Genomic DNA, 72,089 nt, shown 5'->3' on the forward strand with positions numbered 1-72,089 from the left:
TGTGTATGTAGCCTACAGTTCATATACTGAAAATATATTGAGAACCCTTTCAGCTCCATCCACAAGCAGGAAAAAGACAAAATGACACAACTAAGGAGAGTTACTGAGTAATCCACAATAATATAAAAATAAAATTGATCATTATTGTTACAAAAAATATCAGGAAAAAAGGGAGATGAATATAAAAATGAATAAATACATAAAGTTCATACAAATCAAGTCATAATGATTAATGCTCATACATACAGAAATGCCATAACATTAAATAACATTAGAGGATGATATCATCATCATAACATCTCATGACATGATGCACCATACGCTTTATTTTTTAAAGTGAGCACAGCTCCGACTGTTGTGTGTGGTGTGGGACAGATGTTTGCAGCTGCAAAGGATGTGCTGGTGCATGTTGGGACACTATCGACAGCCTCTGGGTGGAGTGATGAGCGTGGGAGCTTTGCACCGAAAGAGCATTATGGCCTGTAGCCTGTTCATTTTACAATTCATTACACTTCCAAGGACAAACGGCTGCTAAAGAACTGGGCCTCCCTCTCTCACAGCCTGCCTCTCATTCACTGATCCATCATCAGCAAATATTACAACGACAAAAAACATCTACATACTAATTCCACATTAAATATCTAATAATTCTACACACAGCCATCTTAAGCATCCAACAAAGACTCCAGGTTACATGTCTGTTACTTGGAATGAACAGAATTCTATCTGCATCATCCCCAAACAAATTTCAGAGCAGTTTCCATGCAGGAAAAGTCTCGGAAAGGATGAGTGGAGGAGAAAAGACGCTGGAGGAAAAGGTGGAGGAAAAAGGAAGAGATGGGGAGGAGGAGCAGGATGAGTAGCTGGGCAGATGCTGCTTTGTTTAAAGACTGTTGTGCAATTAAGGACAGAAGAACAGAAGCCTGACCCATTTTACTCCTTTTGATCAGCTGTCAGAGGGACAGGCAGGGGGTCTGCTGAGGGACGACCTATCTGTCTCTCTGTCCCTCTATCTGTCTTTTCTTAAAACTTTCAGCTGTCTCGCTGAGGGAAGCTGAATGGAGAGCCCACTGCCATTTTTTTTTTTCCAGTGGACATTCCACTGTGTAGAGGGAGCGGAGAGAGAGGAGGAGGAAGAGGAAGAAGAAGAAGTGGAGGATGAGGATGAGATGGGCAGCAGAGAGGAGGATGAAGAGGAGATGGAGAGTGGTGAAGATCTGTGTAGTTGAAAATGAAGGGGGGGGGGGTCCACGAGGCGGGGAGGGTGACTGTAAAGGAGCAGCTGCAGGGGGAGGAGGAGGAGGAAGTGATAGAGTTTTGAGTCAATATGCTGGTGTAAACAATACATTGACATCACTGCCAGGCATTGACTGAAGCTCCGCCCCCATGCTGGAGATTTTTTTATTTTAATTTTTTTTATAATTACTTATTAATGAACATTTAAGCACACATTACAATACAGTTAGACTAAGGGCAAGCAAACAAACTGAGACAGAACAAACCAGAGAACGAGGTGGGGGGTGGAATTGTGAAAAGGGGTGTTGAGAATTTGTTGGGAATAAAAACAGAGAATAAAGAGGAAAAGAAAAAGAGGGAACAAAAAAAGGGGGGGGGGGGGGGGGGTCAGCTCTGGACAAATTGTGTGAATGGAGACCCAGGTGTTATATTATCTTTCAAGGTGAATGTAAGTTTTTCCAGATTCAAGTGTTCAGTTAGCAGGTTGGAGGCCATTTGGAAACATTTTCTACACGAGCGTCTGATGGTCAATTTTCACCGTTTTCTCATTTTTATTTAAGACAAAATAAAACGATTTCTTTTACTGGTATCTACAACTACATCTCCCATGTGTCTTTGTCACAAGCTGGCTTCTCTAAAGCCTCCAAAGTTTCCCCCAAAACCTTTGCCCACAACGTCGCTGTAACTGTTGTCAGTGTTATAACAGGTCAACTGTCCAACGGCTGCAAATACTGAGAGGCTGAGAGACACAACTGACAGGCTGTAAACCAATCAATACACACACACACACACACACACACACACACACACACACACACTACACAATCGTGAAAAAAAAAAACAGGGAGTGTTTATATTCAAATTACATAGCCTACAATAAATAAGAGACAGGAATCAATAGTGGAAATGTTTTTCATGAGGTCAAATATTCATTTATTGGAGAAAACACAACATCCTTAATGACAGTACCTCAGTGTTTTACTAAAACTGCTGATTTATAACAAATGAAACAGAAATAGTAACTGGTGTCGTTATTGAGAACTATTTTGAGTGGGGGAGGAATCCACATTAGGATTTGATTAGAGAGAGAGAGAGAGAGAGTGTGTGTGTGTGTGTGTGTGTGATTGACTCAAAACAACCAGATCAAGGCAGTTTGTGTTTATGGAGGAACATGTCACTGATGTGTCACTGAATAACAAAGGAACAGGACTCGTCACATAAAACACGTGTTACTGGGAAACATTCATGTTGCAAGAAAACTTACCAAGTCATTTGAATGATTTACTCACATCCACTCCATTAGTATATTGTAGCATTTATAATGAGTCATCATTGTTTCTGTCTCAGCCATGATGTGACAGTGATGGCATGTATTCACAAAGAGAGAGGATATTATTTGGGTGTAGGAACAGTGGACAGTGAACACGGAGGTAAAGTTCATCTGTTTTGTTGCAGACATAGGCTACAGTGGGACATGGACTGGCTGACAATCATTAGCCTGTTCTCTATCTGTGCTGTGTTCAGGGTCATGCTGTTGTGTCACCACTGCTACAGTACTGTATGATCAGGTTAAATGTGTTGTATCTGTGACAATGTTCATGGTTTGTACAGTGTATTCAATTTAAAAATTGCATTCCGTTCTAGTTGTAGTATTTTCAATGTCCAGTTGTTGCATTATCCTATATTTCTATATTTCAAAGTTTAAATTATGGAAATAGCAAACACCACCAGTAGTATCACTGTAAATGTTAAAAATAAAATATAAGTAAAAATATAATAAATAATAAAAACTATACACATGAGTGTACAGATTAAAAATTGATTAAAAAAAACAGATTTTAAAACTGATTGTAATTGTTAACATTTTGTGCATAATTTGTACATAATAGTTGATTTGTCTTGTCATTTTAATAGTTCAAATCTGTGCGTGTTGAAAGTAATATTTTGACTTCTACAAGGATCACTGCTCAAAAGATCAAGCTTTCCTGGAAGTGCTGTAGCTAAATATCTCTCTCTCCATTTGTAAATTGATCTTTAAAAAAAAAAAAAATCTACGAATATCATTAAAACTGACCTGTTCAAATTTGTGGTGATGATTTACACTGTTGCAATGCACAAAATGCACATCATATGTTATCAACTTCAATACTAAATACTTGTAATTGGACAATGATGTAATGTGATAACATGGGATTATAATTCTGATCCTCAGCCATTTATTTCAGTGTTCTGAAGCAGCACTCAGAGACAAGGGCTCTTTAAACACACAAAAGCAACAATGTGCACAAAACAGTCAACTCCATCAGATGCATGAAAATGTGGAGACAGTAGTTAGAGTGAATGAATCCATGTTGCAACCTGAGAAACAGCTGTGACAAGAAAAGAAAAGAAGGAGAGGCAGAGGTTGGAGAGAGGAGAGGAGAGGAGAGGAGAGGAGAGGAGAGGAGAGGAGAGGAGAGAGGAGAGGAGAGGAGAGGAGATGAAGAGGAGAGAGGAGAGGAGGAGAGGAGAGGGGAGGAGATGAAGAGGAGAGGAGAGAGGAGAGGAGGAGAGGAGGAGAGGAGAGGAGAGGAGAGAGAGGAGAGGAGGAGAGGAGAGGAGAGGAGAGGAGAGGAGAGGAGAGGAGGAGAGGAGAGGAGGAGAGGAGAGGAGAGGAGAGGAGAGGAGTAGAGGAGAGGAGAGGAGAGGAGAGGAGAGGAGGAGAGGAGGAGAGGAGAGGAGAGCGGCTTCCTCTGCTGCTTCCTGCTGAGCTGGATTTACTGTGGCTGAAAGAGAGCGGCAGCTTGTAGAATGTGAACAAAGCTGCAGGTTGATCAGGACGTTTCCTCCTCCTGCTTCCTCCTCTCAGGTCTCTCCCTCTCTCTCTGTCCTGGGCCATCTGCTGTGTACAGAGCAGCAGTATTGATCTGCAGCTTTGTGTTGGAGACCACATGCTAATCCATGGCGTTAGTGACAAACACTGCTCCGCTTTGCCTCGCATCTGTCCCACTGACTCTCTCTCTCCCTCTCTCCCTCTTCTCCCTATATAACCAGTGTCATCCTCTCTCTCTCTCTCTCTCTCTCTCTCTCTCTCTAAATGACCCAGCAGTTTTTGGATGAGGGTCCATCTGTCCGGCTGTAAACTCTTCCTCCTCCTCCTCCTCCTCCTCCTCCTGCAGTGGTTAGCTGCTGGTGAGTCCTGTTCAGTGTGTTTTGGTGTTGGATGGCGGCCATGTTTGGTGTTTAATATAAACGACATGTTGATGAGCTGAAAGAGAGATTTCTAACATATTTAAATTACAGTAGATTGTGATGTCATGTAACCATTTTGTAGTAGAATTACAAATAAAGAAATAAGGAATTTCATTATGCACAAAAATTGTACATATATTTTGTATAGTGATTTAGAATTCACATTTCATAATAGAAACAATATTTTTTTTAAATAGTTAGATGCAGTTTGTGTTAAGTTAAGACATTTATGATTATATAGAATGTGGGATAAACTATTGTAATATAGCAGCATAAATTGTGATTTAGAAGTATAATAAATGTTTGGATAAATGTTGTTCCACTGATCTACCATTTTGAGATGTTATAGAGTTGTATGTAAAGGAACCCATTAACACACATTTACGGACATTTATTCTTATAAACAAATGTGAAATGTGGTGTATTTAAAATATTTAAAGATACACATAAAATATTTTGTAGATATATTTAATTTGTTTTGAAATAATACAAAATAGAAATATACAGGAAGATAATACAATTATGGATATTGTACAGATGCACTGTTAATTTATCATTGCTAAATTTTCAAATTGTTGTTTATTATTGAGACAATTTTAAGAACACAGAGAAAAAATGGTAATTTCATATCTTTATATACATAAAAGGAAAAAAGCTAAGCGAATATGGACAATGATTACTTAAAACAAATACACGCACGCACACACACACACACACACACACACATTTCTTTGTTTTATAATACAGTATATTTAAAAAAGGCACAGATTCATAAAGTTCCATAATAACTGGAGTTTGTTGGAGACTGGATAACAGCGCTTTTATGAAAATGTATATAACATTAATTAAGATAATAGAAAGTTATAGTTAACAATGGTTAAATGAATGGAAAGAGAGTAGAGCTTTATGATCATAGATCTGTGCACAAAGAGAGAAATAAACACACACATAAACACACCTTTTTAATAGAAATGTGTAGAAATATAAAAAATATTCTGTGATAATATGCTCTATGGAGAACACACACACACACACACACTGAAACTATATGTAGACAACACAGTGTATACTGTATGAGATAGATGAAGATGAAATCTGATTTTCTGGGCTTTCATTTCTATGTGGGGGAAATGTGAAGCACACTTCAGTCATCTTCCCTCTTTCTTCAATTTTTTCTTCCTCTCCCCCCTCCTCCTTTTTCTCTTCCTCCTTTATTCTTTTCAGTCTTTTCAAACTTTTCGGACCTGCTGCCTCTTTTGTTGCAGTTCTGTTGGCCGTGAAATCAGCTTTTAATGGAAGCACAATGGCCGCGTGCAGAGCCGACCCGCTGTATTCAAATGTGACCACACGCCATTCTCACTGTCTGTCCAGCTCTAAATAAACACTCATTTAACAGCCTTTCATCTCACGCCTTTATGAATTTCTAGATTAGCCACTGTACATTCTTGAAGTGTTGCTAAACTCCAGCCCTCTGCTGCTACAAACACACACACAGATCTCACTTTATACAATTCATTCTGTTCTTAGACCCAAACACCTCACATGTGACAGGTAAAATTACATTTATAATGTGATATTAGATATTCATGGACAATTTTACTTATAAAAGTTCTAAAATATTACAATCTCATTACCACCACCAATGACTGAAACCTGATAAATATATCTAGATACACATTTCACGATTTTGTATACTGGAAAAAAAAAATCTTAATTAATTTTTTCATAATTTCAAACATCAAGTGCAGTTTAATGTGAGGTGATATAATGATGGTTCTCTCTGTTCCTCTCAGATGGTGTGCATCATCACATGCAAAAGAAATCATTTTCATTTTCCATATTTTACTTTTAAGTTAATTCTACAATCTGTAAACTTGTCAGTGTGTAAGTGCAAACTCTAAACTGCTGCTGTGCCGACCTGACTCCCAGTAGAACAGACAGATGGAAACACTCATTCAAAATGACTGTCTGCTGAACATCCTCTATTCAAATGTTTTTATACAATTACTGTATTTCAACATGAAATAAACAATACATAAGTTAATTGCACATTTTGAAGTGGCACCATAATAAAGTACTGTTCAAATCAAACAATAATAAAAAAATGAAATATTTAACTCCAGTGAACACACAGGTTGAACAAGTTGTTTATTTTATTTTCGTGTATAAAATGAAATGATACAATTCACATCATTGACGGCTCATCGTCGCTTCAATTAAACTCACTTCAATCACACAGCTGAGAGTTTAAGTGCTCACACACACACACACACACACACACACACACACACACACACACACGGTTGAAGTGAACATCAGAGGGAGCGTGGCCACAGGGAGAGGCAACATGCTAATTCAGATCAATATTAGTGATACATTTCCATGTGAGCTCCAGTGTGTGTGTGTGTGTGTGTGTGTGTGTGTGTGTGTGTGTGTGTGTTGACATACAAAGAATTATGTAAATGAGAAAACAGTAACATCACTTATTCCACTTATTTTACCATTTATGTTGAAGAATCTGATTTGTCCCATTGAATAAGACCCTGGCTCTCAAATGACAGTTCTGATAAAATGAAATAACACAAAATATCAATTAAACTAAAATTCTGGAAACTGTTACAGATGTTAAAAAAAAAAAAAAAAAAAAAACATGAATAAATAAATAAATGTTACCCATTATTATTGAACCTAGAAGTAAATGAGTTACATGCAGATGAGTTGGATCTATGGTCTGTGCTGTCTTCCTATTTACTTTGTATTGTCTTTGATATAAACCTTTTTAAAATGTGTATCACAGTGAACACAAACAGGATAGCAGCCTGTTTAATGAGTACAGCAAATATCACTGCAGGGTTTGACAGTAGAAAATTCAGGGTTTTTTTTTTTATTATTACAGTAAGACTAAATATAATGAAAACACTAATGTTTTAAAATATGGGAAGTTATGAAATGTAGCACACTAAAATGCAACAAAGAGCCAAACAAATTGAAAATTGCAGGAAGAGGCACACAGTTTGCTAACAACAACATAACAACAGAATGAACCCAGCCCAGCTTAATTAACACTGCTCGTTAAAAAGTGAATTTCTCTGCATTTAGACCCAGACCTCCTCTGTTCAGTCAGAAAGAACCTGATTTAGTTTCTATACAACACAAAGAGAAGATGTGTGGCGCAGCAGCTTAGTTTAGGTTAGTTCATTCATTAACTCCAGGACTAAAGGAGGAGGGGTCTTCCTCCTCCTCCTCCTCATCCTCCTCCTCCTCCCTGCATGATTATTTAATGTGCTCCGGTTTGTTGCTCCTTTAATCATAACATTTGATTTATTGATTTCCTCTCAGCCTAATGACGGTACAAACCTTCAGTGTCCCGGCTGCAGACCGAGGCCAAGAAATTCAGACTTTTCACACTTTATGATCAAAGAGAGAAGAGGAGGAGGAAGAGGAGGAGGAGGAGGAGGAGGAATAGTTCTGATCAGGTTAAAGTGGAGACAGCAACAGTCAAATGGAGATTGTTTTCTATGCCCAAACAAATTAAAATGACTTTAACGTAACATAAGCTGTCAGTTAGCTTTTTCTTTTCCAAATTTTCCCCGAGGATGAATTCTCTATTTTGCGTTTCAGAAGCACAATCTGTAACAAATGTTCATTATTTTACACACAGTCAAGGAGTTTTATATTTTGTTGATCATTCATAATACTTATTCCACATTATTGTAAATACATGCTGTATTTACATACAAACACATACATACGTTCATTACACACATGAGGTTATTGATCATTTCATTTATTTGAGTATAAATTCTCAGACTGTATATTTCTTTGAATGCAGGTTGTTGCGTTCAATGACAGTTTGTAAATCTGTTACCTGTGTTTTTGCTATTATTTTTTTAAAAATTCATTACAAATTTGTCTGTTTATGTCTCTACTTAAAAAATTAAATTCTTATCTAAATTATTTAATCATCTGTGTTTTTTATGTTTTGCACGTGTTTGTGCCACACTGCCTGCCCCTCTCATGCTTTGCTGCTGCTCTGACCTCCTTTCCTCCTGCAGGGATCAATATACTGTTTCTCCTTATCTCTGAACTCTAACAGTCACACTGAACACAACATGCACTGTTTCATTTTACGCAGGATTTTTGTTTTTGTTCTTTTGTAGCTACTCTTTAATTTATCTCTTCAATTTCTATTAATATCAAATATCAAATATCAAACATCAAATATTATCTTCTTCTGCTTGTTCATTCAAATTGGTATTTTACTTGGAGAATTAGAGGTCAGACCTGCAAAACTAAATGATTGAGGAATAAAAAATATTATTGAATATTTTAAAATGCATGAAATTTTACTAATTGCTTTCTTTAAATAAAAAAATAACCCCACTCTTTTGGGGTGAAGGCGTGTGTTGGATCCAGTTGTTGACCCCCGCAGGTTCTCTTTTGTTAGCAGCTGCTGACATAAAGCCTGAGGATTGAAAGGGTCAGAGGTCAGAGGTCAGCCAACCCCTGGCGCTCGCCATCTGACCTCGCTCATTTCCATACACGCTGACCTACATTATATGGCGCTTTTTTCTCTTTCTATTCTTCAAATATACAGAAATAAAAAATGTAATACGTTTGTTTTTAACATTACAAAATTGTCCCTTTCCATAACATAAAAACTGCAAATTAATATTTTATAAATATATCATTTTATTTATTTATTTATTTATTTGAGATGCTTATTTCAGAATGTGTTCTGTCGTTGTTCGTTATTTATGTTGTACCAGTTATTCTGGTTTACATCATCAATACCATTAGGATTATTATTGATTATTCCAGATTTGTTGACAGAGACATAATGGCATCATTCATCAGCAGGTTGACTGGTGGTGAGGGAGCGGACACACTGAGATTCTCTTCATTTTAAAGCCCTTACAAGCATATAAAATATCATCACTGAGTGAGATGTCATTCTGCTTTTTAATCCTTGAGATTTGTGTGTTTATTTTGTGTTTACACAATATAAAAGATGAATTATGTTTGTTAATATGAAAAATATTCTTAGAAAAATACTTGTTTAGATGGTGTCAGCATTTGCCACTGTCTCATCCTTCTGTTGTGACCAGTGGCTCAGATGCTCCGTAACCTCTGACCTGTGAGGGCGGACAACTCCCCACGCCCCCGCTTCCACAAAACAGCAGCCTGACACCATCTCTCTGTGCAGTTCAGAGAATGCTTGCATGTGTGTGTGTGTGTGTGTGTCTGTGTGTGTGTGTGCATGTGTGTGGGTGTGTGTGTGTGTGTGGTCTTGTTCTTGTATCTATGAGGGGCAGACTGAACAACAATTCAGGGAATCTGACTTCATCCCAGATCTCCTGAACAGGCTCAGGCCACATTAGAACCAGTGATGCAGATACGAACAGCTCTACTTTTTTCAGTAACAAGTAATCAAAAAAGTTACTGTTTCCCCCATTACTGTATAACGCTGTTACCGTTACTGACAATAGAATGCACCATTACTTGTGAGTCCCATCACAAAACAATACACCCGTTTTTTTTTCTCTCCATCAACTATTTGAGAAAAAAAGCCATTTATCTGGAACTAACCAACTCACCCATATTCCTCTGCACAGGCAGGCTCCATGATGCGGTGGAGGGTTAGGGTGCGGAGGAATACTGGGTGAGTTGGTTAGTTCTATAGATATGAGGGAGGTTGGGGTTATGGTTGGGGTTTAGGGGGGTGAATCCAAGTAATTTCACAAATTTGAGCATTTTATGAAAAAGTAACGTGTAATAGTCACTTTTCCTGGTAATTAGTTACTTTCATAATGTAGTGATTCAGGAACTAGTAACTCTAACTAATTACTTTTTTAAAGTAACATGCCCCCATCATATACAGGTGTTGATCCCTCAGGCCACAGTTTATGACCAGTCTGTTCACCACTGCTGGAGACAATAAGTGACATCTATTGAAAGGACTTTTGTTTTTTTATAATGACATATAATGATATTTTTTCTGTCTCCTGTCTTTCTCCACTGCTGTATCAGAATAAAGGTAACATTTTATTTTATCTTTTTCTAACCCATGGTGCTTAGAGGAACTGGACCAAGACAGACCAGACCAGGACCAGATCTAGCTGTTACACTGACAGAGCCTCACACTCTCTCCCTCTCTGCTCTGGTTGTAACATCTAAAGCCAGAAGGTCGCACAATCACGTCTGACCCTTGATCAACGTGGACAGATCATTGTTTACTGTTGATGATGTGGCACTGACACACACACACATGCACACACACTTAAAGGTACAGTGTGTAATAATTTGCAAGGTTTATTAGTGAAATCTGAATATACCACGTATAAGTGTAGCCTATAATGTGTTTGGTTTTCGTGGCCTTAATTCTTCTTTTACACATACATATAGCAAGGGTCTTGATTTAGAGAGTGTGGCCATCTTGCACCGCCATGTTTGTACGGCAGCCTGAACAGAAAATCCAGCCAGAGAGCAAGTTTTGCGAGTTTCGCGTTCATGAATAAACCAACGGAGAAGAAGGCGGAAAGAAAGAAGGAGGAAACAGCAGACATATGATAAAATGGTTTAGATCTTCACCTCATGGCTCCATGCTCCTGAAATACTCCCAGTCGTCCGAGTCGTGGTAAACAAGTTTTTTTTTGTCCTCGGAGGCCACCATCACTTTGCTGAAGGGAGGCAAACGATTACAGAGATATAAAGAACAAGGTATTAAATATAATAGTACTTAAAGGGATAGTAGCATTTTTTAAAAGTGCGATTGTATGATCTACAAATAGCCCCTAAGTACTTTAATTGCAGTAGAAGACTCTCTGCACTCCTCCCGTTAGCAACGCCAGCCCATAGCCCTGCCCAGAGATTTACAACATACATTGTTGTGAATGGACCCAAAGAAACGGCCTATTTTCACGGCCTAAAAGAGGTTTTACCTGGAAAAAAAAATACACAGTTCCATTGTTCGCTATAATATAATTTTTTCCAGCCCTTCAAAGTGCAGGAAAAACACAGTTTTTATTTAGAGCTAACCAACTCACGTATCCCTCTCCGCCCAGGGTTAGCGCCCGCCGATCAGCAGTTGGTTCGGTCCAAATAAAAACTGTGTTTTTCCTGCACTTTGAAGGGCTGGAAAAAATTATATTATAGCGAACAATGGAACTGTGTATTTTTTTTCAGGTAAAACCTCTTTTAGGCCGTGAAAATAGGCCGTTTCTTTGGGTCTGTTCACAACACTGTATGTTGTAAATCTCTGGGCAGGGCTATGGGCTGGCGTTGCTAACGGGAGGAGTGCAGAGAGTCTTCTACTGCAATTAAAGTACTTAGGGGCTATTTGTAGATCATACAACCCCACTTTAAAAAAAATGCTACTATCCCTTTAAGATAGTGTAAAAAGATACCAAAACTCCCCTCTGTAAAAACTTCTGACTCTAGTATGTTGACAAAATAAAACAAGAATTTTGAAAGTAGCTTTATCCATTGTTCAGATTTTTGTTCTGGAAATGTCTGCAAATTAGTGCATATTTCATTAGATATTGCCTCATTTATATATTTAAACGTAAAATTTGACAAAACATGTAATACAAAAAATAGTAGTCTTAATGTGAGTGATAAACTTGGGAAGTTTCATGTTGATATATGTTAGTTCAATTTTTTACCCAATTCACCTGTAGTGTCTCACATTAAAATAAATAAATAAATAAATAAATAGCAGGAGTGATCAGTTCAGAAAAGTTCATTGTACATCCACTTCAAACAAGACAGGACTCACTTGGTAAGATTGAACATTTCATTCATTTTAATGACTCAATGATGAAATAAATACAGAGTAGATATATTTCATTTCAAGTATCAGATGACTAAAAGATATTTGTTAATGTACAGGATATTGTGTATTATATCTAAATGTAGTTTTAGTATATTTTACTTTCTCTAAAGACATATTGATATGAATGGAACTAGCCTTCTTGATTTGAGATGCAAAAATTACATTCTTGAAAAACATTACCTGATGCTTACTGAGATTGATTTATTAAAAAAAAATAAAGGGTGAAGAAGAAAATGAAAAAAGAAGCATCTAATGATCTTTATCATGTTTGTAATGTGCTCAGAAAATAACATTTTTATTATTATTAAAGAGTGATTTTGTCTTTTATGCCAACAATCTTTTTGTCAGAGTCCTGAAAACGTCACATTTCAAGTCATCGACATCTCATTATGGAATGAAAATAAAACAACAGATTAACAAATTAGAGGCAAAAACAACAGAAAGGATTCTGCTGCAGATACAAAAATAGAGCCAGTCTCTGTCCTCTCTGTTGTCTCAGTGACAAACTGCAGCAAATATCAGGACAGAGACAAAAATCCCTGCCTTGCAGGAAAAAAGCATGTTGATCATTCATAGTATTTGATATGCCTGAAACCCGCATGTGCTTATATGTCCCACATGTAAAATGCAGTTTGCATGTGGAATAAGTACCTTTGCTTCATTTCATTTTTTTGTTTGGTTTTGTTTTCTTATATTTTAAAATAAAGGTCAGGTGGTCTGGGAGGAATGACGGACAGAGGGCCTCCTTCTGATCCTTCAACCTCTTCATAGAAAATATTATGATGAAATATTATGATTGATCAATATCATGATTATTAATTCCTATTATTCTTATTCTTAGTGGTGAGAGTATTGTAGCCCTGTTGAAGATGTGTCTCCCTAATTAACCAAGCCACCTTTATAGATTAATAGTTTCAAATAGCTGATTACAGCATGTGGAAAAATCTGGCGGATTCAGAATATGATGGAAATGATCACACAACGTGGATATGTATCAGATCCCAGGTGACAATCACAGGAAACCCAATCTCATCAAGAGCTTTGAACCAGAATCTGTAGTTACAAATGGCAAATACTGGATGGATCTGCTAAACATTAACATAGTACAAAATACACACAGAAGCAACCCACAAATGTTCTTTGTACAACTGTACCCATTCACAAAAACCTGAGTATACAAATGCACACCACTATGGAAAGCCAAGAGTGCCAAAACTCTTGTCCACAAATTCATACAAAGTGTGGACTTTTAGATCAGGGCGGATTTTACCGTTAAAATGACAGAAATCCTGACCCAAACCATTCACAATTCAATCCAATCCTAATCAAGATTTGTTGGTTAACAATTGAAAATTGCAGTGCTGTAACAAAAAGACACCCTGCTGTAGGAGATTGCATTAATAAATGTGGTTCTCACATAATATGTACAATGGAATTCACTGTTATGAGAAATGCTGATTTCCTCTTATTCCGCCTTACCTCACGTCACACATGTTGGGATCAAAGACATGAGCTGACACAGTGGGAGTTAAAGCTGGGATGGATATTTTCTTTCTTGAAGATTAAAGTAGTGCCATTTCACATGTCACAAACATCTGGCCTGCTGTGTTTTCAAAAGTACAGTAGTTAGTCATCATCCGAGGTTAAAGGTACCATCCCGGGCGGCTCATTTTGTGGCAAAAATATAAAAATCTGAGTATATCGGTTAAGTAGGCTATTAGACAGTAATTGATGCTATTAGTGGTTTGACATATCAATGACGAAATTTGGTCATCTGTGTAAGGAGTAGGGACTAAAATTTGGCCGACCAATCAAATTAGTCTCAGTTCAACTTTGGTTGGATGGCCCGTCTGTCAGTCAACGTGCACGCTGTTCTGCTAGTATGCAAGCACTTTGATTGTAGCTACACTTTTTCACAGTACATCACAGCCAGCCAGCCAGCAGCTAGAAAGCTAGGAATTCGTCATGGCACAGCTAAAGGACCAGCCGGATATCCAACCTCCAACTGCACCTCCTAATCAACCACCACCCAAAAACCTAACACTTTTATTGAAAGTATGAAAGACCGTCAGAAGTTACTTGGCTCGTTTTCTCCCTCGGGATTGCTGAGGTCGCCCGGCAGATCAGCTCAGTGGAGTGGCTGCTGCTGCTGCTGCTGCTGTGACAGCTGCCATGGTCCCTGTACTGGGGGCTCACAACAGACTCTGCACTTCTCCCAAACAACGGAGCAAATTTCCTAACAAAGGTTATAAACTGACCACAGACTCTGGATTAAACTGTGACGTGTTAACAGTGCTAAAGCCAGAATTAAAACAGCTTTAAGCAGCTTTATTGGCTGTCGGTTGCCACAATGCTAATTTCTGTTAGCCCGTCTATGAGGTTTTGCATTATGTTAGCATTAAGCTAGCGGGCTTTATGCTTAGTTGTAATACTGGCTGTGTGTGTTTTGAACGTTGTTTAAAACTATGTACATCTTTGATGCTTAAATATATATATTACCGCTTAATACTCCTCTTTTATTTTATGTATGCTGCTATTTTTTATGCAGCCTTACTGTCGGTTGCCGCGGGCTAATTTCTGTTAGCCCGTCTATGAGGTTTTGCATTATACGTTAGCATTAAGCTAGCGGGCTTTATGCTTAGTTGTGATACTGGCTGTGTGTGTTTTGAACGTTGTTTAAAACTATGTGGGTTTGATTGAACATCTTTGAAGCTTAAATATGTATATTACCGCTTAATACTCCTCTTTTATTTTATGTATGCTGCTATTTTTTATGCAGCTTTACTGTCGGTTGCCGCGGGCTAATTTCTGTTAGCCCGTCTATGAGGTTTTGCATTATACGTTAGCATTAAGCTAGCGGGCTTTGTGCTTAGTTGTGCTGGCTGTGTGTGTTTTGAACGTTGTTTAACTATGTGGGTTTGATCGAACATCTTTGATGCTTAAATATAGCCTATATATTCCCACTTAATATATTGCTTTACTCCTCTTTTTATTTTATGTAGGTATTTTTACTGTAGGGCAGGCTAATCTTGACAAATAAAACCTTGAAGCAAAAAGATCTTGCCTTTTGTTTGAGAACTGACATTTGTACAATAATTCAGTAACAGTTGTAAATGTACCTTTGTACAATTTATTTTTTAATATTTTACCGTTCAAAAGCAAGCTCAGTGCTGTCTGTCCCATAGAATAACATGACAGTGGCAGCCTGCTGTAGCCGCTCTGATGCCCTGCTTGTGGTGCAATACATACAACAGTCTCCGGCTGCAATGAACACCGAGCAATGGGGGCGTGGTTTTTGTGATTCCTGATTGGACGGAGGGGCGGGTGTGCGATTCGAAAAAGAAATCGTTAGTCCAGTAAATCCAGCCGCCCGGGATGGTACCTTTAACTCCCATTGTATAGCATTCTGTGGGATTTCAATTCAAACTCAGCATATGCCATGAGCAGATTTGTAAAGTATTGATAATGTTAATTGCCAATGCAGGGTGGTCAAGATGAGGTGGAAGAATGAGGGGTGTAGAACCAACTCTTGTGGCATTTGTCTCCTTGCAGAATCATAATCCAGCAGCAACAATCAATGACATTTATGGCGACTCATTTGACACTTAGAGTTTTACAAGTGAGGTTCAGTACAGTAGTTAGTCTTTACTCTTTGTCCTTGGCCCTGGAAGTCAATTAAATATTCATAACGAGCAATTTAAGGATTTCCAAAATTATTTTAAAACAGCTAATATTTATTTATATATTTCTCATTAACTCTGACCATTTATTTCTATAAAATTGAAATTCAAGTACTGAATATGAAACCAAGAAAAAAGATCCAAAACAATAAACCTCACTGAGTTGTGCTGGCTGAGTCTAAAGAAACAAATGTATGGATTTGTGTCTACTGTCTTATAACTTTATGTATGATCATAGTGTAGCCAACGTCAATCTGGCCCTCTGCGTTGTGTTTGGGTACGGACTGTCTCAGATGGGGTTCGAACCCTGGTCCCGCAAGGCGGGCAACGATGCAAACCGTTGTGCCAAGAGGTCAATGACCGCTTGGCAGTTGGGTTTGCACGTCCTCTTGCTTCAGTTGAAATAAGACCCTCCAGCAGTAGATCAACACACTCATACTCAAATCCTAATGTTTAAACACACAAAATACAAGGGAAGAAATCACCATATACGTACAGTGCATAGTGCTAGCTAACATTAGTAATTTAAAAAATGTTAAAAAGCAAAGCTCAAACTAATGTGAAAACAAATAATGTCATACTGTAATTAGATTTTTTATCCTGTTATCTGAAGACAATGATGTAATCATTCCATTATCTCCTAACTGAACTTGGTTTTGTCAGAATAATTACACCTACCTGAGATAACCTTTGTCCTTGTTAGATTTGCATGCATGGCCTTTCTCATCTTCCGTACAATCCACATTGACTGACTAATCCTGAACGAGCCTACTATGTTGTGGAACTGCTAGTGTTCTGTTCATTGGTGGTGCCTTCACTGTCTCGGTGGGTGATATTAACTGTGACTCCTCAGATTTGTTGATGTGGTACAGTTATCTCCCAGGCAGTGCTCTACTGTAGTTCACTTTATTTAACTCCTAGACATTCAAGAAAGTCTGTTCAAACATTTGCCTTTTCTGGTTTCCAGCAGTTAGCACTGATAAACTTTTTGTTAACTACCTGTGCAGCACCAAACAGCAAACAGACACAGATAGCACCTCATTAATGAAGACAGTGGACACTTTTCTTAGGAGCTGGAGGAGACCAAACCAGAGCTATGGCGATTGTATCTTTGACTTGCATCCATCAGGTGGATGCAAACTCAACTGATATGATAAAATGATGCTCTGTGTCTGTTGGATGTGTTATGTAATATACAGCTTGTTTGCATCTGAGCTGTAGCAACTTTATCAGGTGATATGTTGTAGCGCCACATTATGTAATAACGCTGCATTATGTTATAATGTAATACGTTTTCGCCTCATGACCTAATGATGCTGCATTTTGCAATAATCTGTCACATTTTGTAATAAAATTCTTGAATATGTAATAAACTTTGCCGCATTTTGTAATAACTTGTTACATAATGCACCAAATTATTACAAAATGCGGGTGTTGCATTTTTAGGTTTTTTTTTACAAAATGTGGCAATTATTACATACATAATGTGGCGCTACATACTGCATGTCAACATTCTTTTTTCAACTGCAATTTCCCAAACATTCCATGAAGGCGGCTTCACAGATATATAGACTGAATTTCTGTGACTAAATTACTTTGCAATCTATCATTAGTTTATTCTATAGGAGTCTATATTTCAGATGTACCCCTCTGCCTGACAGCTTGTTCTTCTGTAGATACTGGAGGTACAGTAAGCAGGTGGGTGGAGCTAGGGCTAGCTGTGTGCCCTGCTTGCCCAGCTGGGTGGGGCTTCCAGACAACCATACTGGTGGTCTTGGTCTCTGGCTCTTAGCCTGGCATGCTGCTACATCCTCATCAGCCTCAGGCATCACACCATATCCTAACTCGTCCATACACCTCAGACATGGCCGATAACTCTCTAAGTTCCATCCAACATCATTTTTCATTTTGGTGTTATGTGGGTTGAACAAATTATAACAATAATGTTGATGATAATGATATCTGCTGTTGCCAGTCTTCAGTCAGGTGGTAACAAAGGCTAATAGAACGATGGAAAGTACTGTTAGCTTCTAAACAAGTATTTATAAACCAAATAGTTTAAGTGAGAGATTATTCCTGCTGGACATGACACACTGATGCCAAAAGTTGAGAGGCCGTTATCACTGTTGTTTTCAGACTACAGAGTAAGGACAAGTACCCATAAGCTTTCAATCAGCTCACTAAAGAAGAGATCTGACAGATACGCAGTGTTAACCAAAATGAGTCCAGGTCGCAGCAGGTGGTATTTCATCTATAATGTAGAGTGGAAGGCAACAAGTAGAGACTGGATCGTCTGCTGTAACAGAAAGAGCAGAAATGATACTTTTGGCTTCTTGTGCCTTTTGTCATAACTTGCACTCACTTGTCTTTGACCCCCAGGAGCACAGAGCCCTCCATGATGAATAAGGAAGCAGGAAAATAACATGTAAATGTTGTCATCATATTGTTGTTGTCTCATTGAATTGATCGGAGGGGTCAGTTGCCTTTTTTTGTTTTTTTGAAGCAGTGCCAATGTCAGTGTGAACACAGCCTTGCTTTTAAATGGTTGATCTGCTGATTTGCAGCTGTGGTGCTGAGAGAGATCAGTGATAAAAACACCATCAGGTAAATCAAGTCTGGGATTCTCTTCTCCAGCTGCAGTCCTGCTCTACTAGACTGTAGAGCAGTAGTAGAGTAAGTAAATACACATTGTCTCATCCTGAGTGCAGGATTATGGAGCATCTGCTCAGGGATCTTCAGCGACTGAGCACAATTTAAGGACCCACTGCACTGGCTTCAGCCATGTAAGACTTAGCGTTTAATAAAATCGCATGTGTCGTGTCCTTTTTTTTCTGTTTGGCCCTCTTGACAATTCTGGCTCATGGAAGCATTGGAGAGGAAGTCAAAGAAGCTGTGCTGTGCCTAAGCACAGTGGGACAGGGAGAGCTTCAGCAGTCCCTCCATGTGCATCTTGTACAGGAGTTTGAACTCGGCGGGCAGCTGATGGGATTCTTGCCATTTAGTGGTGAACTTGGTGCCCTTCTTGTCGTAGTAGTGGTACGGCAGCTCCTTACCCGTGTTGGGGTCCCAGCCGAAGGGCCAGAAGCCGTACAGGTGGATCTGGTCGCACATGGACGAGGCCAGCGTGTACATCAGGATGCCGGTGCTCAGGCGCTTTGGAGACAGCTGCTTGGTTTTCCAGTAGCTGTTAACAAGAGGTGAGAGCAATTCAAAGAGCTTGTTTCAACAAGCATGATGATGAGACATCTGTTTATTTTGTGAATTTGTTTTTTTTTCTTCTGCATACCCATGATTCTCAAAATGTGGGCTGGGCTATTACTTCAACAGCAGATAGTATGTATGTTTATGACTATATCCATGACTAGGGATGTCACGCTTATAGATTTTCTTGGTACGGTTATTGTCAGAGAAATAATCACGGTGTTGCGATTATCACGATAATTATGCTTCAATACATTTCAGAAGACTATGAATGTGTAAAATCAAATATAGTCAAAATATAATGACGTTACTAATCTCTAAATATAAGACCAGTTATTAATCCCCCGGGGGAAGTGTTTGAAATATTTTTTAAGTCATTAATTGCCATCTATACCAATTGCTTACGTTTAATTAAGTAATTGTGACATCCCTATCCATGACAGGCCTTTGTGTTTCCTGATCTGACCCTGGTCCTGTTTGAACCTGTGCTGTGCTAACTCAGCAATCCCCTTTAACCTGTTATCTTGAAAAATTCAGGATAACGATTCAATCACTACAGCAACAGAGTCATGCTATCTTCAGCACTCTGTTTCCACAGGAATACGGTTGTCATCCACTGATGCATTCAAAGTGTTGTGATTATTCTCTTTGAAGCTACAATGTGGTCATAGAATGATACAGTAGAATGAATCAGAATTAATTAATATGGAAATGCACCTTGCATTATCCTGAATTAACCATAGAACCAAAGATAGCATTTGAAGCACAAACCTGAGTTGTGAAATAACTGTTTGCTCTTGGTTTTGTCCATTTATTTTTATACATCAGTCACAAGAGTTAACAAAAAATAATCTGATCACTGCTGATGCTTTCACTGGGCAGTCCTGCTCTGCAGCATCACAGAGGGGAAACTCTCCTAACCAGCCTCAACAAAAGCATCTCCAAGAGTCCTCAAGGTGCTGAAAGCTGTCTGAGCTGCTTAAACGTGGTAATTCTTCCAGAGCAGGTAGATTTAATGGGATTGGTGAAGATTAGGCTACTGTACGAGGCGCCTATTCTGCTGCTACAACACTAAGCACCAGACTTAAATCCCTCTCCACACACACTGTTGCAGCTCTGCGCCATACCTTTCACTAAATAGCTGCTTCCTTATAATCCGGCTTTGGAGCCTAAATCTCCTCTTTGCCATATAGGCCGCAGTTCAATACAATAACAACCACATGTTAGCCTGGTTCCATTAACTACTGCCAACAGGACTGACACACAGTGGGACCTTTAAATCACAGATAGTGAGAGAGGCTGGTTGTAACGTCTTTTCTGAGACAAAACTGAGTAACAGGATGGACCAAGCTTATAGGTAAAAATGGTCCCGCCACTTTGACGAGCAGAAAAATAATAATGCTTATAGTGATCATAATCCTGGCAGCAATTACTCATACATCATTAGACCAATGACTGATAGGCAAATGTATTTATTTTTTTACCTCTATTTTAGTTTTCTTATTGTTTACAAAACCTATAAAAAAAAGAGCCAAACAAATTGATTTTCCTAACAAGTATTGTGTGTGTACATAAAGCCTGGTTATAGTGTATTTGCCACTGAAAACTGTTCCAAGGAAATGCAATTTTAGCTTGTTTGACTAACAGCTGCTAAAAACTACATTTCCCTGCTAATTTAGGAAATGACTGCGTCTTGTATAAAAATGTAAATGTACTCTGAAACCAGACTAGGTAGCTTGTGTTTACCCATGGGTCGGTCTGCCCTCCCATTCAGGCAGATTTCTGTCTGTCCTGAGACAGTTCAGGCCAGATCAGAGAGATGTGCCACAAGCCGGACATGTTGTAGATTTGTCTACTTGAACACAGAGGCATTTTCATCCATAGCCCTTGATAATGCAATAAACATGCGAGAAAACGGAAAGCTAATTGTGCTAAAGTGTTGAATAGTGCATTGTCAATGTTGGTCTCCTGGCAGGAAGAAAAATACTGAATAAGATCAGTAAATACAGGCACATTGTGAGCTAAAAGACTCCACCCCTCCCTGCTAGCTTAAAGGGATAGTTCACCCAAAATTGAAATTTCACTCATTATCTACTCACTCTCATGTCGACTAAGGGCTGGGAGAAGTTTCAGAGTCCTCCGTGGCTTCTTTGAGTTACAGGGGGTCTCGGCGTAGCAGTGCATGTCCATATAGGGGTTGCAAATGGATACCAACTGTCTTCGTAACAAAAAGACACACCAAAAACATCCAAACACCTCCATGCTGCTCGTATGTAATGTCCGTCTTGTATTGAAACCCCAAAATGCGAAATTGTCCCGAAAAAATGAAATAAGTCTATTTTTCAAGCTTGTTTGTAGCGGAAGCTCCTCTTCCTGGTTCGTCAAATTTGGATGAACCAGGGTCTGTCCTCTTCCCAGTTCGTCCAAATTTGACGAACCGGGAAGAGGAGCTTCGAGAAGCTTCCGCTACAAAACAAGCTTGAAATATAGACTTATTTAACTTTTTTCGGGACAATTTCGCATTTCGGGGCTCCAATACAAGACGGACATTACATACAAGCAGCACGGAGGTATTTGGATGTTTTTTGGTGCGTTATTTGTTACGAAGACAGTTGGTATCCATTTGCAACCGTTATATGGACATGCACTGCTACGCCGAGACCCCTTGTAACTCAGAGAAGCTACAGAAATTTCAATTTTGGGTGAACTATCCCTTTAACCCTTTGACCTCAGACATGTTTTTGCTGATATGCAAACTTTGATTCAGGTCAGTCAATCAAAGATCAAAGATAAGGAGAACAGTTATATTGCCATGTGTAATGGGTTTTAGAGTGACTATTGATACATGGCATGTTGACAATGTATTTAGTGGATGTGGCGTGGCAGTGTGCTGGATCTTACTTGTTGATGTACTGCATGATGTTCCCAGGCCAGGCCAGCTGGACCTTCAGCTGACCTCGATGCTCCACAAAGAAGTCCACCAGTGTTCTCGTCACCGTGGCCGACGTGTGGAAGAAAAACGCCGGGATCCACAAAATGGCACCGTCCAGCTTCTTCAAGCTCAGGAAAAAGTTGTTCCTGTCCTGCACAGTCAGTAAATTGTTATAGTATTTCTCCAGGATGCTAGGGTTAAAGGTTGTCATGTTTGTCCGCCGCCCAACGTCCTTTTTAAAGAGCTCGGTCGGTGCAAAGTTGCAGCGAAAGACATAGTCGAACTTCTCGATCTGGGGTCCGCAGCGTGAGCCGGTGAGGATGCCACTGTTGCCGATCACAGCGCAGGAATTGTAGTGTTTGTTAATAATGGGCGAGACCTCAGGGAGAAGTGAGCGGAAGTTCTCCCCAATGGAGAAGACGTATTTGTGGCTGGAGTAGTCATAGTGCATTAGCTGTCCAATTCGGACAGAGCCTCGGGTCAGACTGAAGTTGTGGGGGATGTCGATGTACTGTGAGATCTCGTTCCTACAAGACAGAGGGACATTTTTCTTATCACTGTATTCTTATAGCTTTGTTGTACAGATTCAATGCACAGAAAACCCACAAACACTGGACACCTGGTGGATTGGCTTGGACTATACTGTAGGTTTGTCATTTATGGTATTGGTCCGCCTCCTGTAGCTCTACACTGAACTCTGAACTGACCCTCTATGACAACAACTGCCACAACTGCAAATAAACTGTTGCTTATAGGCACTGTCCTGGATATGAAATACAGTATGAGTGCATTTACCATAATGACAAATAGTGGATTAGAGGAAAAAGCTGATGAAGGGTTTTAAACCAAATGTAAACAGATCTGATGAATTCTAATCACAATAAAACCAGTTCTGCATTTACAGTGTAATCAGAAACAATGATGATGATGATGATATAATCCTCAATCTACATCAAATATTATTAGTGTGCAGATTATTGGTGGCTGATGAAGGGAGCAGACTGTTGATGTTTCTGTTGGTTTATTACTATTCTGCTGTTTTGGCATTTGACTCCTTCAAATCACAATAAAATGCATTCGATTCAGAAAACTGAGGACATGAAGTAACAAGCAGCCACACTTATAATAGAATTTTTAATAGAAAGTTAAAATGAAAAGGCCATTCTTTTGGGACTCTTCATGCCACAATAAAATCCAGTGCTGAAGGGGTTATGGTCTGGCAGAGACCAATCTACTGTGACTGTCAAAAATGATCAGAACACTGGCAAAGCGTACAAAATGAAATTCAAACAGACTAGGTGGAGGTCTTCAGGTTTATTTAGCAGTTGCCAATGACTTCTTTCTATATACGTGTAATGACAGTACTATAATGGAGGCAAGGCTCAGGGTGTTGGAAGTACTTCTCCACAGAGTGGCTCAGCAGACTGCCTATGACATGAGGTATACTGTAGCCTTAAGACTCTGTTTGGCATCCTGACCATTCAACTCCTTCAGAGCAGGAGACACACTTTGATAAAGCTTGATACTTGGACCTGTCTCGACTGATTTGACTTCAGAATTAAGTAGCGTTCCGTAACAATTAATCAATTAATTGAGCAATAATCGATTATTAAATTAATCGTCAACTATTTTGATAATCGAATAATTGGTTTGTGTAGTTTTCTTTTAAGAAAAAAGTCTAAATTCTCTGATTTCAGCTTCTTAAATGTGAATATTTCTGGTTTCTTTGTTCCTTTATGGCAATAAAGTGAGTCTCTCTTTGATTTGTGGACAAAACAAGACATTTGGGGACGTTGTCTGGTGGTTTGAGAAACACTGATTGACATTTTTCAACATTTTTTAACATGTTATTGACCAAACATTGATGAATTGTTTACTCGACTGATTAATCGAAAATGAAAATAATCATTAGTTGCAGCCACAGAATTAAGACATTGACAATCTTTGCAGGTAGACTGGACACTTGGTTTGAGAATTGTTTTGGCCAGATGCAAATATATGAGTTCTCATTTCATTTCAATCTGATTCAATACTGGAATCAGATCCAGTATAATGCCACTAAACCCTAACAACAACCACAGCCATCTTGTTTCAACATCAACTTTTTTTGTAAATAATAAATGCTCCATGTGATATTTGCTTTTTCTTTTTGTTACTGTCACACTGGTGAAGTGCTTCTCACTCAAGAAATAGAAAAGTCAAGTTTTTTTTGCAGCCACTGTTGTAAGTGCTAAAAGCATGCAGAGCTTTCAAGATGGTCGGAAAACATCAGAGACTGTGATGTGTGTGTGTGCGTGTGTGTGCACAACCTACTTCTGCTGAATAAAAGCAGTGCTGTTGTATCTCCATTTAGAGGAGTTCTGCAGGTCCTCGCTGAGAGCATTGGTCAGAGGGGTGAAGGCTGGATCCAAATACTTCAACGCCAGCTGGGAGCTGCACAGAGCAGGAGAAGACGTGAAGAGTTAATCCAGGTTTGCTGCGTTAGGAGAAGGTCAGCTTCATCCACTTGCACTTTAAAATGTTTTAAGAAGCATTTTAGCTCTTCTAAAACGGGTCAGTTGGAAGCATCCTCTTTAGCAGCTTGAAAACCATTCAGGGTGAGGAAGGAAACACAAGCACTCAGATCATCAGACAGGTTACAAGCCTTCAGCCGGATTAAACTGTTGCACACAACTACATTAAGAAGGTGGAATCATGTGCATAATCATCTGCAACTGGCACATGGATTTATCTACTTTCTAGCTTTTGTTTGAATTTCAGATTCATTTTAAAATCCCCGTCCCACAGTAAGTACAGTGAGTCACAGATAAATTAGGAATAAATTGAATAATAACGCAGCGATTTGCCTTTTTTTTCTCTAAAAATTAATGGAATTGTCTGAAACCTGTCTGATTGTCTGATCAGACTTTGTTGGAGCAATGTTGTTAAATGGCCAAAAGAATGAAAACAACCTGCAATGTACTGTCAAAGAGCTTTAACTGGGCTCTGTTGTCTTTTTCTCCACCAGTACCACATTCCTCACAAAGCTAAAGTGCCTGCAAAAGAAGCTGATTGCAATATGCAAGTGTTTGAGGAGCCATTCAGCAGTTTTGTTCCTTTAAGAAACCAGCAGCAGTTAAAACTGAACAGTCAGTTTTATCCAGACAGAATTACAGATGTGCACCTACTTTACTGTAAAATCACCAGTGTACTGTGGGAAAATGAGCAATCAGGCCAAAGTGTTGCTGCAATTCTGTTCATCTTAGCAAGTTATTGACAGTTCTTAAGTAAAGTAAAACATTTTTGCTTCATCCACATTCAATTTCATGCGCTTATTTTACCTCAAATGATGCATTGTTTACTGTATTCCTAGACATTGTGTGTGTGTGAGTGTGTGTGTGTGTGTGTGTGTGTGTGTGTGTGTGTGTGTGTGTGTGTTTTTTCTTGTCAGGGTACTTGATAAGATGAACACTCTTTCATGGTGCAAAATGCCTCAACTTTTTTGCTTCCGTCTTATGACTAAGTAAATTAAAGCTTGGAAATGACTCAAACCATGTACAGACCAACTTCTCATTGCCACCCCCCTCTCCCCCGAAGTCTTGACATTTTGAATGTATTTGTATTTTTCTTGCCCATGTTTTACCAAGAGTAAAATGAGAAATGATCATCTGAATTTAAAGAAATCGGACCCAGGACATGTTTAGTCCGCATTAGCTCATAGCTAAGTGGAGGATTTCCATTAACCTAGCTTCAATCAATGTTTGATTGATGAAAAAAGTGTCTTTTTTATTGAGCGGGCATAAAAAAAAAAAAAAAGTTAAAGTTGTGGTTGAGGCTGCTGTTTGTAATACCATTATTAGCTTATCAGCACCTTTGCAGTGACTGCACACAGTGTTTCAAAAAAAATATGTTGTACTATAACAGTGCTACCTCTGAACTGTGTAGCCTACTACTAACACTAACGTTAGCTACCCGAAAAATCCAGGATTACCACTTCACATCACATATAACATGTCAGTTACTTGGCACAAAGATGGAGACAGAAACAGCTGCATCCTCCACTGAGGTTGTTACAAACCATGTAAAATGAAAGGTGATGGATTTCTGCCTCATCTTTATCTGGATAGATGCTTTGTATGGACTTTGATTCCAGGAAAGATTCCCCAATCTCCTGCCTTTCAGTTTGTTCATTGTGTTACTTTACTTTTGTGCTTTGTGTCTTTCTATTTACATCAGAAGATTGCCTATCTTCCAAGGAGGTTGTATTTTTATTTTTCTTCCACACAACAATTCAGAGTGTCTGGGTTTCATGCTGTCTGTCCAGGGCTAACTGGAACTGTGCAGGCAAATATGTGAAACTAACCTGTTAGCTAGTACAATGTTAAGCATGCAATGTGCATCTTTTCTCTATAGCCTGATGGAGATAGGAAAGCTGTTTCTCACTTCTGTGCACAGGAGGTTAGATATGTCTTAGATTGAATGAACAGAGATTAAAAATGATCTTCTCATCTGACTCTGGGAAATACTGATCAGAAGGAGTTTTAACTTCCCACTAAGCACATCAGATGACTACAATAATGTTTCAAATGAGATAAGCAGCAAAATGTGTATGTTGATCCCCCTGGCATCATCCATTTGAAAAAGTACCCACTTTATAATTCCAAATTTCAAAATGGCCATAGCAATAGCAATATAGCATAGCAATATTTTTGCTGAAATATACATTGTTTAAATATATTTAATACTGATAATCATTTTTATAAGAAAATTGTGGTTGTGTAAAAATTTTAAAAAAATAAATAAAAATCTGCATTTCCTTGCCAGAAATGGTGGCCATCTTGAATTTCCAAGTAGCAACCATGTTTTATTTAGTGTAGGCCCCATACCCAAGGTGAACTGATGCCAAGTTTAGTACTTGTATCCACATATGAAAGATTTTTATGAAATAACATCTGTCTCTCTGCCTCTTTTACACATCAAAATGTCAAGATTTCAGATCAAGGCCCTGCTGTAGCACACGACTGGTCAAATAGTATTTGTGACCAAGTTTGGTTCATCCAGCAAGGAAAACCAGGCAGGTGGAGATTACTGCATCAGGACAGTTCAGACAGTGAAATCCAACATCATTCACACATTCACTTACTTTTCATACTGTCCTGTATGGCAAACCCCAGCCCAGCCAGGCCCAAACAAACCCTAAAAAACTATTAATAAATACTGTTTGACCTGGATCTGACGGCAGTCATACCTGCAGCAGCCTTATTTACTGTTGTGGTGTCTACCATCTTTGAAGACAGTGAGACTCAGCCAGAGAGTTGCAGCACTGGATCAGGATCATCATGAAATACTGATTAGAATTTTACCAATAGACGACAATGACCAAAATATGGATATATTGTATGTGATGTTGAGAAAGCATCTCATTTTGCATCAAGATTTCTCAATTTGGGCTGAACATGCAGACGATTCATGGCAGGATCAGGGAAAAGTCTTCTTCATTTCTGTTTATGCAACAGAATTAATTGGTCAATTGAAGTTCTATTCCATGCTGTTTCAAATCCAGCACCACACCATTTAGCAGGCAGCTTCAAGAAAGTTAGACTTGTTTCTCTGAGTTGTGTTAGCAGCACACACAGCTCAGTAGCTGAAAGCCTCCTGTCGGCTCAAAAAAAAAAAAAAAAGCTGAAGCAGAAGCTGATGCTGATTTCACAGATAGGACGTAAGAAGATACTGCTTCTTCAGTCAACAACTTCTACACTTCAAATGGTCAACAGCTGAAACTATGCTTGTTGCTCAATAGACAGACAGACAGACAGACAGACAGACAGACAGACAGACAGACAGACAGACAGACAGACAGACAGACAGACAGACAGACAGACCATAGAAACATTTAAGTTTTGCAACAAAAAGACAGAAAGACAAAGTACATCATTGCGTTTATAATCAAAATGTCAGCGCTCTGTATTCACCTCAGGTCTGGTTTGCGAGGTGGCCTCTCACTGCAGCGGGGACGTGAAAAAAAAAACATAAACTCTTATCTTCATCAGGTATGTTGAAATGACATTCAAGAGACAAAAACCAAGACCTGGCATGCAGATGTAAAACGCATTTCAAATACTTACTGGATATGATTTTAACAATGATAAAAATGGAAAAACAATTACAGGGTAATGACAACATAAAAGGGCAAACATTTGGAGTGTTAGGTACAACTAAAGATGGATTTGGTCCATCCATCCATCCGTAAGAGTTCATCCATCCATCCATCCATCATGTGTAGTGCTTATCTTGAGAGCCAGCTGACACTGGACAGACGGTGATATTCACCCTTGACAGTTTATTGCAGTGCTGACACAAACAAGCATTCACACTCACACTCACTCTTATTTCAAACTATTTGTATAAAAACTTAGTGGAAAGGGTCAAGAATCTGCTCTGTTTAACTGTAACCTGCCCAGCAGTTCTTCAGATGTGTTATTCTGTTGTGGGACAGACAGACCATTACAATGACTCCTCTCCATCCACTGGCTGCACTGCACACAAAGCAAAATCACTAAACTTTCTCGGATCGCCATGTTCCTGATGATAACTCTCACTCTACATGCAAGTACAGTACAATCAGAGTGTTTTCTCTAAAGGCTGCTCTCTCTCACATCTAACTCCCTCTGAGGCGTAACCTTGGGCTGCGGTGACAGCGAGCCCAGAGGAAAATGATTACAGGCAGGAGGAAAATGAATCCGGCTCTTGTGCTGTAAATCAGAGCCAGAGACAGCTCACTGGCCTCCAAAACCGCTGTCACCCCGCTGCTATTTTAGCATCACACTCCAGACCTGTTCAAACATATTGGACAATCAAGATTTACAGAATGATTTTACAACCAGCTTTGCTGTGGTGGACCCGCAACGACCCATTAAAAAGAATCTGATCAGACCAGTGTCAACAAATGTTTGGACTAGAATAACAAGCAGGGGGAATGTAGTAAACCTCACACACACTAGAGATCGGTCCATATGACGGTCAAATAAATTCACAGCCTCATTACAGTAATAACATACTAGCCCAGAGCCGAAGCCCCGCCCACATTCATCACTCTATTCTGCTATTTGCTTCTGTTTTTCATCATTGGTGCTTTCTCTTATCAGTCTTTATGAGGTGATCTATCTACAGTACAGTCAAGCTGAATAACAGTAGGCTGATGATGCCCTGGTTGACAAGTGTGTAGCTTTGGACATCAGGGACATGTCCCTAAGACAGAATTGTCCCAACCAATATTTGAGTGAATTTGTTTGTGCTATGTTTGCAGCAAAGTCAAGTTATATTAGATATTTCTGATGTAAGCCTGTAATGTATCGAAACCGAAATCACAACACTCTAACCCACAAACCTGTGTCGCTGTAGAAATGGCAGAACCACAGCACGCCCCTTCCAACTCCCAGAGTTTGTGCCTTCAATCCAGGTACAGCCCTAGGACCTGTCAGTGCTACCAAACTCAATCAGGGCCTGAAATTCGCTGTGGGATTGCGGGTATTGCACATAATTTAACCAATTCTGTCCAGTCCTGTCAGTCCAAACACTCCCTCTGTGCTGCACACCAAGCATACATTCACATATTTTGTACTTTGTAGATAAGGCACATGAGGAGGGTAACTTGGAGTAAACTAAACAGCAGCAGCCACACTGATGAAAGCCTGGACGCTACCTGACATCACCAGCTTTTCAAGTGTTGGAAATACTGTTAACAGGTGCTAGGTAACCATGTTAGCTGGGGGTTGACAACCTCTCAGTACTAAACTATGTAAAAGGAACATTATTGGTTCAAATGTTAACAAGTTGCTGGTTTTAAAACTGTGGACCAGGGATATTTTCATTATGATATATCCATATTTCTTTAGGTCTACATTTGCAAAATGTGGAGCAAGAATGAAGAAAGAATGTACACCACTTAGTAGGCTAGTAGACAGGGGAGCGTATCTATGTTCCCCTCTTTTTGAAAATGGGTCCTATGTTCCCCGTTTTTACCAAAAAGGGTCCTATGTTCCCCGGTCGCAATACATAATTGGGAACATAGGACCCACTGTGTTATGTTCCCCACTGTTGTTGGTCGATGGACTCTCTCTACTTATCTGGACTCTCTCTATCTATCTGGCCGGTCTAGCCTCTACCTGGTCTTTTTGCTAAACTTAACCAACTCCTTTCTTCATTGCCTAAACCCAACCAATGGGACAATTACACTTCTCACTCAAAGTCACAACTCAACTTCTCACTCAAAAATAGGCAAAAATATGCCAAGTCACAACTCCACTTCCAGGTATGGGACCAAAAATTGCATGTTCCCCGGGTCCTTTTGGGGAAAAGCGGGGATCATAGAACCCTTTTTCTAAAATAGGGTTCTATGTTCCCCGGTCTGGACACAGAGGGGAACATAGGACCCTTTTGGGGAAAAGCGGGGAACATAGGACCTTTTTTTTTAGAAAAAGGGTCCTATGTTCCCCTGTCCCATACAAAGTGGGGAACATAGGGACCCGGGGAACATAGGGATGATCCCGTAGACAGCTGTTAGCTGCTATGGCTAACTACTGTAGAGAGCGAGGAATGTCTATACTGTTCACTCAACTCCAACAATTCATTATTCACATCACAGATCTGGTGGTTCAGGAGCTACCAGAACCAGCTGTCAACTTCACTGATCACCCAGAAAACTCCACCTGCTCGGAATGAGCAGTGAGCTTGGAGTCAGGCCGGAGCTCAGACTTCAGGTATCCACAGTTCCTGCTCAGTCTGAGTCAGTGTCAGTCTTTCCCTGTGAAATGCAAAAATGGGTGAATCCCCCCATTTATCTCTCCTTTCAAAAGCAGAGACTGTGATCAATCTTACACCATCTACATTTCATACAAATGGCATCACAACAAGCAGAACAACACTTGGCAAAGTGACTAAAAGAGAGACAGAAGAGCCGTGCGTGAGTGAGCTCTTTTGGTTCACAGCTGTGGGATTAAGTGACAGATGCTATGTTTTCCTTCAGGCTGACACACATTCACACTGGCCGCAAAACACACTGAGATGTGCCACATTTAGAGATTTAGTTCATAAAGGCAAAGCTGCTTCCTTATTAAAACTGAACCCAGCCAATCAGCATCACACACCACTAATGTGAAAGTCTTTGTCTCTAGCACTGATATTCCTAAAACATGGAAAATAAGTGCAACTACTTAATTCTACAAATCGGAAAATCCGGCGTCCCATTCAAACTGAGGTCTGGTAGAGGAAGCTGGTGATTATTTGAAATGTGTTAATTCCACACAGAAGTTGACTTTGGCTTATCTGGTTGTCACCAATCATCTGTCACCATGTAAAATACTCCCAATCCCCAAATACATACTGTATAACAGTGGTAGTAAAAGTAACGCCAACAGTACCGATACCAAAAGTGGGAGGAAGAATTCTGGTTTAGTATTGGCAAAAGAAGAATTAAAGAGTTGGGCTATTGGTGTTGCTACTGCAGTAGTAGTAACAGACAGAGTAGTAGTGTTGGTGTTGATCATGGATGTTTTTCATGTGATTTCTGCCGTCAGGTGTGTTTTCTGTGTTTTAATAAGTTGTTATGGTTTCTGCAGCTGTTTGCTAGTGTTGATCGAGGATGTTTTTGAAGTGATGTCTGCTATCAGATCCTTGAATAAATGGAATTATCCAAAGTATGGTGTGTAGAAGACTATATAAGCAGCAATAAGTAAAGTATACACATGTGTAGTAGCAGTAGAATCATGAATGTGTTTTGTGCCACCTGATTGGATATGTCTTTATAATTAACACATCTGTTCATTAATTATAGAGCTGGGACAGGTCTGCAATTAGCTTAGCTTAGCATAAACCCTGGAAGCAGGTGAAAACAGCTGGTCTGACTCTGGCATTAGAGAAAGAAATCCACAGTGGCTCCTTTGTCTTATCTATTCACTGACAGAAATGTAAAAATGTGCAAGTAACCATAGCTGCAGCATGAGCTGTGAGGCCTCACACAGCACAGAGGCCTTCAGTTGAGTCCGGTCAGCACAGGACCACATCCTTCAGGGGGCCACTTGGAAACAGCACATTTCATCCCACAATGTGTTCCTCTTATGTTAGGGCTCCATTTCTGAAGAACAATGTGACCATTGTATGGACAATTTAGTCAGAGCCCAACCCAGAAATACCCTGTTAGAGGAAATGCTGCATCAATGGGTTAATGCAGTTCTTCTACCATGTCAGCACATAAACATCACTGACAGTAAAATCCAAACACTCAGCATTTACATGTACTCACCGGAACCCTGCGTGGAACATGTACATCCTGGGTCCTCCATTAGGTCCGTATCTAGGGGTGCTGAGCAGGAAGTCCTTCTTGATGGACACGTAGCTGATGAGGGACAGGATGAGCAGCGCCACGCTGAACATGACGAGCCCCAGCGCGCTGGCGATCCGCACCATCCTGCCTGTGTGCGGGATGCAGCCCCCCCGGGCCCCCGGCCCACAGGATCACTGAGCGGCCCAGACCAGGAGACAGAGAGCTCCGAGGCGCACCGCATCAGCGGCGAAGGCGAAGGCAGAGACGCGGAGACGACACGCGCTTCACGCAGAGTCCATGTAGGGAGGAGACGCTAATGCGGCGTCGCTCGGACGTTATCTTATAGCGAGTCGCATCGACTGAGCGGCAGCGGCGACGCATCAGCGGCAAGCGCAGACACTGCAAAAGGCCGAGGCGGCGAAAAAGGACGCACCGACCGCGGATTTACTGACGCCTTGAGCAGAGGTCATGAAGGCTACAGAGTCCATGTGTGGAGGAAGAGGTCGCAGTTAGTAGGGGGTTCAATCACCTCAACATGAGCGAAGGTAACGACGCGGCTGCGGAGGAAAAGACGCAGGAAGCACGAGTGTGACGCACGGACAGTCCATGTATCCGGGATGGAGAGCGGAGGAGGGAAGAGGGTGGGGGATCTTGGTGGTTTTTCTGCAGGCATGCAGGATCAGATTGCAGCCGGTTTCATAACCTCAAGCCGGTGAAACGAGGCAGCGGGGAGAAGACGGAGGCGGCGGGCGGATGCTGCTGATCCCTCTCTTCATCTGCATCCTCGTCGCCTCTCTCCCCCTCTCTCTCCTCTCTCTGCTCGCCAGTCTAATTAATTAAGCTCCAGTGTCGCTTTAAGGAGACGCAGCTCTTGTATCGCGGTAATCAGATGAGAAGCGGCAGCAGCAGCAGCAGCAGCATCCGAGGCGGAGCCCTGCGTCCTGATGGAGGCAGAGGGACAGGACAGTGTCAGGACAGCAGGGGCGTGAAGAGTCAGCCTGTCAACACACACACAAATACACACATACAGAGAGAGAGAGAGAGACATGAAAACATGAAAACACATTGATGCAACTCTGTTACTGTATATTAGTCTTCTGTAGTAAACTGCCATGTATGATAATTCATAGATTATAGAACCTAAATATTCACACAATAGTTTGATTAAATGTTGTTCTTTTCACACATTACACATCACACTTGTCTTATTGTATTGCTTAATATTGTTTGAATAGGCCTATAGCGTAATAGCCTACTAGACAGTTAGACCCATGTGACCTCAACCTCCAATGTTCTTAACTTCTATGAAAACATGACTACACGGTACATTGTGAACTCTAAGATGTGATGACATGTCATAATTTATATATTTAAAAAAGAAAAGAAAAATGTTTTGGTCAAATGCTAATGTTAGCCTGCTAACATGATCTCCATAACATGCTATTATTAAATGTATAGCTTAATGTTCATCCTAATAGTGTGTTACAAAAGTCAAGTCAGTTTCCCCAAACTAAAGAAAAGAAAAAGCACAATCTATCCAGGGGTCGATTTGTCTGAACAGAAGTTATGGATTCAGCCTCATTAAAAAAATTCCATAGATGTTGGTCTAACTTAGCACTCAGCTGACTTCCTAGCCCCTCTAACACATATAGTGCCCAAACCCAAAGTGTAAGAGTTTTTATACTGAGGCAGAGTTTGTCTGTCGGTATGAGGAGAGAAGAAAATGATGAAGAATAAAATGAGGTGACAGTGCTAACCACTGTCCCTCTGCTCACGTCTGAGACCTGTGAAAATGTAAGTCACTGACTGCAAATGATTCCCCAATCCCCACACTACATTATTAACTGATGATTTTGTTATCCTTGAGAATGATGTGTCTATCAAATTATTGCTCAACTCCTAAACTTTAGCAAGCAACAGGGGCTGCGTTTGAAGACTGGTTGTGTCACAGCTGACTATAGGCCGAGAAATGTCAGTCTTTTTCTGAGACAATCCCAAGACTCACTGCAGTTTACTGACAATGATATGCTGAAAAAAACAAGGCCACTAAAGAGGCAGAGGATTAATAGTAATAATAATAATAATAATAACTAGAAAATTTCCTCTCGGGAAATTTTGAATGGGCCGCGGGGCTACTGCCGATTTTGCCATCTCTGTCAACATGGGAATCAAACCCACGATCTTAAGCGCAAGACAGAGCTGATCAGACAGACACATGATCATCTTTCTATAAGCACTGATATGGAGGAGCTGTAACCACATTAGGTTACCTGTGTGTGTGTGTGTGTGTGTGTGTGTGTGTGTGTGTGTGTGTGTGTGTGTGTGACACCAACAAGGTTTAACTTTAAAACCAGATTAAATCATGGTTTAAGTTTAAATTCTGTTGCACGTTAACTGTGTTTTAATCACATGAAGGTGTGTGTGTGTTTGTGTGTGTGTGTGTGTGTGTGTGTGACTGTAATCACATGAAGCTGGCTCTAGAGTCTGTGTGTGTGACTGACTTGACACATAGTTAGTTAGTAGCTGCATCCTGTGTCAGTCTGATTTAGCTGTGTCTGTGTTTATAAACATTTAAACGAGCGCCAGGTGGATTGTTTATGAAGTTAACGAGCTCTGGCCTGAGGATCAAAGAGGTTACCACGGCGATAGGGGCCCCCGCAGGCTGAGACAGACAGAAACGTGGAGAAAAACAGCCATTTTCTGCCTCTAAACCGGTCTCACAATTAGGCTTAGCATGACAAAACGGTAACTCCTATCAGAACAAAACACAGATCAACGTTGCTCTAAGGACTTACTGAAAATTTCGGTACGATTTGGTGTTTCTACAGTAAATATTTTGGCGACGCTGGCAGTTTTAAAACATCAGGCCGTTCTGCTCCTCTCAGAAAATATTTGTATTGGACTCAATGAGGAGCAGGGACAGACGTGGCCGCACTCAGAGGCTGATTCTGTAAGTTCTGTAAGTCTCTCTGATATTTTGAGCACATGACATGAGAGATAACAAGTTTGTCTTACAAATTCTGAAAAAATTATGTCTGTAGAGTGTAAATTGTGGCCGTGGTCACAGTTTATCCAGAAAAAATACAGAATGTTTCTTCACTCTCTCCCACTCTAACCGATGATGTCACGCACTCTGACACGAACATCCTGTCCAATACACACCCATTATAATCTCATAATTTCTCCAAAAATGATCATGGTCATTGATCAGGGATTGATCAAAAACTATATGACCTATCAAAACGTGGAGTAATACGACAATACACAAGACTTGTGTCTACTGTTTAAAGTTTAAATGGAGTCTCTAGGTGAAAGTATGCCTGAGCAGTAGACGTTTGTTAAACTCCAATGATTGGTCTTTTTTTCCCGCCCGTCCCATTGACTTACATGCAAAAATTTTGCGCAGTAAATCGCGACTTACGTCGCGAAATATTCGTACACTGTTGAGAAAAGTAATAGCACAGCGATCCCGATCAAGCCGCACGTTTTGATATATAATATGTCCTGCAACTCTTCGAGTTGCAGGACTAGTAGCGGACCGAAAGTCGGCCGGAAGTGGAAAAATAATAATAACTAGAAAATTTCCTCTCGGGAAATTTTGAATGGGCCACGGGAGCTACTGCGGGTTGTGCCATCTCTGTCAACATGGGAATCAAACCCACGATCTTAAGGTCAAGACAGAGCTGATCAGACAGACATGATCATCTTTCTATAAGCACTGATATGGAGGAGCTGTAACCACATTAGGTTAACTGTGTGTGTGTGTGTGTGTGTGTGTGTGTGTGTGTGTGTGTGTGTAACTGTAATCACATGAAGCTGGCTCTAGAGTCTGTGTGTGTGTGTGTGAATGACTTGTCACATAGTTAGTTAGTAGCTGCATCCTGTGTCAGTCTGATTTAGCTGTGTCTGTGTTTATAAACATTTAAACGAGCGCCAGGTGGATTGTTTATGAAGTTAACGAGCTCTGGCCTGAGGATCAAAGAGGTTACCACGGCGATAGGGGCCCCCGCAGGCTGAGACAGACAGAAACGTGGAGAAAAAGAGTGATTTTCTGCCTCTAAACCGGTCTCACAATTAGGCCTAGCATGACAAAACGGTAACTCCTATCAGAACAAAACACAGATCAACGTTGCTCTAAGGACTTACTGAAAATTTCGGTACGATTTGGTGTTTCTACAGTAAATATTTTGGCGACGCTGGCAGTTTTAAAACATCAGGCCGTTCTGCTCCTCTCAGAAAATATTTGTATTGGACTCAATGAGGAGCAGGGACAGACGTGGCCGCACTCAGAGGCTGATTCTGTAAGTTCTGTAAGTCTCTCTGATATTTTGAGCACATGACATGAGAGATAACAAGTTTGTCTTACAAATTCTGAAAAAATTATGTCTGTAGAGTGTAAATTGTGGCCGTGGTCACAGTTTATCCAGAAAAAATACAGAATGTTTCTTCACTCTCTCCCACTCTAACTGATGATGTCACGCACTCTGACACGAACATTCTATGCAATACACACCCATTATAAACTCATAATTTCTCCAAAAATGATCATGGTCATTGATCAGGGATTGATCAAAAACTATATGACCTATCAAAACGTGGAGTAATACGACAATACACAAGACTTGTGTCTACTGTTTAAAGTTTAAATGGAGTCTCTAGGTGAAAGTATGCCTGAGCAGTAGACTTTTGTTAAACTCCAATGATTGGTCTTTTTCGCTCTTTTTTTCCCGCCCGTCCCATTGACTTACATGCAAAAATTTTGCGCAGTAAATCGCGACTTACGTCGCGAATAATTCGTACACTGTTGAGAAAAGTAATAGCACACCGATCCCGATCAGGACGCACATTTTGATATATAATTTGTCCTGCAACTCGAAGAGTTGCAGGACAAATTCGAAGACTCGAAGAGTTGCAGGACTAGTAGCGAACCGAAAGTTGGCCGGAAGTGGAAAAATAACTAGAAAAAGCATTTCCAAGAATGGAAATGGTGTGACTACTGATAGCAACTGAACGCTGTTGCAGAATTAGCAAATAGTGCAAGCAGTGATCACCATACAAATGTTTGACCAAGGTCGGAATTGAACCCACAACCTCATGGTCATTAGACTTCCACTCTGCCTCTAGGCCACGGTGGACACACAGTTGCAGAGACTGTTGTCTGTTAATGATCTGCACACTGTCAACATCAAGAAAGCTTGAGAGTCAAGCTTGAATGACTTAGAATGAAAATTTCTGTGAATTTCAGGCTGAGAGCAGCAGTTTCAACATGAAGCAAGTTATCAGAAGTCAACAGAGGACAACTGGGAAAATAATTCACTATAATTGTTGTTGAGGCAAGAATTGAACCAGCAACCTTCAGGTCTCCAGACCAGCAAGCTAACCACTAGGCTACAGACAGAGACAGTGTGTGAGGGGTAAAGAAAACCTTTGATAAGAGGATCACTGGCTTCTGCTTAAAAAAAAAAGTAAGGAATCGAACCCATGACCTCATGATCAATAAACCTTTACTCTGCCACTTCGCCACAGAGAGCACAGACATAAGCATGTTTCAGACAGAGTTGTGGAGAATTCTCAGCATTGGGCTGAATGAGAGCAGAGAGCTCCCTGGCTGCATTTAAAAAATATTTAAAATTATTATCTAAGTCTCTTTGCATTTTTGACCAGAATTTTAGCCAGAAGACAAGTGTGGCTACAAAACTGAAGAAAATAATTTGTCTAGAGTTTAATTTGCAGAAAAAGTTAAATATTTTAAAAAGTATAAATAGTTAAAAAGAGAAAAGTAACGCCGATAAAGTTCAAAAAAAGCTGCACGTTTTGATATATGAATTGTTGAAATAGCACAACACCTAACACACTAACCATATGGCCACAGAGAACCTGAGTTACAATGAGCTTTATACTATGAGGAATCAAAGACTGTCCAATGACAGCTGAATAATTGGAATCAAAAGTCAAGCAATGATGTGAAATGACTAAGGCAGGAATCGAACCCGTGACCATATGATCACTAAACCTTTACTCTGCCACTCGGCTACAGAGAGCACACTGCTTTCAAGACTGTTGTCATTCATTGTAATGTGATGATGTGCTGCAAACTGGTACGAGTAATCAAGGAGATAACAAACACCTATAACCAATTGAAGGCGGGGGAGGAGAGCAGAATTCAACATAACATAACAAGAATTCTTCCCTTGGATTCGAACCAGTGACCTTAGGGTTGGCAGGCAGTTACCCTAACCCCTACACTACAGAGGAGTTGTCAAGAAGAGAGGTTGAGACTTTGATGAATGTGAGATTTTTCAATGATGCTTAAAACAAAAATAAATTAATATAAGTTAGCCACACCAAGTAAGAAGAGGACTTTTTTGTGACCTGTGACTATTTTTTGGTGAATTAAAATGAATTAAAAAGCACTTAACAGCAAGTTACAAAGTTGAGCTCCTTCTCCTGCTGATGTGAAAAAAATGCATTGAGCTTAATGAGAGCAGAGAGCTCCCTGGCTGCATTTAAAAAATATTTAAAATTATTATCTAAGTCTCTTTGCATTTTTGACCAGAATTTTAGCCAGAAGACAAGTGTGGCTACAAAACTGGAGAAAATAATTTGTCTAGAGTTTAATTTGTGGCCATGCTGACAGTTTAGCCAGAAAAACTCTAGAATGTTTTTTTGCCTCTCTCCACTCTGACACCACTCTGGCTCTGCTCGTTAGACGCAATACACACACATTATAAAGCTGAAAAAAATCAGAAAAAGTTAAATATTTGAAAAAGTATAAATAGTTAAAAAGAGAAAAGTAATGCCGATAAAGTTCAAAAGAAGCTGCACGTTTTGATATATGAATTGTTGAAATAGCACAAAGTATGAAGGACTAGAAGAAGACCGTAAAAAGGCGGAAGAAAATGGCCAAACAGAAGAACAATAGTGTGACTGCTTCAGCAGTCACACTAACTAGGAAAAAATCCACACAATAACAGTAGTGCCCGGGCTTCGCCCGGGCACTGGTCCCTGCAGCTATTTCATAGCTGTAGGGATCAGTGCCCGGTGCGATTGCCCGTGGCCCTAATAATAAGAAGAAAAAATCCACACAATAACAGTAGTGCCCGGGCTTCGCCCGGGCACTGGTCCCTGCAGCTATTTCATAGCTGTTGGGACCAGTGCCCGGGGCGATTGCCCGCGGCCCTAATAATAATAATAATATAAATGATAGTGGTTAACAAAGGTAAAGTCCAAAGGAGGTTCAACAAACTCTGAGTCTATCCCTGAACTCTGAGTTGACTTACTCTGTGAAGTGAAACTCTGAGTTTTCAGTTACAGCTGATCTGAGTTAGGTAAGTCCACTCTGAGTATGTTGAGCTCGTGCCTGACAAGTAAAAAGCCATCATCAATGGAGCTCCGATATTGTGATTCACCATGGCAACAGGGGAGAAAACAGGAAGCAGACATGTTCAGAAAAAAAATAAAGTAACACGGCTGCGGCCCTATGAATCACTGACTGAGTTTTATAATAGGCTAAAAAATATAATAGGCTATGCCTACTTATAAGTCACTTTTATCTGTGGGAAATAAAGAAAACCAAGTGAGTTATTTCTCTTTTTTCTGGCTGCTGGAAGGTGATTGATTAACCTGCAAAGTGATAGATTTAAAATAATAAAAAATATGAAGAAGATCTGAGAGCATGTCAGCAGTGACGTGTAGCCTGATATTCGATGTGCAGCTGGAGAAGTGGAACCGTTCGGTTGTAAAACTATGTGAGGGACTGAGAAGGAAAGGACAGTCCCATCAGACAGCGAGCAGGTTATGTTCACTGAGTCAGTTACCGCAGTAACAGACCTAGAGTTTACGTTACCTCTCTTCCTGGAACTGAAAACCCAAAGTTTCCCTCATCTCAGGGTTAACTTACTCTGAGTTTTCACTTAAAGCAGATATCAGTGGAATGTTTTTGTTAATATAAGTCCTAAATAGTCCTATTTTCCGTCAGCAATCACTTACATGAAGTATTTCAGCCTAAACACGAGTCTCTCCGTCACTCTGCTCTGCTGTAACCCGAGGAGAAAATTTTCCTTGTGGGATACAAGTGTTATCCAATAAGGAGAGAGAACGGCATGAAGGGCTGTGTGTGCAGCCAAGGGATGCGCGTGAATGTGGTGACGTAGCACGAGGACCAATTGATGCCTGACAAGGGCGGGGGCTGCTAACTCATGGTGCGTTCAAGGAAACTCGTACTTTGTGTTTTTCCTTCCTGTGAAGTCATACCAGTTCGATCTGGTACGAGTTCACGGGTCGGAAGTTACGAGTGGCCGTTATAGGGAACTTTCACAGACAACAGGACGGTAAAAACACGAGCTACGGGTTACCTGGAACGCTACCAAGTCGTAGTTGTGACTTGAAGCTGTAACTTACGGTTTCAAAAGCCTGCCTTGAACACAGCATTAGCCGAAACGGCCCTGCCACTGTTATCTGCTTTAACCTGCTTTTTGGAATCGCGTTAGTATGATCACAGGTGTAAACAAAGGATTATGGAAGCACCTCCTGCAGTAGGGTTGTATCAGAGCTTGAACTTGTTTGGAATTCTATTGAAGAAGGTTGCTCTGGTCAGAGGTGAGAACACAAATGTTCTTCACAGCTGAAGGTTTCTAGCATGTCAATCACTTCACACTATTTGGCCCAAAACACAATCAGACAGACAACAGAGAGGTGAAGATGTCAGGACAGAGAGACAGACTGTGATGGCTGCTGGCATTTCAACAGAGACCTTTCTTTGGTCTTAAGGCCTGACCCTAACACACACACACACACACACACACACACACACACACACACACACACACACACACACACACACACACACACATACAGCAGCTCCAAACTTTCCAGTCAGTGTTACCTTTTTCCTCCAGTTGATGTGTAGCAGACAATTTAACCTATCTGTGTAGAAGGTGTAAATAATAACATTAATGGGCCATGCTCACTTTAGAGCAAATGCAGACAGCCAGTATTAACACTGGCAGATCATGTCCATCATAAATGTACAGTGAGGTTCTTCTCAGCCAGGTTAGCCTTGTGCATGTGCAACATTTGAATAAGTCACAATTGGAAAAACTGTCTGTTACTGGTGCAGGGAAAATAGTAAAAGAGACAGGAAGTAAGAGGAGAGGGTCTGGGAATCAGTTAAGGAAACAAGATAAGGGAAGAGAAGGAGTAAAGATGTGAGAGTAACAGATAGACGAGAAGTAAAACGATACTGAGGAGAGAGGGAGGAGATGAAGAGAGAACCAGGATGAAAATATTGTGGTATCAGCTTCCACTAGAGAAAACAGGCCATCAGGGTTTTTTTCTTCAGAGAACAGCTGACTCTCTAATGATGCTTCTTCATCCCTCTGAGCCCTGCAGAGTCACCAGCTGTTACTGCTTTACAGTCACTGTGGAAACATATGATCTACTTCTGCTTCTCACTAATGTCACATTGTAGCATTTAATACGATAATGCAGAAAGTGTGACTTCATGTGCTGAGGCTCCACCTCAAACTGACATCTGATTAATTCACCATGAAGCATCAGTTAAATGTCACAGTTGGTTGGAATTATCCACACAGTGCAGTGCAGTGTTTCATATATCACTATACCTCCCCTCAATATGTCTCACATACATGCACTTGAATTTGTTCCAATTCATTAAATATCTCAATTGTATTGTATTTCTCTTGCACAGCACTGTATTGTACTATACAACACTTTACTGTTATACTTTACTTCACAGCACAGCATTGTACTTCATTGTATTTTACTTCATTGGACTACAGCTCTTTCCAATGTCTCATTTTAACTTCACAACACATGTAGGCAAGGCAAGGCAAGGCATCTTTATTTATATAGCGCATTTCATACCAAGGCAACTCAATGTGCTTTACATAAAGACAAAACATTAAAAAAAAGAAGCATAAGACAGAATAAAAACAAACAAAACACTAAAAACAGAGTTAAAAGCAAGAGCAAATAAAAGTAAAATAAAAGAAAATAGATAAAGTTTTAAGTTCTCAGCTAAGCATAAGCACGTGAAAAGAGAAATGTTTTTAACCTGGATTTAAAAGTGCTCACAGTTGGGGCTGATCTCAGTTCTGCTGGTAGTTTGTTCCATAGATATATATAAGAACTAGATGACTCACCCGCAGCTGTTTCCCAATGACAAAGCGTAGCCAGTATGGCGGCCATCTTGGGACGGGCAACTCTCTCCCTCAGATCATTAAGCCTATGGTGCATGTTCTGCTATAATGACCATAACTTGCTCAGTTTTTGTCCGATTTCAAAACGGTTTGATTTTTATGAACGTTTATGCAGTTATGATGCAGCATATTTAGAATCACGGATAATTTTAATAATGTATTTTTTTTTTGTAAAAGTATATTATAGTGACATTATGCAAATAGTTAAAGTAATAGCTACATACTGATTTATTTTTCACAGAGTTATGAATCGTTTTTTTAGTGCAGATGACTGGATCACCTATCTACTGCACTGTAACTGCAGCCAGAGTCAGAGCAAGTTGCCCGTCCTCATATGGCCGACTGTGAGCTACGCCTGCGTGTAGTCCGATCCACCCCCTTGGTTTGTTCCACTTGTGTGCAGCATAACTGCTAAATGCTGCTTCACCATGTCTGGTTTGAACTCTGAGCTCCACTATTTGACCTGAGTCAGTAGATCTCAGAGCTCTACTGGGTTTATGTACCAGAGACAGATGAGAAAGGAGACAGCACACTTTCCTGTAACCATGTCACATACAGTAGGTTCTGCTGCCTCTGCATCCAGACCAGTGAGAGAGAGAGAGTGTAAGTGTTGGGGTTTTGGGAAACTGGACCCAAATGCAGACAGCTACCAAGTGGAAGAGGTGAAACAAAATATATTTATTAAGAAAAGGTAAATAAAAGGTATCCAACAGAAACAAAGCAGCAACAAAAAGAGTCAACGAGCCTCAGACGAATGAAGGGAGACTAAAAACACAAGGGAAGACACAGGTGGTGCAATCAGCACAGGTGAGACACATTAGGTAATCACGAGCAGGGAGCACACAGGAAGACAGGACACGAAACTTCAAAATAAAACAGGAATTAAAAACACAGACCAAAACAGTGAGACATGAACATGATCACAGATATTCACCAGTTGTATGTTAAATCTATATTTCACAGCCCACAAATAATCTCAACATTCTGACATTCAGGCAGACGAGACATGTCTCTGTCTCCAACACAGTCTCACCCCTTTGCGTCAAACGGTTGACGCTTGGTCAAGGCCCCTTACGTCAGTATACTGACGTGGAGGGGGTACCCTCGAGGTCGTTTCTCGACGAATAGGGCCACTCATAGACTTGAATGCAAATCCCTCATCGTCGGATTTTGACGAAGGGGGGCGGGACCGTTTCTCCCTCACTCCCAGTGCATCAACAGCCTGACGAACGGTCACTGTCCCTCCTCGTCACATGCCTGACTCATTAGGTGCCCGTTTTTCGTCAGGTTTTGACGCGCTCGGCTTTCAGTTGATTCCAATGCAGTTCCCTTCGCGGCGATATGTGACGCTCAGAGCAAGTGATCCAGCCGACCCGGCTGCGGCACTGACGGACGCTGTGAGCAGAGAATAACTTTTTTTTTTTTTTTTTTTAACTTTTCCTTAAATCTTTATTGAACCTGATGCTGCTGTGTCTGACGTAGCTTTCGGCAAGGACGTCCTTTCGGTTATTTATTTATTTATTTATTTATTTAGTGATCATGGTGTTTGGTGCAGAATAATCAATCAATAAATAAATAAATAAATTACGTCCTTGTCGGAAGCTGCGTCAGACCAGGAGGGGGGGGGGGTTGTGGATTCTACAGGTGAAGACCACTTCCGCGTTCAAAAAGCTGCTCTGTTTAATCAATATTCTGAAGAAAGATCTGATTATTAGCCACAACGCTGTAACCATCCAAGGAAGACTGTGTAACAATATTATGTGCTTCTGCTGAGTCCAAAAGCCCTTTGTAATATCAACTTTATTTTAAGAAAACACGCTTTGTTTCCAATGTCATATCACAGAGAAGCACTACATTACCCATAATCCTCATATTTATCAGCGACGTGTCTGATTGGTTGAGCTTGCTGTTACCAGCAAATGGAAAAATAAAACAAATTGAGCTTATATTATTTTCTTAGTAACTAAAAGGTCTTAACATCTTTTTTGTTTTCAACATTGAATAAAAAAAGGGTGCTATATTGTTAAAATTCAACAATAAAGTGCATAAAAGTTGGCTTGACTTCTTTCTTTTTTCTTTTTTTTCATAATTTTCACCAGCATCTTTCTGGTCCACATCACATCATATTTATTGTAATTTTTAATTCAATGAGTGACATTTTATTTTTTATCTGAAAAACATTATTATGAATTCAAGGGTCAGAGGTCACTGATTAGTGTTAAATTTAACCTTTTTGACCCTGTTTGCTTGAATAAATCACTAAGACTTTGATGCGGGAAGCTGAGATTTTGATTTGATTTTGTTCAGAGCACTAGGGACAAAGTTTCTGTAGAATTTCAGACCTGTCGGACGTCTAGAAGGGTCACAAATAGCCAAAAAGCAATGCTCCTTTCTCTGACCTCATATTAAAGGAGAAATGCAATTCTTTAATAGCTTCCAGGTGCTTTGGCCTATCAGGCTGAATTTTTAGCTAAAGGAGCTGGTGTACGATCAGGAAGTAGGGGAGCTGTGCATAAAGCCAATTGGTAAGTGTCAAAGGTCACAGGGGTCAAACATCAAAGTGAATCCAGCCATTCCTGCTTTTTCTCAACAAAACATACACGCTTTAAGTTATCATCATGAAATATTAATAGGTTGTATATCAGAGAGTCCTCTATCAGAATATTTTGGTCCCGTTGCTCTAGGGGCCCCAGGGGGCCCCGGGGGGCCACTTGGCTTTCCCATGCTCCCACAGAGTTGGGTCTCGGGGTGATGGATAAGGGCCTCACCATGAGTCCACAGGCCAAGTTTCAAGTGATTTGGTCGGTTTCTATGGAAACGGCGGCCTCAAGGATACAGAGGAATGCGACTGTTTGAAGCCCCGCCTCTCGAAAAGTAATGGCTCAATCAGGACCAAACACACATCTACGCGTTCGTCTTGGGCCCCCGAACCATATATTACGAAATCAGAACTGTACGACTTTTGGAAATGTGTTTTGTCTATTTCGGCTTTTCTGACTAAGAGGGTCTCTCAAGCTTTAAGTCTGACAGACTCTGAGTCTGAAAAGCCGAAATAGACAAAACACATTTCCAAAAGTCGTACAGTTCTGATTTCGTAATATATGGTTCGGGGGCCCAAGACGAACGCGTAGATGTGTGTTTGGTCCTGATTGAGCCATTACTTTTCGAGAGGCGGGGCTTCAAACAGTCGCATTCCTCTGTATCCTTGAGGCCGCCGTTTCCATAGAAACCGACCAAATCACTTGAAACTTGGCCTGTGGACTCATGGTGAGGCCCTTATCCATCACCCCGAGACCCAACTCTGTGGGAGCATGGGAAAGCCAAGTGGCCCCCCGGGGCCCCCTGGGGCCCCTAGAGCAACGGGACCAAAATATTCTGATAGAGGACTCTCTGATATACAACCTATTAATATTTCATGATGATAACTTAAAGCGTGTATGTTTTGTTGAGAAAAAGCAGGAATGGCTGGATTCACTTTGATGTTTGACCCCTGTGACCTTTGACACTTACCAATTGGCTTTATGCACAGCTCCCCTACTTCCTGATCGTACACCAGCTCCTTTAGCTAAAAATTCAGCCTGATAGGCCAAAGCACCTGGAAGCTATTAAAGAATTGCATTTCTCCTTTAATATGAGGTCAGAGAAAGGAGCATTGCTTTTTGGCTATTTGTGACCCTTCTGGACGTCCGACAGGTCTGAAATTCTACAGAAACTTTGTCCCTAGTGCTCTGAACAAAATCAAATCAAAATCTCAGCTTCCCGCATCAAAGTCTTAGTGATTTATTCAAGCAAACAGGGTCAAAAAGGTTAAATTTAACACTAATCAGTGACCTCTGACCCTTGAATTCATAATAATGTTTTTCAGATAAAAAATAAAATGTCACTCATTGAATTAAAAATTACAATAAATGTGATGTGATGTGGACCAGAAAGATGCTGGTGAAAATTATGAAAAAAAAGAAAAAAAGAAAGAAGTCAAGCCAACTTTTATGCACTTTATTGTTGAATTTTAACAATATAGCACCCTTTTTTTATTCAATGTTGAAAACAAAAAAGATGTTAAGACCTTTTAGTTACTAAGAAAATAATATAAGCTCAATTTGTTTTATTTTTCCATTTGCTGGTAACAGCAAGCTCAACCAATCAGACACGTCGCTGATAAATATGAGGATTATGGGTAATGTAGTGCTTCTCCGTGATATGACATTGGAAACAAAGCGTGTTTTCTTAAAATAAAGTTGATATTACACAGGGCTTTTGGACTCAGCAGAATTACACAGTCTTCCTTGGATGGTTACAGCGTTATGGCTAATAATCAGATCTTTCTTCAGAATATTGATTAAACAGAGCAGCTTTTTGAACGCGGAAGTGGTCTTCACCTGTAGAATCCACAACCCCCCCCCCCCCCCCCCTCCTGGTCTGACGCAGCTTCCGACAAGGACGTAATTTATTTATTTATTTATTGATTGATTATTCTGCACCAAACACCATGATCACTAAATAAATAAATAAATAAATAAATAACCGAAAGGACGTCCTTGCCGAAAGCTACGTCAGACACAGCAGCATCAGGTTCAATAAAGATTTAAGGAAAAGTTAAAAAAAAAAAAAAAAAAAAAAAAAAGTTATTCTCTGCTCACAGCGTCCGTCAGTGCCGCAGCCGGGTCGGCTGGATCACTTGCTCTGAGCGTCACATATCGCCGCGAAGGGAACTGCATTGGAATCAACTGAAAGCCGAGCGCGTCAAAACCTGACGAAAAACGGGCACCTAATGAGTCAGGCATGTGACGAGGAGGGACAGTGACCGTTCGTCAGGCTGTTGATGCACTGGGAGTGAGGGAGAAACGGTCCCGCCCCCCTTCGTCAAAATCCGATGATGAGGGATTTGCATTCAAGTCTATGAGTGGCCCTATTCGTCGAGAAACGACCTCGAGGGTACCCCCTCCACGTCAGTATACTGACGTAAGGGGCCTTGACCAAGCGTCAACCGTTTGACGCAAAGGGGTGAGACTGTGTTGCATTATCTCATAGCGTGGTGAATGTGCAGGTCACAACTTGTCCACCAGAGCGTTTTGGAGTTGTTGGATTGTGTATTTGATGAGTTTGATGAGGGAAACGGCTTGCCGCTCGGCTCGGCTGTTCTAAAAATAGCTTGCACCGACAATTAAAGGTAACGAACCTACTGCTATGACTATACGGATTATGGCAATGGGCCAATTTTCCAAAATGTTGAACTTGATTGATGAAGAGTGATTGTGTCAGCCCACAATGCACCTGCCTTTTGTGAAGCACTTTGCTTGCTTGCTCAAAGATGACTGCCTCCTTAATTTCCCTGGGGATCAATAAATAAAAGTATCTATCTATCTCTGTTACCTGTTGTAAAGTTTTACAGTTAATGTGTTTTCCTGCCTCAGCTCTACATACAGCAGTGGGTGGGGTAGCAGCTGCTGACTCATAATAAGGGCAGTCATGTGTAAAGTATTTTGGGGGCAGAGCAGGGCTTTAAACAGGATGAAGCTTCACTGCAGAGTATTTATTTAAAGATGGTTCTTTTTTTAGGGTTTAGGTCAGTTTTGCTGAGAATCACATTTTCATCAGTATTTATCCATGGAAACCAGCTGATGCTGAGCAGCTACCTGGGCCAGGCTCCAGGAACAGTGCCTTGTTCAGCAGCACAAATCATATATTTAATTAAAACTAATTACATCTCTAATAAATACAAAATCTAGAACAATCACACTTTACAGTGAAAAGATAGGATCTGCCTGTTTTCCCGTGTTCCAGCTCAGCTGCAGCAGTCCACTGAGCACTTCAATAAATATGAACGCATGAATCAGGTTAATCAGATTTTCATATGAACTCAAACTGATATGAAACCAGTCAGAGGAGCTCACTTCTCATGAAAGAGTCAATTAATAATCAATAGTCATTAGATCAGAGGGAGGGTGGACAATCAGAGGCCACCACCCCACATGAGCCAAAGGAGCGTGAAATTACTGCACTCTATGTACTGTACACACCGCGCACACGCACACACACAATCAAACAATCATAGAGGGCCCTCCCTCCTTTACATTCTCTTTCAGATGGCCCATGCGATACATTTTCATGATGTTGTGCATGGAAGTGGTAAAAGTGTGTTCATTGAACATGCTTGTGTCTTGGTGAACAGTGAAATGAATGTACCTGTTTGCATAGGTTCATGCAGACTGAATGCAGGCTTTACTGCACCTCATATACATATTACTTTTGCATACTACTTTGTGTTAAGTTATCCTGCTTCATGAGCCATTATTCGTCACGCCCTCCATGTGTTCCCCTGTTTACTTTGAGTTTTTCCTGTTTTATTTTGAAAATCCCTTGTCTTCCTGCCCTCTTGTGTTTCCCACCTTTAATCAGCACCTACTGCTTATGTGTTACACCTGTGTTTCATTGCCTTCTCTTTATACTCCTCTGTTCTACCCTCTTGTTGCCAGTCTGTCTCTTCTTCCACCTCTTCTTTCTCCTCTCTCTTGAACTTTTTGTTACCCATCACCTGGTTTTTGTGTCTGCAAGTGGGTCCAGTTCCTTCAGTATTTCTCCCCAAATCATGTCAGTGTTATTGTTACATGAAGTCACATTGTTTTTAGGGAGGGTCACTTCAAAATTGACCTTTGACCACCAAAATGTAATCCTATTCCTGTTTGCCGCAAGAATCTGAAGTAAAAACAGGTCTGGTTCTGACTAGTTGTCTGAAAAGTTGTCCATTTTAATCCATGAGAACTGAACTGTAATTTAGTTCCTGTGTGAAACAGTACTGGATATTACACACACATGATATATTTCACATGTGAAACGGCACCTTCACAGATAGTATGGCACAACATTGTGGATTTGTGTTGACCAATTATTTGCCTCCACAAAATACTTGGTTCAGACCTTCAGTCTTGCCTCATATACTTAAATTACTTAGTCAGGATTCATCACAATAAATCCTATTTTTGCTTGTACAGTAATGCTCTGATCTTGGAGGCTCATGCTACAGTGAACACAACAGACTACACAGACAGCTTCAGCACTTGAACTGAGGCACCCAGACACCAACCAGTACTGAATAGCAGCAGTATTTTCATAGTGATTTAATTAAACCTTAGGAATTTAGGATGATGCACCATGTGAGCACATGAACTACAGCAGAGCTACTAACCTTTAAAGGATAATTTCCATTTTTTACAACCTGGACCTTATTTCTAGCATAAAATACGATCATTTACTCACCCAGACAACTTTGGTGTCATTTGGAGTCGTTTTGACGAAATTAGCCCCAGTGGAGCGGTGGCGCGTATATCCGTATAATGCGAGAACACGGTGCACGCAATGCAGCCTCTAAATAACACATTTTCCGCCGCAAAACTCGTTCATTTTGCCAATATTTTGTTATGATACACTAGTGCTATTCCCCTCCGAGCCCGTGGTGGCATGTTATCAACATCCGGCATCTGTAGGTTGACCTCCTGACCTCTGACGTGGATGATGTCATCTCCAACCGCTGCCTGGCTCATTCTGATCATAATGATTCCGCTTCAGCATTTGGGTCCATTTTTAGCTCAACTAGCCAGAGCTTTAGTGAGTCCAGGTTGAGGAGAGGAAGCCTGTGGAAGCTGAACTTCATCCAGCTGCTCATTTTGTTCTGACAAGTCAGAGGTTAGTAGGTCAACCTACAGACCCAGGATGTTGATAACATGCCACCATGGGCTCGGAGGGGAATAGCACCAGCATATCATAACAAAATATTAGTGAAATGAACGAGTTTTGCCGCAGATAATGCGTTATATAGAGGCTGCGCTGGGGTGCCCCGAGTACTCGCATTATACGGACGCGCCGCCCCACTGGGGCTAATTTCGTCAAAACAACTCCAAATGACACCAAAGTTATCTGGGTGAGTAAATTATCGTGTTTTATGCTAGAAATAAGGTCCAGGTTGTAAAAAACAGAAATTATCCTTTAACCTTAGTTGATATTTTGGGGGGCACCAATTCCCAAACAAATATGTTAATTAATATGTTAATTTAATAAAAAATGATTCAATTTGTCAAATGAAATAATCCAATTACCAATAGGTCATATGACATGGACCTTCAAGGACCTTGGAGCTGTTGCCTGCTTGGAAATTCAGGTTTTCACTGATGAATGAAACTAATTAAAGTGAAATTTCACACAATAGAAAACATCACACCTATTTTACTATCAGGATGAATATGACCTGGTTTAATTGTCTGGCCTGTTTCAGTAGTTGGTGTATTATTTATTTCCTGTTTGAGTGTGAGTGTCAGGTGAGGCGGAGCTCAGCAGTTAAAGAGCAGACAGTGAGTGTAAATGAAGCCTCAGCTGAATGTCCAAGGTCACACTGAAAAATGCACTTTCCACATTTCATAATTCATCATCCCAACCTCAAGATTGAACCTGTTCCTCTCTGAAGATGAGGTGTGTGTGTGTGTGTGTGTGTGTGTGTGTGTGTGTGTGTGTGTGTGTGTGTGTGTGTGTGTGTGTGTGTGTGTGTGTGTGTGTGTGTGTGTGTGTGTGTGTGTGTGTGTGTGTGTGTAAATGGACTATGCTGCAGTGCTTTGTTATGTCCACTGTATCAATGGAGGACACCAGACAGATTGTACATCACTCATAGTGCAGACAGCAGACAGCAATGGATTCGGCCTTCCCTCTGTGTGTGTGTGTGTGTGTGTGTGTGTGTGTGTGTGTGTGTGTGTGTGTGTGTGTGTGTTCAGACAGCAGCGATGGACTGTGCTATGAGGCTAAATAGGCCAAACCGGCCAGAGCCTTACACAGAGCTGGATCAGGTGGTGACTTTGGGGCCCAGGCCTGGATCTAAGTACACAGTTCTGGTTTGATTAGTGATTTACTCTTTAGAATGATGATATAACTAATCAAATTCACCATGTCAGTGTTTTATATGCATGTTTCTTTATAATTCTATGATATAACACTGATGTGAAACCTCTGATTTACTGGTCACACATATTTAAGTGGAAAACAACAAAAACCTGGAAATGACTTCCTTATTGAAAAATCTGAGTCTGGTGAGACCAGAACCAGAGACCAGCAGATGGTTTATTGAAGACCAGCTTCATTTGTATCTGGACCCCCTCGCCACACCCTTCTACTCACTCACCTGCACAGTTAACAGCTGTAAGACTTTTATTAAGGCTCACTGAAGTTACTTTCATCCTTTGGTTGGGTTCGAACACATTAGGCTTCGTTTTCCAAAGTTCTTTTTTTTCATTCGATCCTATAAATCATGTTGCATTTACAGATTCATGTGCTAAGGCGGAGGTTTTAAACAAATTTACATGTATTCAAGCAGATATTTAAATATTGGTATTGGCTTCTTTCTGTATTTGGATCCATGATGGCAATGTCATTATAATTTAATGCATTATTTCTACATTTAAAGCTTCAATTATGATACAGCTGAAACAGTCTGACTGCAAAATCCAGAGAAAAACATTCATTATATTTGACATTTGACCTCAGGTTTGTAAATCTCAGCCACATAGCCAGCCTCCAACAGCTGGACTAATTCCTCCTTAGGTCACTAGTTTGAGTGCATTGACTGAACTCTGTCTCTACAGGGTTCTTGTCTGAGTCCAGTGTCCATGTCCACAGCCTGAAAGGTCAATTTCTTTCTATTTCAGAGCAGAGAAAAGATAAATGGGAGAATTAGGTGAGAGGAGATGGTCTCTGTGCTGCAGAAAATGCCCCCCACCCCCCACTCCCCCCACCTCCAGCTCCTCCAACACTCACCCCATCGCTCCATCCCTCCCTCTCTCAAAGCTAGCCCTCTCATATTTTACCTCTACCCTTTTCTGTCATTTGCCACACTTCTTCTCCTCAGCCGTTTTCCATTCCCCCTCTCTCCAGTTTTCCCTCACATCCTTTCCTCCCTCCATTCTTAGCCTGTCTTTCCTTCATCTGTCTCACTTGTGTCCTGATCCAGCTCTCTTTTCCTTCTCACCCCTCTCCCTCTATCAGTCATCTTTTCTCCTATTTCTCCTCTCACACGTACACAATACCTGGGTAAGAGGGAGGAAGAGAGAGCAGCTGTTGCTAAGCAACCTGGCTGACCAATGAGATGTGGAGAAGTGAAGGGGGTAAAGGCGAAAGAGGAGGAGGAAGAGTGGGATGGGGAGGAGACAAGGGTGGGAGGGAGAGAGGACGGAAAGAAGGAAGGGAGGAAGGAAAGGAGTGAAGGAGGCGACATGATGAGATGGAGGAAGAAGAGGGGGAAAGATAGGGGAGGGGGATGAAGAAGGTGAAGAGAAAAAAAACAGGGGGAGGATATGGTGGTGGTCACTGCCCACTGATTGCAGGAGTCGCTTGGGCCAATCAATTTCAGCGGGTGCGTGACAAGAGATGTCCAGCATCAATCTAACACACACACACACACACACACACATACGTACACACACACAGGGGGAATTCATTCATTACAGCGGAATTCGGGAAAGTCATCAAATAGAAACAAAATCTGTGTTTGTGTGAAGGAGAAAAGGAGAAAAGAGGAGAGGTGAAATACATGTACTACTACTAAGGAAAAAAAAGCAGGAGAGTTTGGAGACACAGCCTGAGATCAATGTGTGTGTCTTTAACATTTTACAGTGTCATTGAGCTGAACACCACTAACTAATTCACTTTATGTCTAATCAATACTGGCCATAACAATAATAATCAGGAAGAGGACAAACAGTAATAGAGAGAACAACATGGCAACATTGGCATGTTAGAAGGTGGAGCAGCTGTAGAGCTGCTAATCCAGCTCACAGGGTCTAGATGTAGTAACAGAATGTGCTGCGTTATAAACACTGTCACACAAAGAGAACTGAAGTGATTCTTCCTGAAGAGGACATACTGCCATAGCACCATCAGCAGCAGCACAGTACAGGTGCTGACTGCAACCACAGTTCTTCACAGTAATGCCAACAGAAGAACCTACTTTAAGGAACCCATGGTGTATATAAAGATTCTTAAAGCGACATTAAGCAACATTATTGAATTAATAAATATGCATCAGGAACTTCTTGATTGGGTTGTTCCTCCATCTGTTGCCTTAACATCTTCACATCCATCAGAAGTTGAAACTTCCCTCTGAGACTCTGCTCCATGTTGTCATGACAGCATCACATCATTTCTGCAGATCTGTCAGCTGGCGGTCACTGAACTCATTGTCATGTTGCTGAAAACACTTGAGAAAGCTTTTATACAGCGACATGGAGCATGTGACATAACTGATCTGTGTTAACAGGCCCAGAGAAGCCTCCCACAGCCCAACATGTTGTCATGGCAGGTTGGAGAAATCTAACTAAAGCCACACCAGCTCATACGCCGGCCAGATTACTTAACAAGATCTGCACCAGTTGTTGTAGGACCAGACCAGGACTCACTGATGGGAAATTTGCTGCTAAAACTATATATACAGGACCAAGGACCAGAGGTGAGGACTTGGACTCGAGACTCGAGACTTGACTTGAACACACTAATGCCTACCACACATAAAGATAATCTGGCTGATTTTGCCCCGATTTTCCCCCTTCTGACCAAAGACAAAAATCGCCCGATTATCTTAGGCTCTTAAGATTATCTTATGAGATTCTCCTCATCGGCTCGTAAAACAGTTGGCGCTGACAATAATCAAAAGTCGGCTTGTGTGTGGGGGAACACGACAATCCTGAGTCACCGTCTCCGCGAAATGCGACGTGAAATTGAATCTAACCAATAAAGAAGCGAGCTGACTGCAGCACACGTAGCATAACAAACCAGTATGGCTAACAGCTCCATGGCTACGAAAGACGGTTTAATAGAGTATCTGTGATGGCTACCATCAACAGAGTAGCTACGTCAGATCACGTTTGGTCACGCGAGATTTCTGGCGTGTTACTGTACGTCAATTTTAAATAGCTTTATTGGCATGAGAAGGCAGTGCTTATATTGACAAAGCATATCACAATAGAATATTAATAAAAATAAACAGATGAATAAGTGGCAGAACATTAACAATAAAATATAAACAACTTAACAATTGAGGCGTGGTCATGATCTTTACGTATCATTAATTACAATCAATTTGTTTGGGACTCGAAACAAAAATCTTCGGTCTTGGACTTGACTTGGGACTTGAGAGCAAAGACTTGAGACTCTACTTGGACTTACAACATAGGGACTTTCTCCCACATCTGCCAAGGACTGAGAATACAAAGCTGAAGGCAACTGTACCAGCAGGCCTAAACAGAGGGGTCACATGTGGAAACCAGTGTTGTGTACAAACTGTTCATCGAGTATGTTCATATTTTTTGGAAGGCCAAACCGAATGAATCAGTTTACAAATGATGAACATGAATTCTCACCTGTGTGAACACCGCTCCCCTTTTATGACATTTGAACGTGAACGTCTTCAATGAACTCGTTCATATTTTGGGCGAACATGAACTGATGGTACTGTCTTTCCGCTTGAGGAACGTTATTGTGAACGCATTCCTCTGGTGTTTGTGAACGGCGCTCTCTCACAGTATGACCTCATTCAGGAGTGTGCCAGGTTTCCATGGAGCTTTCCAGGTGAAAACGCAGCTAAAACACTATGAACTGTGAACTGAACTAGTTAGTTAGTTCAAATTTGTTAACTGAACTTTGAACTAGTTCATCTAAAAAGTGAACTTTCCCAACACTGATGACATGACATCGCCATAGACACGATAGTGTGTTGCAGCAGTGCACATGGCACAGACACATATTTATCATTTGAAGCATTTTTCTTTGTTGTATGAACAAACAAGTGAAGACAAATGATCAAAAACACACATTTTAAAAATTGCCTTGCCTTGCCTTGTATGACTAAAATAAACTATTCAGGTCATTCATTCAAGTAGGCAACCTGTAGAGAGTGACAGTGATGCAGTAGCGGCAGTGTGTGTATACTTTTGCCTTTGTCTTTTTTGTGTCATTACCTACTGTACAGTTCTGTATATATCAGAAATGTTCTTATTTTTTAGGTAATAAAATGTATTTATCCTCTCCCTCTCCTCTGCATCTTTATCCTTACCAGCCACGTTTAACTTGTGCAGATGAACACAGACCAACACAGTCAAAGTTCCAGTAGAGCAGCAGTGTTATTATCAGTAGTAGGAGCAGAGTTGTGAGTAAAACTCCTCCCTTCCTTTCTCTTTCTCCTCTAACTCCCTCTCTGTCTGTCTCCGTCTGTCTCCTTCATTAAACTTGAGGCTCCCAGACATCAGAACTCGCCAGTTTTACTGATCAGTCTGTCTCTAAACAGTATTGATCTGTCCTTATACGAGCTGCCATTGATCTGATCTGTTAGGATGATTTTACCCCATGAGATGAACACTGCAAAATATGACAAGCCCCACAAATCACTTCACTCCATCGAACCCTGCGCTCAGACCAGAAATGACTGTCAGTGTGTGTGTGTGTGTGTGTGTGTGTGTGTGTGTGTGTGTGTGCCCACTAAGTGACCACCTTTACTGTTCATACCAGGCTGAAACAAGCTCATCAGAGAAGTATAGACATCTGCAGTTCCTCGAATGACTAGGATTGCTGCAGATTCTCATGTTAAAATTAAAACTTTCATAAATCTCATCTGTTTACATCTTATTACGGCTCAAAGTTTTACAGTATTGAAGGTGTAGCCGGTTTGAGTGGGTGGTGCCATCAGAACAGTGTCTAACTGCTGGCTATCTGCCACATGTCACCTCAGCTCACTCCTGTTGTAGCCTTCTGGGAGATTTGTCATGCAAATACCAAACAAATGAAATCTTGTGTAGTTAACTGACTAACAGGTGAACAAGTTTTTTCTCTAATTTATATTAAATATAATTTATACTGTAAGTTATTGCATAGCATCCCATGTACCCCAGACAAACGCCAAATTCATTAAGAAAAAAAAAAGAAAAGAGAAATTTCACCTCGACAAAAGTGCTGGTGGAGCGCTGGACCCCAAAAAACAATGAGAAATTCAAGGGGCAGCAAAGCAAATCCCAAATTTTCATGTCAAAAAAGGACAAAATACACACATTTCACTCTTTTAAGTTACAATCAAAAGATTGAAACAAAAAGTTTAATTTGATTTGTAATTTGCACTTTTTTGACTTGGGATGTGCTGCCCTTCCAAGTGATTTTGAAATTTTACCAGATGCAGTAAATTTGCTTTTGGTTGGAACATGCACTCAAACCTTGGGTCAGTTTAAAACTATGTTCAAAAATGTCTCTACTCTTGAATGTAACTGCTTTTAATGATATCTGGTCAATTGTTATATTTTGTGTTGCTGTTCTGAATGTGCTTCTTGTGCTTCATGTCTTTTAATTTTTCTGTTTCTCTGTTTATTCTCTGTGAAAATGAGGGTCTACCCTCAATGACTCCTCGAGGTTTAAATAAAGGTTAAATGACATGAAAATAATTAGCACTAATCAGCTGGTATTGGTGCTTGCCCTCGCCATACCTGCTTATTAGCCTTGTTTGTTGACGAGGTAATTAGCCAGCTTAATGAATTAGCCAGACAACATGCAAAGATGGTGAAAGGGGAGCAGCTCAGGTTTAAAAGCTATTGGTGATGTCACACAGGTTTGGTTCATCTTATATTAATGTCACATTAGCTCACATTCAATAGTAACCCATGGGCTCAGACAGAAGTTTTGTCCAAAGTTGGTAGTTTTGGTCTGAAGTTGTGGAAAATAAATACTAAATAAAAGAATATTGAGGACACAATACATAAATCTATAATAGAAGAATAAAAACAAGAACATAGTTCTATAAAGACTAATAAAAACAATGAATAGCACCACTGACACTAGAATGGTTAAGCGTATTGCATTTACAGTACTGTGCCACTTTTTACAGTGTACTCACCATCACTTGGAATAAACAGGGACAGTCCGACACATGAGGCGCTAACTGAGTTCATTTCATCTCACAAAATGTAATCTGCGATGTTTGATTATGAGATGATGAAAGTGAAAATCAAAGTAAATGTGATGGAGACAGAAAGAGTGATTTACCCGGGGGTGATGGAGAGGAGGATGGACGGTGGCAGAGGAACAACACAGAAGCACAGAGAAGATTAAATAATTCACCACTTCACATTTTTACATTTGCTCCATGTCCATAAGGTATTACCCAGAATCCCTGAAGAGGTCTGCTCAGAGATGATGCAATCAATGAGGGTTTGACCAGAATTCATAACAACTAGTTTGTTTTTAAATAGCCCAAACAACTTATTTTCTATAGTTTTTGTAATCATATTCAGTCTGAGGGCATGTGATATCAGGGTTTAAAATAACAACCTGAAGATTCTCCTTTGAATAAAAGCTGGTAATGATTTGCTGCACAATGAATCATGGGAAGGGCCAGCAGGAGTACAACGAGATGTTGTACCCTTTAAACCCTCAATCTGTGTTATTCTCTGTACTTGTGCTCTTATGGACCTGTGCAACATCTTCAGTCTGCGTGTCACTGTCCACAACATGTTATCTCTGTTAACATCGTTTGGTTTACTTCTGACTCATAACCTTTGTTTCACGCTGTTTTAATTCCTGCTGAAGCACTGTTAATGTGCCACTTTATTAAATTTTAATATTTGTCATGCGAGAAAGCAACTGTTTAGATCCCCAATTAATGACACCTGTTTGGAAATTTGCTCCGATGTTTCGGGAGAAGTGAAGCGCCACCTGTGGGAGCAGCAACCGTTGTCTCAGAGGCAGCAGCCGGTCTCCTGGGTGATCGGCCGGTCAACCTGCGTCGTAAACTTTAACTTACCCACAGGTTTTTAGAGGTTTACCGCTGGTTTAATTCTTTAGGAGATAAATGTTGGTCTCATTGATTAGTTTGTTTGAATGTAAAGTGAAGCTTCATGTGTAACCTGGACAGAAGAGCAGCACTGCCTCGGTTGCCTCAAAGTTTAAAGAAAGCCATTAAAATAGTCTTTGAACTTAAATGTACTTTCTTTGTGTTTATTCTACATTAATTTGATGGTTTTACATAAATAAATATTCGTTATAAGCTTCAGTCTTAGGTAGAAAAATGCAATTAGTTTATTGATAGATTAATCGCAATTAATTACGGAAAATTGTGTGATTAATTTGTTAATTTTTTTTTAATCGATTGACAGCCCTAGTATAAAATAAACAATAGGTCTTTGCTGGACAAAGCTGTAAACATGTTTGAAAAGAGAGATTGCAAATATGAACTTGCTTGGACTAATACTATTCATATTCATATTCTCAGTAAAGTTAAGCTGCGGCCAGCAAGTTAATATTGACTCTAGGAGAGTGTTATTTTATTATAAGAACCCAAATGAACTATAGCACATACCACCACCATAGTGGCAGTGTATCAGGTGATCTTCAGAGTGGACAGAGCAGAGGTGAGATGGGCCTAAATGTGTGGTGTTGGTCTTTTACAATGTTGTTTATCATAGTAGTGTTGTATTGTGCAGAAAAATGGGGAACACGTCTTAGAATGGGCCATAATATGATAGTCGAGTTTTATTTTAAAGTTTGGTATACTCCTCCTGTACTTCTTGAGTTGAATTTGTGAAGTTCAAACTCTCAGGTACAAAAGTCTAGACTTGGTGTGAATGTGCATCATTGTCCTCATATTAAAATTCCACTCTGCATTTGAGTGCAGCCATTCAGATCAGGTACAAACACTTTAATTACTTAATCTATACTACAGAGTAGATAAAATATTACACTGGTAAAGAACTGAGCGCATTAAAATCAATAACCTCAGTATGATTAACCTTCCTCTGGATTCAAACTAGCAACCTTCTGCTCTGCCTGAGGGTTCAACCCCAGGGCTCGTGAATCAGACAATGATTAAGACACTGGTACGTTAATCATCTTAAGAGGGAACGGTCCGTTTAAATGATCATCAGTATCCAAATATTAGCTCACACCTTCAGTAAGGAGTGTGTACTGTCTGCTTTGTCATGTCCCAGTTTAACCATTGATGTCCTGTTTACTGACTGATTGTTGCTATCACTGTCTCTTTTCACACAATGACCAATGGTTGATGTATTATGAGCTCCTGTCGCTGCAGCTGCAGCCCTCCCTATCTGAGATTCTTGGCACTGTTAGCAACTGGCTGTTATTATATTGTGTTCATATTGTGTTGTGACTGGAGAATAAAATAGTGATTATGGTTAGTGGTTGCAACATGCAGCAGTGAAGCTCTGCAACCTGTGATACAAATAACCTCCCATGATTTTATTCATAAGCTGAGAAACAACAGAGACATGACATTTCTTCTCCTCTGTCCTGATTTCATTTCTCCTGTTCCCTCCTTTGATTTCTTGTTCTCCTCCTCCTCCTCCTCCTCTTCCTCCTCCTCCTCCTCCTGATATGTAGTAATATGTAGAGATGATGACCTATTGATTTCTGCTGGAGGGATGTTTGACAAGCAGGCAGCAGCTGGAACACACTCAGGTTGTAATCTCACTTGTTCACTAATTAACAGCTGACTTATTAGACTGTGACTGAGGATCTGACACAGCAGGCCTACAGGCAGGGCTAACTCATGCTTTGATTATATTATGTCTGAATAATGTGATATGACTTCAATCCAAGGCTCTTCACGCGACAAAGCTATAAAAAACCTTATAGAAATCTGAGAACATACAACAATAAAACTCCATTGGAACAGTAAAACACTGTTAAGTAGCTGTTAAGTGGCGCAGGAGGTTATGCAGGCGGCCCTGGTTCGAATCCTGCATTGGGCAGCCCTTTCCTGCATGTCATTCCCCCTCTCTCTGCCTCCCCATTTCCTGTCTCTCTCAACTGTGTAATCAAATAAAGGCAGAGAAAAAAGCCCCCAAATATATACATATAAAAAAAACTGAAAGAAAGAAAGAAAATCTGTAAAAAAAAATTTAAAAAAAAGAAAGAAAAAAAATGCAATCTCTAAATGTTCTCCTGTTTTCTGTTGATACATTAATTGATCCTGAGGGAACACTAGACATCCAGTAGCAGGTTAAAAAGAAACACTGTACGGGAGTAGATTAACGCCTTAAAACCTACGGTCACATTGCATTGGTGGCGCTGATGTCTTGGATCTGGCTCTACCACTGCAACACCTGAACAATGGCAACAGCAGGTGGAGCATCCAGAGTCAGAGTGCATGCAGATACAGAACAATGCTGTTGGGTTACTAACTTGCTGCCCTGGTTACCTGTCAGCTTTAGAATTGATTTTAAGATTTAACTGATTGTTTTTAAAGTCTTGAGTATATAATTTAGCAAAATATTCAAATAACTCCATATTTAGTATGTGCACATGTATAAAGACTTGAAAATGTGTGAGTATACTTTTGTGTATGTGTGTGTGTAGGAGTGTGTGTGTATGTGTGTGTAGGAGTGTGTGTGTATGTGCATGCATCCTCTAACTAAATGGACGGGTCTAATCACCTCAGAGGGAGGAACCTCTTCCCCTTCCGCCGCCTCTTAACATTAACGGATATTAACGGCCCCCAACGCTCCTCCGTTTCCTACTGAGAAATGAAATACATCACTAATGGTTTATCACAAACACGGCTAATGCTTTATGCAGACCTCTTACCATTAATAAATGATGGCATGTAAAGGGGGGAGGGGCGCGGGGGGAGCTGACAGGGCCTAGAACAGGGGAGTTGGATCAGTTTCAGATATTAAACAGAAAAGGAACGTTCAATTTGTCCCATTTTGTACCAATGAGGTGATTAAATTGGTTTTTAGTACAAATGGGCGCTAAAGAATTCACACTTGGATGAATAACATGGAGTTTTTGTTGTTGATTTTTTTTTTACAAATCTTTGGGGAGCACATATAATATCAGTTCTACCTCTGAGTGTCTGAATGTAGAGAGAAAACAACCCACCGTTTAGTTATGGGCTGTCAAATCAATTCATTGGCTTCCATTATGAACCATTCCTTGAATTATTAGAGCGTTATCATCTTATCACCTTTATGTAAGAAAATAAAATGTCTATTTTTCCTTAAAAGCAAGTCCAGAAATACAGTTAGTTGGCTGACTTCGCTGTGGGCTGCTCTCAGCATGTTTATGTTTAGGTAGAAGGTTCGTTACACCTTCAAGAAGCCTCAAGGTCTTGTCAGTGGACAGTCAGATCAGTACAGCAGCGGTGGTCGTACCAGACCGTTGAGGTGATGTGGGCCCAGAACCTGAAGGTGATTCTGATCCTCATCTGTGATCCTGAGTTGTGGTTAGTGATGAAGATGTCCACGTTTAAGGACACCGGCCTCACACTGAAGGTCCCCCAGGCAGGTCCAAATGGGAGGAGACCTCGGGGTAGACCCACATATATAACTCATATACTGTATTAAACGTGTTTATTTCATAGCGTGGTGAATGTACAGGTCACAACTTGTCCACCAGAGTGTTTTGGAGTTGTTGGATTGTGTATTTGAGGGGAAAGCGAAAGTACCATTCGCCTCTGTTGCATTCACTGAGCAGCTAACGAACCTACTGCTATGACTATAGGGATTATGGCAATAGATGAATTTGCCAAAATGTTGAACTATCACTTTAAAGGGATAGTTCACCCAAAATTCAAATTTCACTCATTATCTACTCACCCTCATGTCGACTAAGGGCTGGGAGAAGTTTCAGAGTCCTCCGTGCCTTCTCTGAGTTACAGCGGGGCTCCGTCCATATGACGGTTGCGAACGGAGCTCACTTTTCTTCGCCCAAAAAGACACACCAAAAAACATCCAAATACCTCCATAGTGCTCGTCTGTAATGTCCCTCTTGTATTGAAGCCCCAACATGAGAAATTGTTCCGAAAAAAATTAAATAAGTATATGTTTTAAGCTTGTTTGTAGCGGAAGCTCCCAGCACTGCTCTTCCTGGTCCGTCCAAATCTCGCGCAATTTGCATTGACACCCAGTTCACGGACGAGCACTATGGAGGTATTTTGATGTTTTTTGGTGTGTCTTTTTGGATGAAGAAAAGTGGTGTACATTCGCAACCGTCATATGGACATGCAGTGCTGCACAGAGCCCCGCTGTAACTCAGAGAAGGCACGGAGGACTCTGAAACTTCTCCCAGCCCTTAGTCGACATGAGGGTGAGTAGATAATGAGTGAAATTTGAATTTTGGGTGAACTATCCCTTTAATAGCTTAGAGATGTATGGGAGCAAAGGCTAAATTGAAAATTGCTTGAATCTTCCTCTATAACTTATCATTGTATTCAAAGCATTATGTCTAAAATCATACTGAACACCATAACAATGACAATTGACAATTATTCAGTATCTTTCCTAATGTATGGTCCACAGCTCGAGGTCTGCACCAAGACCCTACAAAAAGCTAAAGTGGACTTCATGTTGCCGTCAAACCACAGGGTTTGCTCAGCAGAATAATCACCACTATGACTATTGATTGAAGCCTACACACAATCTAATATTAGACTATGAAGCAACTGCATCACCACCGCTGAACTTCAACTTGTAATGTGATTCAGCTCTGAGCTGGCCTGTTGTTAAGGTGGACTGGTGACTACATCAGTTTTCATGTTCACTGACTGTGATGATGTCTTGTCTCATTAAAAGTCTCTTTAAATAAATCAGGACTGGGGTATTTACTGCCATGTTTTATGTTGTAGCATAAAACGTGTGCTGGTGTAAACCACAGATCTTATTTCAGTCATCAAAGAGCCTGGGACTTCAGGATGAGAGAAGCACTCATTCCTGCAGACACGCTTTGATTCCTTCACCTTCGCCGAGCTACTGTATGTCTGAACCTAACCAAACTTTATCCATAGCCCTGCGCCAATGACAAAACACTTGTTTTTCAATAGTAACAACGGATGGGACATCTCTACTGCTTAGATAGATACAACATTTCTACAACATATTTCACTGGTTTAATGATTATTCCAAATTAAAAACACTCTGATGCTCACAGTTTGTGTGCATGTGTGCGTGAAGTTTAATTAGACTGACTGACATCCATCTGTTCATCATGTAAATAGTTTTTAACTCTAATCAGCTTCTGTTATGAGATAAAGGCCACAAAAAAACTCAGCACATATCCCTGACAACTGGTCTACACACACAGACACACACACACACACGTTTGACCCTCATGTCCAGTATCCTACATGCTCCCCTGTGTCCTCATTAACCCAACTCCAGAGGCCGCCATTCATCTCTCTGCTCGCGGCTCATTCCCTGTAATAACATCCCTGCCCCATCGCCTCCTTTAACTTTTTCAATTAAAAGAGGAGGACCGCTCTATTAACCTCACGCCTCCTCCTGCAATTTTTCCAGCCTAACGTTGTTTTTGAGAGTACCGCGGGGACGGCCCAGGCGGCCGTACGTCAACCCCGAACCGACGTGGGTCTTTGCTTCCTGACAGGGAGCAGCAGGCGCAGAGCTGAGTTATGGAGCCTCGATGCAGAGGCCACATCATAAGTTTGTGTCTCGTCCTGCTGCCGATCAGTGACAGGGAGGAGGAGGAGGAGGAGGAAGAGGAGGATGGATACACGAGGTGACACTGCAGGGGTCTTTTTACCTGTCTGTCTTTGTCCTTGTCTCACTCACCTGCTTGTGTTGTTTCCTTCTTTGCTCTTGATGAGCGATACATCTACCATTTTTTCTCTTTCATTTTACAGTGTATTATGTTGTTCCTAATTTCATCTGTCTGTCACCTTCCTCCTGACTTTTTTTTCAGTAATTCGGCACAAACAGACAACAAAAATATCCATCCTGATACAATATTAGTGATGGAGTGAGTTGTACAGTTTTTTTCTGTTTTTGTCCCCACATCCTTCCCCTCCCTGTATTTCCCAAAGAAAAAAGAAAAAGTATTTGCACATACTATCTACATACATGCCCATACATACAGACATGCATGCCCATAGGCCCTACACCAGGGGTCGGGACCCCATAAAAATATTTTTTAAACTTTTTTTTTTTTTTTTTTTCAATCTTAAACAACTGTATTCTATACTTTCACTTTCTTGTTCATGTGTTCAAATAAAATGTTCAAATAAAATAAAATGTAGCATATAAAAATAACTGAGCTGGCGCATCTTGATTGACGGGGTCGCCAGAAATTTGTGATGTCAAAATGGGGTCACGAGCCAAAAAAGGTTGGGAACCACTGCCCTACACTATACCTATACATCCCCATATACAGTATACAGGCTACACATATACATACACATTTATACTCATACATACATCTAGTGTACATTTTATGTTAAGGTCTCCCCAACTAGATGAAAACCTTAAGGTTCAGAGGGGAATCATCTTTCCAAAATAAGAGTATTCCTCCTAACTGATTTTGTGTATCTCTGTTTCTCTTCTCCAGCTCTGTCGTCATGTTCATCTTGTCTTTAACAGATTGGGGGTAAGGCCAGAACAAACCACATCCTATATGAGCTGCAGTTATTAAAACGCCACCGTACAATTACCTTCCTGACAGATGACATCACCGTGACATCGTCATCATCATGTATCTGGCGCTGTAGGTCACCTTGGTTTGGAGAAAGTTGGACAAATGCACAATTTTCAAGGTGAATGAATACTGGCTGGAGTTCACCTCTGAACATGAATCTGTGCTCTCAGCTGAAATATTTAAGGTTAAATTTAACATGTAAGACACAGGAAGTAGAGTGGGTCGCTCAGAGGGACGGTGCTTCGATCTCCTGTGTGAACTGATTTTCCATGATTATGCTGATTTTAAATTACATCCCATCTTGGAAATTAAACTGTGACAATATCAACTATGATGACAAAGTCAGATTCATATACAGCAAACTCAATCTAAATCTAAATCTGTTCAGATAATTATCTGAATCACAGTTGCCTTTATAAATGTAATGTAATGTAATATATATAACACTGTGTATAGTGTGTACACACAGAATCTGAACATTCAGCCCTCACTCAACAGAGTTTTTATCATTGTAAAACAGTCTTGTGTGAAAATAATTCACTCTACATGTGCACACACACAGGCTTTACTAACTCTGATTGGCCGTCTCCTCTATTCACTACTCTCTCTCTCTCTCTCTCTCTCTCTCTCTCTCTCTCTCACACACACACACACACACACACACACACTGCTGCTGTACAGCCATGCAATTAGGCCTCGGATCCATAGTAGCTCTGCCTGTATAGAGCTCAACATGTTGTCTATTGATTGGCCTGTGAGTAGAGAACAGACCAGGGGCCATGTTAAAGTGTGTGTGTGTGTGTGTGTGTGTGTGTGTGTGTGTGTGTGTGTGTGAGAGAGAGAGAGAGAGAGAGAGAGAGAGAGAGAGAGAGAGGAGGACCGATCGGAGTTAAAAGCAAAAGAGTAAGTGTGACACAGAGATGGAGACAGAATCAGATCCAGTGAAGTTGATGGTGAGAGAGAAAAAACTGAATCAATCATGTGATTTCAACTGTGAATCTGAGAGCGACACCACTGCTCAGTTTTACTCAACCAGTTTCCTGTCTATATATTCTAAGTGATTGGTGTCTTCATTCTGCATAATGACTCATTTGATTTGAAACTTAATTTGTATTTTCCACAGCTTCATGGCTCAATTTAGTCAAAAATAAAACACACTAATTGGTCCAGATTAAACTTAATTACTCCGGTCAATTGGAAACTGCTTCCTCCAGGTGATGAACAGATCCAGACTGAGAAATCTGATGTCAAAGAAACTGGAGACGATCATTCATACTGTATAACCTTTACTCACATACTTTATTTTCAGTCACAAGAACCCCCCCCCACCCCACACCCCCCTCCAATCCACCAATTACAAGAAACGGGTGAACATGCAAACTCCACCCAGGAATCAAACCAACAAACCAACTCGTACGTCTAACCTGTGTTTAGTGATTTAACTGTGTTGGCGCTGTCAGGTCACATCTCATCTAAAGATGTGTGTCTGTGGTGAGACAGATGAACACAAATGATGAGAATAAAAGCAGATTAGCACAAGCTGGCACACACACACACACACACACACACACACACACACACACACCATCAGCCTCCTGATTTCAGGTGTGTGTGTATAGGAGAGAGAGTGAGTATTGCCTCCCCTGTTGTGAAGCCATCTCTCATGCTCTATTTGCAGTGATTCCATTGCCCCGTTCCCATGCCCTCTCTCTCTGATAGGGAATTAGCAAGTACACACACACACACACACACACACACACACACAACATTATTTATGTTTGTGTCGGTGTGTTTTAGGGTTTTGGTATTTAATATTTAATATCCTGTCAATCATTATCTGATTATTATGTATTGTTTGTTTTTAGTGATTTCAACAGATCTACATCCACATGTGCTGCAGCAGTCAACACCAGATTGGTCTGTCCATCTAATGTCTATTCTGACACCTCAGACAGATACAACTTCACATTTGAGCCTGAAAGTTTATATTTCATTTTAAGAATATAGTCAAACAGCGCTCATTAGCTTTTCCCCTCAGAACAAGAGAGAGAGAGAGAGATCTCAGCAGCATCCCATGGGCTGCATCAGTGAAAGAAATGAGCTCATGTGACATTGGCGATGAAATGAATAAACAGTGGAGACCAACAGTCTGAGACGACTCCCCCATGTGCTACATACTTTGAAATCTCCTTCAGTTTCTTGATGTTGGCCACGCTGCCGCACCATAACACTGTCATGGTTAATGCTGCCTTCACATGGAGTCCAGCAGACGGTAAACGGAAAATGCCGCTGGACGGAATGGTAAAAACCAACAAACTGTCGAATGGCACGGCACAACGGCAAGACGCGTCACCATGTTGCTATGGCAACGTCAACATACTCATACGTCACGTTTGGTTGAGGACACCGTCTTGGCAGACGGCATTGCCGTGGCCGTCCACTGTGTTTTTTGCCGGCCTCCCCCAAGTTTTACCCACAGACTGTAAAAAGAATGGACGTAGCACCCGTGACGTCACCCACGTTTGGGGGAGTGTTTTGTGCCTCTACTACTGGGCATTTGAACTGCGCCATCTTTGATTTTAGTGGGAGTCTACTTTCCATATTTGGAGAGGTGCGGTGTTTTGCCCACTGAACTCAAAGCAACCAATTAACGGCCTAGGAACCTGTCACTCGACGTAACCACCCTCGATTTAGGTCAGATCTTAAGCCTAAACAACACTAAAATGGTTGTGGTACAAGAAAATTCACCCCAGGAATTGATTCATCTTTGTCAGTGATTCAGTTCAGCTTTGAGGAGACCACTGTCAAAGTCTGAAGCAGATCCCGTCTATGACTGCATGTTTTTTATTTGCCACGACGACCACATCTGGAAGCATGGCATGGATGGAGAAAAAAAACAAAACAAGAACCAGCAATAATAGCATCTCTTGCCTTGTAGTATGTGTTTGTGTTTCTCTCCATGTGCGTGTGTGTGTGTGTGTGTGTGTGTGTGTGTGTGTGTGTGTTAGTGTGTATAGAGATGGGCTGGAAAACAACAGTGGATCAATAGGTTTACTGTGGCCTCTAGCCAGCGGCTCTAACACTCTGCTTTTGTGTGTGTGTGTGTGTGTGTGTGTGTGTGTGTGTGTGTGTGTGTGTGTGTGTGTGTGTGTGTGTGTGTGTGTGTGTGCGTGTACGTGTGTGTACGTGTGTGTGTGTTTGTTTCTCTCTCCTCTCTCTCATCAATACTTCTATTCGGTCGGCCCAAGGGCCCCGGGCCCCCCCACAGTGATCACATTTATTTTTAGAGGGCCGACAGAGTTTGACTGCGGGGTGATTACTGCTCCATGTGTTGGTTGTGCAGCAGCACACTGACTGTACAGTCACTGTAAAACTCGCTAATGTATTTTTCATTTCATCCCTCTGTTACAGCCTTCATGGTCAGATAACATGATCTCACACAGCTGGAATGTCATGACACAACAATCCCCTGCCCCTCCTCATCATCAGATAGCTCTTCATCCTTTAATGGTTAATTGTGGGAGTGGATCTGAAGCGTGGATGGATATGCACTATTTTACTGCACGAGTGAGATTTATAAAGCATCTCACTTAGAGTATAGGTAGAATTCTGCTTTCGGCTTTCATAGTCAGTCATGGTGTGGATGATTAATTCACTTATCATATTTTTACAGGAAAAAGAAAAGATAAACACCTTAGGGATGTTAAAGGGATACGCCAACATTTTTTTGCGTGTCTTGCCTCACTCCCGAGTCCATGACAAGCAGATAGACACCATCCTTTCGACTTTCTGTGCAGTAACAAGGGAGATAGAGCCGTATCGCCCGTAATTAGCTTAGCTCAAACGCTAGAAGTGTATCTTGTTAGCTTGCCTCCACCTAAAGTCATCAGAGAAACTCTTCAGCAACTCTAAGCAGAAACCGGCGGGCCGATCTTCGTCTCAGAGCTGACAAAACTCTCCGGTAAGGCATCTTGAGCGGTCAAATGCCGCTAACGGGACGAGATTGGTCAAAACGGAGGGTTCAAGCAAAGACAGTTTATTTTGGTTCAAGCTAGCTACATCGAGGGTAGGTTAGCTTCCTATTTCAAAGTAAAAGCACAAATTCTATCGTCATGGTTTTCTGTATGTAAAGGGCAATGGGTGTTTTATTTTGTGAAAGTAACCGGAAGTGCGATGGTCACAACGGCTAGCTTGAGTAGCGCCGAATTCGTCCGAACAAAATAAAAATTGTAAACAGCTGGTATTTAGACAAATTAACGACACACTGCTGATCTAAACGGCTACTTTCTCGTCTAAACATGTTTGAAATGTTGATAAAGTGATATATTTACAGAGTTTAGAGCTAAAATGAAATCAGCTTGAATCAGCTGATTTCAACTCGGATAGGAGGCAGGCTAACACTACCTATACACCTCCAGCGTTTGAGCTAAGCTAATTACGGGCGATACGATCTCCCTTGTTACTGCACGAACAGTCGAAAGGATGGGCGTATCCCTTTAACAAGGTTAGAAATCTGTGTTTGTGTAAATATCTAACAACATGAAATACTGTAGTTGTGTTTAAATCCCTGTGTAGACAGACACAGAGTCTTTGGGTTTATAAGCTTGTGTTGGTGTGTGAACATATGAATCCCAACCTCAGCAGGAGAAACACAACACTGGAAAATAATGATGATAAACAAAAAGCAGCTCAGAGTGTGTGTCATAGAGACGCTGAATTCATTCACTGAAAAGAAGAGAGTTAATGGAGCTGTTTTTTAAATCAAATATTCACTTCGCATTGTTGATGAGTTTAACATGTGGGTGAAAACAAGCTGTTTCTCATTCTCTTTTTTGCTCTCTCACTTAATTTAAGTCATTTTCTCTCTCTCTCTCTCTCTCTCTCTCTCTCTCTCTCTCTCTCTCTCTCTCTCTCTCACTCTCTCTCACTCTCTCTCGAAATCACACACACACCCAGTTTCACCCTGAGTGGCTCAGGATATTACCTTTCAACTGGAGCTTGATTAATTAGTCCTTAATTGGTTGTCATGTCACTGACCAATTGTGTGAGAGCACCCCTGAGGGCCGGGTGAGACAGAGGACACTAGAGAGAGGGAGCGGGAGAGAGAGAGAGAGAGAGAGAGAGAGAGAGAGAGAGAGAGAGAGAGAGAGAGAGAGAGTTTGATGGAAGATGAATGACAAGCCAATACTAAAGACACACATTCTGCAAATGCTAAATATAAACTGTATCTGCAGAGCTTTTCTCATTTTAACAACCACTAAATCACATCCACACACACATTCATACAGTGTTTTTTCCTATACATTTTGTTCTGCCATACACACACTGGTGATACATCAGGGGCAGCAAGTAGATTAATCCACCGACCCTCTGATTTAAGGACAACCTATATTTCTGATGGCCCAAGGTCAAGGTCAGTGTGACCTCACAAAAGACATTTTTCGGCCTCAAAAAAGAGAAAAGGTATGAGAAACTTTCACACAAATATGAATCTATTTATTTTTTACAATACATTGATGGATCCTGAAGAAAAACAGAAAAAAAATAAAGATTTTTTTTAAGATCACATCACATCACATCACTCCCTGTTCAGCTTTTGTCACTTTCCTTTAGGTCCACTGGATATTTGACACATCTCTTTTTTTTTCTTGTTATTTGTCCCGGCTTCTTGCTTTCACTCTAAGATAGTATGTCTCTATGTCTATACTTCCTCTACATATCCAGCCACTGTCCTGGACTCGGAGGGTCACAGTTCAACCAGTTCCTCGTTGTGGCCTTCTTACATGTCAGTGTGTTATATAATATTTTGAAGGGACAGAGCTCCCTTTGAATCATGTTGTCTGGTATCAAACCCAGGTACATCGTCCAGGGTCTCTGGGTCTCCTCAAGAACCTGAATAAATCTGTGTGAGGGATTGGCATTCATCTGACCACGTTTACCTATTGGTTTATTTTTATGTGCGGTAAGAAAAGTTCTTTCATGTAAATTCCCTCCATTTTAGGGTCTACTTTTTTTTTTTTTTTAGATATGAAGGGTTAGGGTTAGTGACCAAATGATCATTTGCTGACAGTCAATAGTTGGTCCCAGTTTAACTTTGTCCACTTCTTCCCACACAATTAACCCTATTGGCTAAAAAAAACAGACTGTCAGTTCAGATCAATATGATCCTGTAAATGAAACAGTCTGTAAACAACATGCAGGCAGGTAAGGCACATAGAGTCTGCTATGGTGTGATCTGAGTTTATGCGAGTAATGTCTATTTTTTGTCTTTAATCAGTGTTTTTGCCTGTAATGAAAATTGCCCTGCAGGGAAACATAAAGTCCATTGAACTGAATTGAATTGTTCTTCTCTGCGATCTCTGTCTACCAGACACAGACAGGCTGTTAATAAAAAGGCTATTTGTCAGTCTGTCAGCACTCACTCCTCCAATCAATGAAGACTCACTGTGTGTGTAGACGCAACTGTAGGAAAACACCACGTAGGACGAGGGTGAAACGGGAAAGATGAAGCAAGAAGGAGACGACCAGAGGAGGAGAGGAGAAGGAAACAAAATAAAACAAAAAGCGAGGACACCATGTACAAATGTGGACAAGGATGAGGAGAAACACTGACTCCTGGTTCTCAGGTCCCGAAGCTTCTCTGAGCTTCTCTAAACAGCTCAGCCTTCCTCACCTGTTAACAGTAGAACTGTTCTACTGTCTGTGGAGTCCCCCTGGTTTATCTGGTGTCTAAACAGCAGGGCAACAGACAGCCATGGACCACAGCCTAGTGGGGTTAGCTTAGGGAAACATTATGGCAAATACAGTAAGTTCAATGTAAGCTGATTGTTAGGTAACACCAGAGTAAGGTTAGATTCACAATATTTGACACATCACACACATAGTGACTGAACTGCCATCAGGACTTCAGAAATAAAGTTATTACTGATCTGCTATTACAAGTTATATTCCTATAACACTGGGATAGAAGTATAGAAAGTATTTTTGCTCCTCTTGATATCCACAT

At 40.7% G+C, this 72,089-nt stretch overlaps 1 protein-coding gene across 2 annotated transcripts; it reads right to left on the reverse strand.

Moving 5' to 3' along the window:
- Positions 1-18,481: 18,481 nt before the first annotated feature.
- st8sia3 (ST8 alpha-N-acetyl-neuraminide alpha-2,8-sialyltransferase 3) lies at positions 18,482-33,040 on the reverse strand. Of its 2 annotated transcripts, XM_085794242.1 has the most exons (5): positions 32,394-33,040; positions 28,066-28,095; positions 24,428-24,547; positions 22,084-22,641; positions 18,482-19,165 (listed from the first exon to the last, which is right to left on the reverse strand). In XM_085794242.1, exons 1-5 carry the CDS (start codon positions 32,555-32,557, stop codon positions 18,883-18,885), a joined length of 1,155 nt encoding a protein of 384 aa, XP_085650368.1. In that variant the 5' UTR covers positions 32,558-33,040; the 3' UTR covers positions 18,482-18,882. The 2 variants fall into 2 exon arrangements, with proteins under 2 accessions (XP_085650368.1, XP_085650369.1); XM_085794243.1 differs by lacking the exon at positions 28,066-28,095 and having other exon boundaries at positions 18,773-19,165; positions 32,394-32,769.
- Positions 33,041-72,089: the final 39,049 nt, after the last annotated feature.

This window comes from Trachurus japonicus, chromosome 12 (genome assembly GCF_045865225.1).
Source record: "Trachurus japonicus isolate A0001 chromosome 12, Traja_1.0".
NCBI classification, from domain to species: domain Eukaryota; kingdom Metazoa; phylum Chordata; class Actinopteri; order Carangiformes; family Carangidae; genus Trachurus; species Trachurus japonicus.

Bases quoted from the DNA above. Each gene is read 5' to 3' on its own strand.
- st8sia3 (XM_085794242.1), bottom strand. From the start codon at position 32,557: ATGGTGCGGATCGCCAGCGCGCTGGGGCTCGTCATGTTCAGCGTGGCG. The intron at 28,096-32,393 runs GTGAGTACATGT...TCCCCGCTGCAG, and splicing joins ATGTTCCACGCAGGGTTCCG to TGAGAGGCCACCTCGCAAAC. The intron at 22,642-24,427 runs GTAGGTTGTGCA...TCTGTCTTGTAG, and splicing joins ACTGCTTTTATTCAGCAGAA to GAACGAGATCTCACAGTACA.